This window comes from Saccopteryx bilineata, chromosome 1 (assembly GCF_036850765.1).
Source record: "Saccopteryx bilineata isolate mSacBil1 chromosome 1, mSacBil1_pri_phased_curated, whole genome shotgun sequence".
NCBI classification, from domain to species: Eukaryota; Metazoa; Chordata; class Mammalia; order Chiroptera; family Emballonuridae; genus Saccopteryx; species Saccopteryx bilineata.
In genome coordinates, this window is record NC_089490.1 from 82,276,211 (window position 1) to 82,345,640 (window position 69,430).

A 69,430-nucleotide genomic window follows, 5' to 3' on the forward strand; every position below is an offset into this window, starting at 1 on the left:
CGTGGGGTCATTTAGAATTCTGCCCACCACACTGTCCTTCCTTTCCAGGCCCCCCTCAGGCACCTCCCTCCTCCTGGGGTTTGCCCAGCACCATCAGCACCTTCCTCCTGACTGCCTTCCTTGGCCTTTTACCACACTCAGTGTCACTCATTGAACAGGGGCTTCACTCCCTGAGGCACAGGCCCCGCCTCCCTCAACTCTGAAAGGGCAGTGAAAGAAGCCCAGCTCCAGTTCCGGTTCTGATAAGCCTGGGCTCAAATCCCAGCTCCTCCAACTGTGTGACCTTGGCCAACCGTTTCCTTCTCTGCCTCAATTTCCTCACCTGTGCAATGGGTTTAGTAGCATCATTTCACAAGGTTGGGTGAGATCCAATAGGCAAGCACGAGCTCTTTATCTAGAAGGGGCTCACTACACATTCAGTGTAGCCTGAGTAGGAATTTTGGGGGCACAGGAAATCAAGAAGGAGGCAGGAGAGCAGCAGCAAGAATAGGATGTGCTTGATGCTGGAGGTGGTGGTTGAGGTCAAACTCAAGGGTCAGAGGAGTCACTGTCAGGTCCCTAGTCTCCAAAGTTTGTACCATTGCAAGATATGGATGGAAAATCATTCATTCATTCATTCAACAATTGTTTATTGAGTACTTACTACATGCCCGGTTCAATCTTAGCCCTGGGTATAGAGCAGGAACCAAAGTGGACATAGAGGTGGTCCCCACAGAGCTTACAGACTGGTGGTAGACAGGAAACAAATAATGACATATTGCTCCCAGTGTCATAAAGGGAACAGCATAGTGTTATGCCAGAGAATATCAGTATTTGGGGGCGGAACACGAGGGCCCCTTTGATGTAGGACATTTAAGCTGGGGCAACACAGAACCAGGGATAGAGCACTCCACTTGAAGGGACAATATGTGCAAAGGCCCTGGGGTGGGAACTAGCTTGATGTGTTCAAGTGACAGAAGGAAAGACCAGGGCAATGGAGAGGAGAGGACAAGTGTATGTGATGAGGTTGAAGGACTGGCAGGGGTGAGAGGATGCCTGTACTGAGTGCCCACACTGTGTCAGTTGCTGTTCAAGTGCTTTCACATGGGTTAACTCATTCAATGGTCAGAACCCCAATGGGGTATAGGTGTTATTGTTAGCCCCACATGGAGATAAGGAAAGCTTTGCATGAGGTCACACAGGTAGGAAATGGCTGAGCCCTGCTGAGCCCCACTGAGCCCAAAGGTGGCCCAAGACCCATCTGGGATTTCTAGGGTGCCCTGATTCTGCACACTTCTGCCCTTTGGGCATTGGCTGGTTTCCATATTGAGTGGGAACCAGAGCCCCATCCTGGCATAAGGGTCCACTCTGCTTCCTTCTACCTGATCTTTCCCTCACCTTAAACAGATGTGACCCTTGGAGCCAGACACAGGCCCTCCTCCTATTAAAGGTGACTTGAGCTGCAGTTTCATCTGGGGGGAAGGGCAGGTGGGGTCACGTAGACCTCAGAGCCCTGGAATCAGCCCTGAAAACCGTGGCTGGGTTAGTACCTCAGGTACAGCTGCCCTTCTGATCCCAGGCAGCTGTTTCTGCACCAGGTTGTGCATACATGCATGTATGTATGTGTGCACGTGTCAGACGCCAACGGGAAACTGAACCTGGTGAGGGGAGCCGGAGATCACGTGAGCGGCCCTTGAACCTGGCCAGGAAATCTCAGACTTTTCTCCCTCGCGCCGCTACTCTCCAACAGCCGGCAGGGGGCAGCAAGATGCTGTGTGGCTGTCCTTAGCGTTCCCAGAGGTGTGGCACTGACAGGCAGGCCGAGTCAGTGAACCAACCCTGGCCTCCCGCCCACAGAGGACCCACCTCCTGACCCCAACTCTCCCACAACCCGGCTGGGAGGGGACAGGAGTGGGCAGTGGGGGTCCTTAAGTCCGAGGCCTGGGGCCTGCGCCGAGACACACAGGTGGAAGGAGGCCACCACTGCGTTCATGGTTATTTAAGCCACACCACATACCCACCATTCTTGAAAATTCACCCCATTAATGAACAGGGAGATTGAAGACGATGGCGGTGGGGGACACGGAGACCCCTGGACGTTGTGCCAGGGTGCGGACACTGCTCGCCTGACAGCTCTGTGGCCCCGCGGCACTGTCTCTTGGCTCACCCGTGGCCCTGCGGCCGAGCCCCCGCAGTGTGCCGCCAGGTGGCAGCCTCGGTCCGCGCCCGAGCTCCTCCCGAGGCTCCCCACCCCCAGTCGACCTGGCTTCAGCCCACTAGCTGCGAGGGCTCGGCCCTGACCCTCAAGTTTCCACAGTTCAGCTTTCCATTCCGCGAAATCCGGGGTTATAGGGCGCAGGGGAGACTCGGAGGTGAAGCTGCTATTGTCATTCCACCTCTTTTTGTACCTCAATTTCCCTGCCTGCGATTATCTCTAATGTCCCTTTCATCTGGGGACGCTCCCCATCCGCCTTGCTCCGCACAGCTGCACCGCTCCCCACCCTCCGATAGAGGGGCCAAGGAATGACCCGCCCGGGTCATGGCAAAGGTTCAGGGGATTTGAAGGATTAAGAGGGGATCAGGGGCAGGGGATTGAGCGGGACTGCAGGGGGCGGGGAAAGTAGGCTCTGAGCTCGAGGTCTCCGACTGAGCTTGGCGAGGTGGGACAAGGGTGACTGGCAGCAACACCCCTCCCCCACCTCCATACTCCCACTCTAGCGAGTGTCGGGTCCAGCTGGTCCCTGGGGACTAAGCTCTGCCCAGGTCCATCCACTCGCCCAAGAGGGCACCCGCAGAGCAGGTGAGAAACCTAGTCAGGACAGCAATTAGGCGGCCGGTCGCCATCCCACTCCCTCGGAAGGGACAGGACTTTAGCGAAGCAGGGTCTGTGGAGGTCCTGACGCCTGCTCACTCCAGACTGAGCCAAACCAGACCGCTCCGGCTGTGTGAAGAATCGCGGCCTTTCTGACCTCATGCTCTGCGCGCTGAACATGAACCCTGAGCCCGGCCCTGCACAGGAGACAGCACAGACTGCAGGGGCCCGGGTAGCCAGGAAGGAGAGGCAGGGAACACCACGGGCCAGGAGCTTCCCCCAAAGTCTGGGAAGCGCCCTCCATATTCTCTAATTCGTCTCTATCATGGTACTTAGTCAAATGCCTTCTTGCGGGAGGTCATCTGAGCCATCCCCCTGCATCTGGCCGGGGCTGTCTGTCCCTTCCCTGTGCCCACTCTGAGTTAGTAATGCTGACAGGTGGAGGCGACCCTGGGTGCTCTGAAGGGAAGTCTCTGATAGAGGTCTGCGAGGAAGAAGACATTGCTGCCTAGGCTGAGGGTGTGGCCCAGGAGGACCCTGTGTGAATAATTGCTGGGGGTAGGGAGGGGAAGCGCGCCAGAACAGCGATATGGCTGGGTGGTCTCTCCCTCCCCCACTAGAAACTGGAGGCCAAGTGGCCACCACGATCTGTACCGTCCATTCCCCGGCACCCCCACCCCCACCCCTGCGGGCGCAGAGCAGCAGCCAGCCCTCCGCAGGTGTCTCTTTCGAGCCGCACCCTCCTCCACCGGCCCCCCCTACGCACCCAACCCCCCTCCCCCATCCCAGTACTAGTAGGACGATTCGAAGGGAGCCGGTCTGGGGAGGGGGTCCTGGGGGTGGATGTGTCTGTGTGTCACGGGGGAGGGAGGAGAAAAGGGAGGGGAGAGCCGGGGAGCGAGGGAGAGAGAGCGCGCGGCGAGCGAGGAGGGCGGGCGGGAGGCGGATCCTCCTACCTGGGGCGCGCTCGCTCCCTCGCAGCTCGCTTGCCCGGACCGCGAGTCACCTGGGGAGGCCGACAAGTGCGGACACATTGGCCGCCGCGGCGCTCGGCGAGGCGCGCACGGCCCCAGGCGGCTGCGCCCAGTACAGGCAGCGCCTGCCTAGCCGCCGCACTCGGGGCCGGGGCTGGGCCCGGGTCCCCGCTGGCGCTCCTGGGGTCCCGTGGTTGCTTAGCCGGGCTCCGAGGTTGTGGCCCCCAGCCTAGGTTACCCCCCCAGGCGCAAGCGGCAGCGGCACCGCGGGCTCACCATGGTGGCAGCGCGCGCCGAGTGCCCGGGCGTCGCCAGCCGCCCGAGCCGCAGCGCCGGCTGAAAGCGGTCCGCCAAGGCCCCCCACCCCTGCCCGTTCCCGCCCCGCCCGCGCGTCCCCTCCGGCCGCCGCTGTCTATGGCGCAGCCCCCCTCCCTGGATCATGCACAGAAACTTTCGCAAGTGGATTTTTTACGTGTTTCTCTGCTTTGGCGTCCTCTACGTGAAGCTCGGGTGAGTAACGCCGTGGGTAGGGACTGCCGTCAGGAGCCACCTCCTGGGTGTCCCCGCAGGAACGTGGGGACAGGAGGCGGCCATGGGCGGTTCTCGAGGATCCGTGGCTGGCCTGTGTGTTGGACCCTTGTCTAAGCCGGGCAAAGATGCAGCCGAGTCCCCTGAGCGGCAGATTCTCCCGAGGGGCGCCTAGTCCAGGGCTGGTGGAGGGAGAGCAGGGCGCGCAGGCGGCTGCGGGCTGCCTTGCGGGTAGCGGTGAGCGTGCGCGGCGCGTACTTTCACCTGTTTGGGCTCCAGGCCCCGGGGGTGGGACGCGCCTTCCCTCCCCCGGGCTGCGCTGGGCGCAGAGCCCGGGCCGAGCGCTCGCCGCCTGGAGGGCGCGCCGGGACGGGGGGCGGAAGGGGGGGGTGTGTCGGGCGTTCCGGGAGGCCCCAGCGGGCGGGGGGCGCGCCCCCCGGCCGCGAGCGCGCAGGTCGGTGCGCCTGCCACGGCCCTTCGTCTCTATCCATCACCCGGACGTGTTGAAATTACCTTGACAACTTGTCCGGCTGGCTCGGGAGGGGCCGCACGGCCGGCCCGGCCGCCTCGGGCTCGGTCCGGGCCCCGCATCCCCGCCCTCCCGGGGATCTCGGCCCGTCCCCCTCTCGCTGCGCTCCCCCTGGCGCGGCCGGGCGGGCGGGCGCCCGGCGGGCCGCGCTCACAGCAGTAGCTGCTCCGAGTCGTATTTCCACATTCCTGAACCCAGCCGAGTCCTTACCTGTTGAGCTGCGATCTCCTTTAGACAGAATCTGTCTCAGCCTCTCTCGAAGTGGGGGTGGAGGGGCGGCATGACCGTGAGGGGGTGCGGTGCACCTCGCCGGGGCGCTCACGGCCCCGCACCCCACTGCTCCCTGCGCGCCTACTGTGCGTTGCCAGTGGAGAGAGGCAGGCCGATTCCGGTCTCAGGCAAAGCCGGCGAACAGCCCCAAGGAAGGGCCCGGCCAGGTGCCGCTAGTGGAGACGCAGCTTCCCCGCAGAGAGGTAGAAGTTCTACCTGAGAATAATTTCCTCCGTTGCCCCCTCAGCCATTTTACAGATGGAGAAACTGAGGCTGGTGACTGCAGGGGCAAGATTGGAAGCCCTTTTTCCCAGCCTCAGTTCTGCAGACTTGGCTGGCATCTCTGCAGCTGTTGGTGGCTCTTTTTTGTGGGTCTGTGTAGGCTGTGTCCCTGTGTGTTTGTTTATGGGAGGTGAGGGTGCATGCATCAGTCTGCTGGGGGTGGGGAGGGAGGCACTGTTTTCTGGACTCTCCAGCAGACTTTGCAGTTACTTTTCCTGTGTCCCCCAAAGTAATGGGCACCCCCTAATGAGGCTTTCTCTGCAGTCTGGTTCTCAGCACTGAGAGGCCTGTGTGTCCGGGCAACGCTGGAGTTAAGTGTCCTTACTTTTCCCTTTTTTTTTTATTTTTTATTATTATTCATTTTTAGAGAGGAGAGGGAGAGACAGAGAGGAGAGACAGAGAGAGAGAAAGGGGGAGGAGCTGGAAGCATCAACTCCCATATGTGCCTTGACCAGGCAAGCCCAGGGTTTCGAACCGGCGACCTCAGCATTTCCAGGTCGACACTTTATCCACTGTGCCACCACAGGTCAGGCACTTTTCCCATTTTTAAGGATTAGGATACCCAGCAAGGAAGGTCAAGTCACTTATCCACAAGAGTAAGTGGCAAAGCGGGGACTGGACTTGGCTCTGGTCTCCACCAGGGACTACTTTTCCTAGCACCATTTCCTCAACAGGAGTCACCTGGAAGCAGCTTGCAAGAGCTCTTTGAAGCACCCCTACCTCCCCACTCCCAGGCAGCAAAGGGAGTGAAGTCAGTGCCCAGCCTAGGCTCCCCGGGCTGCTCCCCCAACACACAAATGCCCTGAACCTCCTGTTCCCTTCAGTAAATGGGACTGTAGGTCTGGCTGTCCTGAATTGGATGGTGGCCAGTGTTTGAATAGGGAGAGCCCAGTGAGAGAGGCCCAGCCTGTGCACCCAGGCACATGTGCCAGCCTCTCTGGGAGTGTATGAGAGCCAGGTAGTGGCTCAGGCTCTGCCCTCTGTTCCCATTAAGGAATCCTGGAGTGGGGACTCCTCCCCTGGTGTGCTCCCCTAAGCACTCCTGTGGACCCACATCTAGGAAACCCAGAAAGACACTGTGGTATCTACTAAGGTGAGGGGGTTCAGTCCCTGCCACCATCTCAGCCCCTGCCATCCTTGGACTTGTGAGAGTGAAGGGGGTTGCTTTCTTTCAAGCCATCTTGGCTGTACACGGCAGGGAGGAGAGGGAAGCTGGGCCCAGATGTCATCTGAGGGGTTAAATAACCTAGAAGCCCAGTGCATTGAGGACAAGGTTTGGGTGGTCAGTCCTCCCCCTCACTCCTCATCTGGTGACCTTGAGTGAGCTCTTAAACCTCCCAGCCCACCTTTTCTCATCCAAAAAGTGGAGTAGCCATAGTGCCTCCTTTACTGGGTGCTGTGATGTTTAGTCCTGGGGGCTTTTGCTGTGAGGTTGGGGGCAGGGGTCCCAATAAACACCTGTTCACACCAGTCCAGCCTTTCTCATTGTTAGTGACCACAGTATTACAGCTGCTGCAGGCACCCTGGGGACGCCTCCAGAGAGTGTATTCTGGGACCTCAGAATCGGAGGGGTTGGAACTTCAGGGTCATCAAAGTTCCAACCAAATGTCAGGGATCGTATATGCTGGGGAGATATTCTGTGATCACAGCCTGCCAGCCACACCTGTGTCCATGCAGCCCCCCCCCCCCCCGCACCACATGCCTCTCAGCCAGTGCAGATGTGCAGCCCCTGGGGGAGCTCCCAGACCAGCAGGAATGGAGAACTCGGTCCTCACAATCCCTATGGAGACTGGGGTCCCAAGACCAGCTGTGTCTTGGATTTTGCACAATTTTAAAACAAATGGCTTTGGGGAGTTACATTTCCTCATGTGGGGACTGAGCAGCCTCGAAGCTGCAGCCCTGGAAGAAGCCAAGCCATGGCTTGGAGCATCTTTCTGGAGTCTGGGCACCTGCTGTCTCCAGGAACAAGGGTCATGAAGTCCTAAGACCAGCCCTGCTCCATGCCTGCCTCCTGTCCTTGGAGCCAGGAGAGACAAAGGGGCCTGAGATCCCTGGACCCAACCAGAAAGGATGAAGTTGGAGAGGCAGCCTTTCCTCCAGTGTGCTAGGATTTCTTCATACCTTGTCTAGAATCCCGGAAATCCACTCACCCTGGGCCCGTTGGCCATATTGTAGAGACCTCTTTTTTCTTGTCATTTTTACCTGCTTTGTGCCTTTGCCCCAGCTTATGGCGTCTATACTGTATCTAGAGGACCACTGATGTGTAGCCAAGCTTGTCAAACTACAGAAGGTGGGACTCAAAACCTGTGTTTCTGGGTTTTAAAAAAATTACACTTTATTACAACCAAAAGAAGTGAGGGGGAAAGCCAGAGTTGCGGGCCTCTGTGCACCTGCTGGGGGTACTTTTCCACAGTCTGCCTCTCCGAAGAGACTCAGAGGCAGAACCCTGCAGAGACACCAATGCGCATGTGCACAGGTGAGCCCTGCCAGGCTGGGTCTGGTTGGCCATAGCAGTGAGTGCATGCAACCCATAGGGAGCCTCACCAAACCCAAGGGCGCACGCGGTCAGAGGCGCAGCACACATAGTGCATCTGTGCGCACACACCTGCGCCCTCACTGATGCGCCCACGCTCCCGCAGGCACACACAGGCACATGCAGGCACATGCATACACACAAGAGCACACATTGCGGAGCACAGCCTCTAAGAGAAGCACACGCCCCCGCGCGGTTTACCCACGGTGCTCCCCCCCACCCCAAGGTGCACCCTTCAGCGTCGGCCAGAGCTGTGTGGCTCTCTGAAGTTGCGGGAAGGGGTCCCAGCCAAGGCAGTTTGGGCAAGCCTTGGGGGCGGCTCCTGCCGCGCTCTCGGGTCAGCCTCCCCTTTAAAAAACCCGCCCGCGGAGGAGGCGGATGTAGGGGCGGCCCGGCCAATGGCAGCTGCGTGCCTCTGGAGACTTGAAGACGTGAGCCAGAGCGAGTGACAGAGCCGGTTCCGACCGATCGACGGACGGAGGTCCAGACGGCGGCTGAGGCACACCCGCTGCCCCCTGCCGGCCCCCACCCCCCGCCCCGCACTCCAGTCCAAGCGCGATGCGCGGCCCTGGCGGTGGGGCACCGGCGACCACTGCGCCGGGACCCCCACGCCAGGGTCCCTAGCGCCCACTGCCGCTGCCCTACCTCGGGGAGGGCCGCGGAAACCTCGGTATCAGCTGGCTCAGGCGCCCTGCCCGCGGGGCCTGCCCAGCCTCGCCAAGATCGCCGGCCCACCATGCTCCTGCTGTCGCCGCGCAGCGCGCTTCTCTCCATCTATTGCCCGCAGATTTTTCTCATCTTGTCCAGCGGCAGCTACCTGTGAGTGCCGCGGGCCGCATGCGGGGTGGGGGGGGGGGGCGGGGGCACTCCCACATCAGCCTTCCCCGCAGGAACTGGGAGGACAGGGAACGAGGCAGTGAGATCCCTGGGTGGGGCGCCCGGTGTCCGGTGTGCGCAAAAACAGGGAGATTTTGGGTCGCCTGGCTGGCCTAACCCGCGTAGGTGGAGGGCCCGGGGATGAGGAGAGCTCTGGTAATGAGAAGTTCCGGCTTTGGGGTTAGAGAAAAGGTGGCTCCCGAGAGGCCTGAATGACTCCCGAGACCAGGCTGAGGCACCAAGCGCAAAGGCCGGAGGGCGCGGGGGCGACACGGAGATTCCCTGCGCGTCCCAGCAGAGTCTTGGACCAACGGACTCATCCTACCAAATGTACATCCATGCCGGCACGGTCGTGCCACATTTGTGAAAACCGTATCCACATAACCCGCTCGGCCGCATACAGTGGCGCACACGTGCACCGGGCACCCCAACAGTGCCCAAGCTGTTCTATGAGGTTGCTGCGGCTTCTTGTGTGTTCCCTCCGAGCTGGGGGCTTGATCCCTGCTTGGGCCGACTTCTCACCCGGGGGGCGACGGTGTGCACAGTGTGCCCGCGGCTAGCCGAGGTGCGCCGTGCAGTTCCAGCCAGGGCAGCGCTGAGCGTGGGCGCGCGTGTGCGTTGGGCCGGCCAGCGCCCGCGGGGCTCCGGGCAGCTCCAGGCAGGGCTCGGCCTGGCCCAGCGAGCCGAGGGGGCCCGTTGGCGCAGTGGTGGCTTCGTTGGATTCCTAATGGGACGCATATGCTCTGGCCTCCGATTTAAAAAAAAAAAAAGTTTGATTTATGGAACCACCGTTTGGGGGAATTTAAGCTGGATGCTACTGATTAAACCTCAGAGCAGCTCTCCCTCCCCCTTCTTTCCTCCCCTCCTCCTCCTCCCCCTCCCTCTCTTTTACACGCGGGCCACGTCCGGGGTCGCCTAACGCGGCCAGAGGGGGCAGCCGTTGCCTTCCCGCTCCCTGAGCCACCCCCTCCCCCCACGAAGCCGCAGTCCTAATAAATCGCCGTGCCCCCACCCCCTTTTAATAGAGACACAGCCAATTTCTTCTCCAGCTCCTAGGAAATTACTATCCTACCAGTTTTCCTTCTATAAATAGTCGCGCATCTTGAAACAAAAGTTCGCAACCACAGCCAGATGCTGCGAGGCCCGCGGTTTCCCGGGCTGTGGGACATAATTACAAGGTCCGGGCGCAGAGAGCGCTCCAGGCCCGGCGGGCAGCCCCGGCTGTGGAGGCATCGCCTGGGGGGGGGGGGGGAATGAAGCAGGCTGCCCCAGGCAGGGCGGGTGGAGACCTCCTGATCATTGGGGACTCAAGCTAGTCCTGTTTCTGGGGTCCCCCAAGAAGTGGATCAGCCCAGGGGGCCTTGGACTCCCAGTCTCAGGTTCTCAGAGGTCCAGGTGTAGGTCCAGAGCTTCTCCTTTACCAGAATCCCCAGCATCACAATCTTAAATCTTGCTAGACAGTCCGCAGCTCCTCTGCTTAAGAACCCATTTTGGACCCAGCTGGCTGAGGTTTGGTGTTAACAGGGAGGTGTTCAGAGGCTGGGAAACCTGGACTCCCCAGACGGTTTGTAGTGAGATTCTGCAAGAAGGAGGCGGGTAAGGGACTCAGGAGCTGGTGAGAGGGGTGGGGGGACAAGGCAGCCGCTGAGTTGCTATGAGGCAGGTGATGGCCAGTATACCTCCCCAGACCCTAAGTTTTCCTTTGGGTTTGGCCCTCCAAATCAGGGTCTACAGTGACATCTGTGCCCACACAGGCTCTCTTCACGAGTGTGCCTGCCAGCTTTGTTGGCAGAATTCTCCCAAGGCAACGGCTTTCCCAAATGATCCTGAGCCAGTTCTGGGTCTGGTGTGGGTGGTGGGGGAGTAAGTCGGACTGCCCCCTGCCCTACCTTCATCAACTGGCCTTCCAGCCAGCCCAGCCTGACCTGCTGTCCCCAGGGAAGTGCTGATGCTAACCTTTCCTGAGGAGAGACAAAATCAGACATTCCCAGGAGCAAGGAACGAAGGCTTCAAGCATCTCTAGGGCTTCCCTGCCCTGCTCGGGTGGGCAGAGACCAGATATATAAGATGCTGTGGGTGGGAGCAAACTCCAGGTGGTGCAAAGGAGAGTGTGCATGGTGAGAAAACCCTCTTTACTGGTTTAGCTGATGCCTGAAGGCAGGTGAGGCGGCCAATGCAAAAGTGCTTTGAGACCTGTCATGGGCCAATGGTAAGCCCACCTCAGTGCCACAGGAATGCTTAAGAAGGTTGGCCCTTGGAGATCTGAGGACGCCCGGGGCAGGAGGAGCCCTGGGTGGAGGCTGCTTTCTGCTTCAGAGAACTTTCCAGAAGGCATCCCATTGCTGGCATCACAGACACTGGCGGACAGTTGATCCTTTCCCTTTCATCTGGGTTGCTCTCCCAGCTCCCTGGCCTGGGCTGTGGTCCGTGCACAGTGAATCCCAGATGCATGCCTGGGCCCCTGCCACTGATTGGGTCCGACGGGTGTGCTGGCCTGGAAGGGCCCTGAGCTTCCCCGTGCCTGATGCTGAGCTCGGCCAGCTAAGCTTGTGTGAGGCGGCTCTGGCCAGCCATACCCTCCTCTGTACCTCTGTTGTCAGAGCAGAAGCTCCCAGGGCTGGCGGGGGGTCAGTGAGGGCCCAAGGGAGGGCAGGTGAGGGGCCGCAGGCCAAGAGGATGGTTTGTGATGCCAGGTCAGCTGGTATGGGCGCCTGGTGGAGGCCTCATGCCAGGACCAAACTGGCCTCCTGTGCTGGGCAGGTCTGTTCCGGTCTTGGCCTCCCCCTCCCAGATGTGGGGGTTGGCTGCAATGATCCCCCAGGTCTTCCGGTAGGAGCCTTTCATGGTGACCTCCTGCTCTGGGGAGCTGAGTGAGTCATGAGTGACAGGGTGGTTACTCACCGACCACCTGGTTGTGGGGGGTTAGGGGGCATTCACCACTGCCCAGCCAAGGCTGGGCTTCTTCCCGGCTCTGCTGCTGTGGCTTTATTGGTGGTGTCCACCGCAGTCCCAGAAGCCATGTGGGCATGACCCTAGGTGGGAGGGGGGGCTGAATCAGGTCTGCTCCTGTGGCATCACAGCCCGCGTGGGGGCAGAATGGGGCCACCGGCTCAGGCATGGACAGGTCACCCTTGGGAGGAGCAGCTCTCGGCTTGGAAGGCTGTGTTTATCAGGATGTGAAAGGAGCTCTGCTGTGTGTCCTCGATCAGGTCCATGTGCCTCTCTTGGCCTCAGGATACTCATCTGTTACCAGGGCTGGAGAGCCTTCCTTTTCAGACTCAGGTCAGGCCCATGTGCCTTCAGGTCTGAAAGCACGTTCAGCTCTGGAGAAAGGTGGGTGTGTACACAGGGGGGTTAGAGCCAGGGAATCTGACAAAAATCTTAGCACCCAAGGGACCCCCAGCTCAAGAAAACCCCAAGAAGTCACTGGCATGTGAGTGAGACTTGTCAACCACTACTTAAAGGGGGGGCTGGTGCATTCTGGAAAGGATTCCCTTTGATCCTCTGTGTGGGGGTAGGGAGGGCGGGGGCAGGTAGGGGGTTCCTCATAGGCTTCTTCTGGGGCCACAGTGAGTTCTGCAGCTGAGTGTTGAGGCCTGCAAGAGAATGGTCCATTTTCTAACCAGGTTTCCTTTGAGTCCTTGTGAGGCCAAGATGACCCAGATCCCATTTCCATTTTTCCTCTTACTGCCTGGGTGCATCCTGGAACCTTGGCTGTGTCCTCCATACAGAAAGGGCTATGGGAACTCAGCTCTGCCAGAGTGGGTGTGAGAATTCAACAGGCAAATGCAGAGATGTGCTTAGCTGGGTCCCTGGTATGCAGTAAGTGCTCAGGAGATGGGGTCATTTTCAGCTATTAGGAGAAGAGAGGCCCAGTGGCTGTTTATTCAGAGGAGAGTGATGAACTCTTAAGAGTGTATTGGAGGGCTTCCTGGAGGAGGTGACACCTAGACAGTTTCAAAGAATGGATAGGAGTTGCCCAGACTAAACAGGAAGGTGCGAGAGAACTTTGGAAGGAATAGCTCTTCTCTTATCAAGCCCACTCACCCAGGGTTCCTCTTGAGGGAGCCTCACAGTGTCTTGCTGAGGTGGGCAGACTGAATGCCAGGGTCAAGCAGAGAGGCCTGCTCCTGAGGTCACCTGGAGCCTAGGGTAATCGCCCTCTGAGGAAGTGTTCCCTATGGTGGTCCAACAGAGAGAAGAGCCCCAGGGTCTCCGGCGCCTCAAGATCGGTGCAGGCAACTGGTGGAGGCTCTCTGAGGGGAGGAGGGCACCACGAGGGGGGGGGTGTTGTTTCTGCATTGGGCTCCCCTGGGGACATGGTGGACACAGGCCTAGCGAGTCACACTCCCTGCCCCCTTCACCCTACCATGTCCCTCAGAATCTTAGCAGCCTGTGGGGAGCCCAGAATCCCAGCGGGGGATCTGGACCAGTGCTCTGGGTAGAGGGTGGTAGCAGGGGAGGGGAAGGGATGAGATGGAGGTCTTGATTGAGGGAACCAGACCTGTCAGCTCAGGATTGGGGAGTACCTGGAACAGCCCCCCCCCACCCCAGTGCAGCCTGTGGCCAGTCCCCTAAATGCTGGGGCTTCCCTCCCCCTGGGCAGTTGGAGGGGTTTCAGCTGGCTCCCCTAGGGCCTCCATTTTTCATGGCCCTGGGTCCAGCTTAGATAGGGCTCAGCACCCCCCTGCCCCCCAGCAAGGGGACAGGAGGCTGGGCGCCCTCCCTTGTCAGATGAAACCCCGGCCCAGGGCTCCCTCAGCCTGATGAAAGGGTCATTGTGTGGTGCAGGCCGCCCGCTGGCCAAGGACAAAACCACCGTTTGTCCTCCTTCCCTGGCGCGGGGCTGGGGCCTCCCCTTGGGCTGGCCAACAGGGTGGGGGTGGGCACAGGTGCGTTCCCTCTTTCCTTTCTCCATCTTCCCTGTCTTCATCACAGAGCTGCTCCACTTGCTCAGGCCCCACCCCAGTCCTGCTTCCCACCCTGGGTGTCCTCACCCCTAAATGGAGAGCCTGAGCCTCAAGCCAGTCCAGTTGTTGGCAAATAGGTAGTGAGCTCTCTGGCCCTGGAGGCATTCAAGCAGATCCAGAAGTGAGGCCAGAGATGCTGAGAATGGCCTTGCCTGGAAGACAGCCAGCCTTCACTGGGTCATCTGTGCTGGCAGCCATGCAGTGTGCTTAGCCCACTCCATGAATGAGGATACTAAGGCCCCAAGGCAGTCACCCCACAGCCTCAGCGGCAAAGCACAGCAGGGGTCCTGGAAACCTGCCCATCAACACCTCTCCCAGCCTCAGGCTGGAGCAGGTGGCCTCTGAGGCCCCAGGGAGTCCATGAAGGGCTCTGTCTGAGGCTATGATTGGACGACACTGTAATTCGGCAGTCTCCAAGTAGTCATTGCTACAGCAGACCTTAAAGCCTGTCAGCTGCCCAGAGTGGATGCCACCCTGCCCAGTGAGCAGCTCCCTGCACATCAGCCATGATCTGGAAGAGCCTGAGTTAGCACCCCTGGCTCCCATCCTGACGAGACCTGTAGTCTCCCATCACTTTCTGGACACCACCCACTCTCCCTGTGGATGTCCCTGTTCCCCACTCCACTCCACTCGCCTCCCAGGTCAGAGGTGTTCCCTGTGCTGTGGTGCTGGGAAGCCCTGCCGCCGTGCCCAGCCCTCTGGAGGGAAGGAGCCAGGACAAGGGTGGGTGGTGTTTCAGCTCACCTCCCTTGGTGCCACAAGGGTGCCAAGGGCCCTCATGGTAAACCATATTTAAAAGCACCTTTGAATGGAATTCCTCTAGAATAGACTACCTGCTCCTGGGAGACTCAGGTGTTCTACTTCTGGAGGACGTGGGTACCCCTACAAGGGCCTCTTGTGGGACTGACATGTGCACACCAGTTGGGGTACGCTTTGGCCGTTTCCTCCCTTGCCACCAGGACAGGGGGCTAAGCAAGGGCTCTGTGTAAGGGTCAAGTGGGGTGCATGAGGGTCAGTAACTCTCTAAGTCATGCCTGAGGGGGCTGAGCCCAGATGCCAGCCTGGGTCCATGCTGCCTCTCAGGGCATCCTGCTGATGCAAATGCCACTGCCTCTGACCTCTGGTTAGAATTGTCTGTTGACCTGGAGTCATAAGAAGGCAGGCCCAGTTGACCAGCTTGTGATCTCTGTTGGGTCAGCATGTGTTTGGTGCCATGTGCTGTGGATTTGTGGCAATCTCGGAGGTCACCTGCCACTTTTCTGGACCTCAGTTTCTCCATCTGGGTAATGGGCCTAGGTGTCCTCTGCCCTGCTCTCCTTCTCCTCTTCCTGCCAGCCTCCCTCACCACCCTGGGCCCTCCCCCACCACTCCACGCCCCTCCCACCACAGCACCTATGGCAGCCTGTGGGCTAGGTGAACACGATGAGCCGTGTGTGCAGGTGGGACTGGGCAGCCCCTCCCTTCTTCTCCTGTGCTACCCACAACGGGAACCCCTACCCCATCTGCAGTGAGGGTGGATCAGGGAAGACCACTTGTGGAAGGTGAGCTCTGACCTGGTCCTAAAGAATGTGCTGGAAAGGATAGCATTTCTGGCAGAGGGACGACTGTGGGTGTGGGCTGGAGAATGAGGAGTGGGTAACAGCCAGAGTGCGGTGGGGGTGGGAGAGGAGGGCTGAGCGGTGGCAGGGGCAGCTGCCCCAGTCCTGGGAGCTGAGGGAGGGAAGGTTTTAAGCAGAACAGGATGGGTAGATTCATTCTGGGTATGGGGTGGACAACAGGAGGTGGAGGATGCGCTCCAGACTCTGGCCTCAGATGGGGGGAGCTTTGGGACGATTTCCCCAGACAGAATCTGCAGGGCTGACTGGGAAGGGGTCACCATTAGCACACAGGCTTCGTGAGGCCGGGCTTGTGGTTGTAAGGTTGACAGCTGCCTCCCCCCGCTTAGGACCTAACACAGCAGCTGGCACCTAGTTGGTGCCCAGTAAACACACGTCAGGTGGTAAGATGTCTACTCATGTGTGGTAGGCCCAGTGAGGCCCAGACCTGGTCAGGGCCCACTGCACAGTGGTGGCAGAGTCCTTCAGGCTAGTGCTGGCCCCTGGCAGGTGTAGGTGGGCACAGGGGTAGGCTGGGAACTGGAAGACTTCCCAGCTGCCCCAACTCAGTCTTCCCAGGGTGACTTCACTGCTGGCTGGGAGCTCTGGGAATTCCAGCTGCTGCCGCCATGCCCCCTCTGGAAGAAGCTAGAGCATCACCTTGCTGTCCTCATCTTCCCTGGGTCCATCCTGGCTGCCATCCACCCACATTGAGCCCTTTAGTGGGCTGAAGGGGTGGCTTGGCCACATCCATGGACAAAACCCCTGTCACTGTCCTGGGGGTAAAGCACAGTGTCTGACATGCCCAGATTCCCGGGGTGGCCTTCCTGAGCCTCAGGCCCATGAAATAGGGCCAGCCCAGGGAGGATGCTCAAGAATGTGCCTAGGGCGTTGGCTGGACCCCAGGGCTGGCCAGGCAGGCTGGTGTTACGAGAGCACTGGACAGGGAGTCAGCAGCCTCAGGCTCTGGTAGCTCACCCTGTCCCTAGTAGCTCAGAGCACACCAGGCCTCTGGGCTCATTACACAGGGCATGGCGGGGACTCCAGGGACACTGGTTCTGGAAATGACAGATGGGGGCTGCAGTCGGTTGTGTCTGGGGCTGGCTCTGGGCTGAGGGCTACACCCATCCTTTCTCTCAGACCCCACCTGGCTGGTCCTGTGACCTAGGGGGGCTTCACTACAAGCTGCAGCCCCAGGACATGTGCGGGGAGATGGACATACTGACCCTGTGCTCCCTTATTTCCTTTTCAGCAGCTCCGAAAGCAAGGCAGGATATGAGGTGTGCTGACTCCATCTTCTAGGGAAGTCCTCCTTGTTGTCTAGCTTCTGCTTCAAAGTGGACATTGCTGGGTGCTCTGCCCCCCACCCGCCCCGCATGCTGGTCACTGCATGCTTAGTTCCCAGCCCCTCCCAGAGAGGTGTTGAGAGCCAGGGTTTGCAGCCAAGTCTGAGTGTGAGCCCAGAGCGACCCCTGGCTCCCCCTCCCTGCCTTCCTTCCAGGGTGGAGATTCCTGTAGGGGGAGGAGAGAGAGGGAGAGGGGGAGGCGGGAGGGCAGCCAACAGTGGAAGAATGCTAAGGAAACAGGAAGTGGGGAGAAAGGCCGAGGGTGCCTGGTTTTGCCCTTGGGTCTGATGTCGAACCCTTGCCAGGTGGTTGTGTGGCCTTGGATGTGTCTCCAAAGGGGGCTGGCTGCAAGAAGGGGGAACATGTGGTCCTGAGCAGCTTCAGGCAGGACCCCGGGGCCTCTGAACCCAGGGAGGTCTTCTGTAGGTGCTGGCCTCATTAAACACTCGCCACATAGGTGAGGTCATCACAGCCAGGATTCCCGGGGGTGGAGCACGCTGTCCCTGAGGTAGTTGAGCACCCTGTCCTGCAAGGCATCCAGGCTAAGGGGTCGGCTGAGGAGGACCTGGTGGCCCAGAAATTCTTAGAAGTTGAAGCCCAGAGCAGTGGGCTGCTTAAGAAGTGGGACGGCTGGGGAAGGTTCTGTGCCCAGGAGGTTCTGGCCCAGAGGGGGTTCCCGGCTTTGGTGAGAACAGAGGGCAGGGCATAGAGCCTGGAGGAGCCCGGATGGGGCTGGGCCTTGGCCTGGGCTCACACTGGGCTCTGAGGTTCTGTGTGGCCCATGCAAGCCCCACCTTCATCTGTTTCTGGAACGGGCAACCTCTAGGATGCCAGCCTGAATTTTAGTCCTCGGGCCAGGAGCTCAGGCCTGCCCTGCAGTCTACACAGAGGTGACGGCTCACTGCCCACTGCCTTCAGGGACTCAGCCCCCAAACCTGCAACTCAGACCATGTCCAGAGTAGTCAGGAAGGGTGAGGCCTGGCTGACCCATGAGGTACCCCGACTCCCAGCTTGGCCAGCTTCCCATCTGTCTCACCTTCCAGTTCATTCACCATCTATCTTGAGGTTTCAGGTTGGCAATCCTGGTTACCCATGCCTGCTAGGTGCCCTTACTTCCAATATATCTGGGGACTTGGGGCTGAGACCAAGGCCAGGGCTAGAAGAGGAGTCTCACTCCTGCTGGGGCCTTTTGTGTGCTGCGTAGCCTCAGGTACCGTGGCACCGGTATTCCCTCCATGAGGAATGAGGAGAAAGGCCAGGGATAAGGCTAGGGAAGGTCCAGAGCACAGCAAAGGGTTCCGGAAGTGTGGCCATGGCCTGGCTAGACAGGTATTGCTGACTCAGCCCTCAACAGCCTCTTCAGGAGCCTGGCATAGATGCTGGGAGAGAGGACAGAAGAGAGAGGCAGGAAGACTTCTTGGAGAAGAGAGCAAGCTGGGCCTGGAATTTTTCCTGGCTGCTGGAGAAGGCAGGGAACCCTTGGAGGGGGATTTGCAGGTCCAGTATGTCTCTGAATGCCCAGTATAGGTCTGGAAGTGTCTGAGGTCAGGGATCAATGTCATGGGGTCACAACGATGGGGTGAGGTTCTGATTCCATAGATTTAGCAGCTGTGGGACCTACTCTTAGGTGTGGAGGACCCCCTGGCTTTCTTTGCCCACCTCCAGTGGCTTCAGCCTTGCCCAAGACCCCCTTCCTGTTCACTGCCTGCTTTTGCCCAGCCTGTCTGGTTTCTTTCCAGGGTAGGGTCCCTGGATGCCAGGCCTGGAACGCCAGCTCTGTGGGGAAGGAGGGCTGGCAGCTGCCCACCAGGGACATGAGGGAGCAGATGATGCTGTTCTCTTTTCCCCAGGGACACTGTGGGCAGTGGACTGAATGGAGCAGTGGCCTAGAAGGGCTATTGCTGGCAGGAACCACAGTGCCAGGAGTCAGCCTGCAGGAGACCCTGCCTGCGAGCGAGGGCTACTCTCCCCATTGGACAGATGGGCAAACTGAGACTCAAAGGGCCAGTGAGAGTCAGTGGCTGAGCAGAACTCAAACACAGGACCCCAAACCCAGAGGACTCTCTTTAGGATACAGCTATAGGTACCTAGGTTGTCATCTCAGCCTCTCTCTACAGTGATGGGAAACTGAGGCGCAGGCAGGGCAGGTGCCTAGCGGTGCCCCTTCCTATCTCCAGCCTCTCTGTGCTTCCTCTTGGGACACCCTGGTTCGTACCCACAACCCCTGATGCCTCCTTCTGGGTGTTCTCTGAAACCTCAGTTTCCTCATCTGTATCGGGCTGGAGAAGCCCATCCTGAAGAGCTGCCCTAGGAGGAGGTGGATATGCGGCCTTTTGAACTGTTCCTCTTCTGAAAGTGGAGGCCCTGAGTTTGGGCAGGTGAGGTGACAGGCCAGCTGGCCAGGGTGGCTGTGGTCAGGCCTGTCTTCTGTATACATGAACCTACTATCATCTTGCTGGTCTGGGTTCTTCCAGCCCAGACCAGGAGAGGGAAAGGCCATTTGCCAAAAGAGGGCTGATGGTTTCCTATTTTCAGATGAAAAAACTGAGGCTCAGAACAACGTTGCAGTGGCCTTTCTGACATCTGGGGATGTCAGAACTCTAGTGGGGCCTTGAACTCTAGTAGGGGAGGGAGACACATAGACTCCAGGAAGACCCGAGGAAGCACAGGTGGCCGAGCTCCACAAGCCCTTGCACCAACTGTGTCCAGCCCTGACCCATTCTGTTCCCTTCTATGCTGTCCCACTCCATAGAGAAAGGCTGTGGAGACCCTTCTGGTGCCAAGCTCTGACACTCTGATGGTGGCTTGGGGGCTCTGCAGAGTGACCCCACCCCTGAAAGACATTCTTATCCCCACTTGACAGGGGCACTGAGGCCATCATTAGCCCCCATGGTACCCTGCTGAGCTCCAGAGCCAGCCCATCTGTGGCTGGAAAGTTCTGGGCCAACCCCTGCTCACCTGAGGGACAGCTGGCGGGATGTGGCATTGGGTGGGCGTGAAAGCCAGGTGCCACCCTCGCAGGTATTTGCAGAGTACTTCCTGGACAAGTGGACCCAGGCTCACCTCCCTGGCTGATCACAGATAATTAGAACATTCCTCAAATATTTTGCTGGAGGATGCATGAGAAGGAAGAATTACAAAGTTCCCCAGGCCAGGAGAATGGGCTGGTGGGGCTCTGGGCCAGCCAGGCGGCCAGGGCTGGAGCCATGGATGGGGCCCCAGAAGGAGGCTGGGGATGTGGTCCAACTTGGCTAGCTTATCCCCACCTCCCAAGGAGCTGGAGCTGGGGTGGGGGCTCATGTCCAAAACCAGTTCAGAGCCCAGCCAGGTGCTGGACAATGTTGGGGATCCCTGACCTGGGGAGCCCACAGTAGGTGGGAGTGGACAGTCTTGCCCCAAATGGCATTAGGAAAAGCCAGAGGGGGTCCAGCTCAGGGTCCTGCTCCCTGGGCCTCTGTGGGGGAGGGCCATGGGTCCAAGAGGACATGTTAGCCGGGCCAAATGTGAATACACCCCCAGAGCAATGTGGGTAAGAAGGAGTGATAAGGAGTGTGCTTGCAGCCAACGTCCTGATGACACCCAAGGCCCTGTCAACTCAGGCCCTGCGGCCACTGTCCTGCTGATGTGGGGAGGAGCAGGTTGGGCAAGGGTGTGGTAGCCCTGGGGGGCAGAGGTGGCTGGGTGGGTTGCCCTCCCAACACAAACCACCTGAGGATGGGAAGGGAGGGGCAGGGCAGGTATCTCCCAGTGCCCCTCCTCTCTCTGGGGGGAGGGGTTGGCCTGAGTGTTGAGGGCCAGAAGATTTAGTCATGAGGTCATGCTCCAGGAAGACCTTGGGTCTTAATCTCCCTCTTCGAGTACTGTCCTGGTCCTACCTCCAGAGCACCCCCACGCTCCTGTGGAGCTGCCCCAGGCCGGGCTTTGGCAGGGGAGGTCTCAGCCAGAGTTCAGAACTGTCTGCTCCAAGTCTCCATCAAGGCCCGGCCCACTGTTGGGTCTAACTCCTCAGGGAGGGGGGTGCCAGCAGGCTGGCAGCTCAGCACACTGGCCCCAAGTGCTGGGCCGGGTACAGTGGAGAGGAGGAAGGTACCACCTGTCACAGCCCTGGCCATGAAGGGCCTCCTCCTCTCCAGGGTCTCCTGTCCCTCTCCTCCTCACTGCCCCAGGAGCCACTGAAAGCAGCCTGTCTTCTTTACTTGGGGTTCGCACAGGCCAAGGGATTTGTGGGGGCAGGCTGGCCACATGGGTGGCCAGAGTCCAGGCAGGGGGGAGGGTGGGTAGGCGGACACCCACCTTTGGAGGTGGGATTTGGAGGACCAGGTTGGGATGCCTCTTGATCCCAGGGTGTCTGAGAGCCTGGGTCTGGGCTATACTCCTGTTGGGGTGGTCCCCAAGGCCAGGCACACACATAGACAAGGCATGCAACAATGATACTGAACGAATGTTCACATTGTATTTATTAAGCATATGTTCTTTTTTTTTTTTCCCCACAGAGACAGAGTCAGAGAGAGTAGCAGGCAGGGACAAACAGGAAGGGAGAGAGATGAGAAGCATCAATTCTTTGTTGTGGCACCTTAGTTGTTCATTGATTAAACACATGTTCTTTATTTTAATTTTTGTAAGACAACTTGGCCTTAGTCTGTCAACCCTGTAAATTTGTGTTTCACAGCCTTTTCATTGAGGCATAACTTATGTAAGGTAAGGGCAGAAAAATCTCAGGAGGACAGTTTGCTGCATCTTTACATAGGTGGGTACCTGTGTAATCACTGCCCAGCACAGGACAGAGGACATTCTGGAACCCAGCAGGCTCCCCTGGAACCCCTCCCAGCAGGTGCCTCCCACCCACAGTGACTCTAGTCTGACTTGTGTCTCGTGGAGGGTTGTGCTTGGTCTAGAGTGTATGTCCTGTCTGGCTTCTTTCTCTCCACCATTGTCTGGGAGCATCACCCACATGGACATGTGCCACCCACTGGGCAGACATGCTGCAGTGCATTTGTCATTCTTCTGGAGGACACCCAGACAATGTCCCAGACTCATGTGCACATTTTCGGTGACCATGGAGCTCATTTCCCGTGGGTGTCTAGGCTCCATCCAGAGTGGGGTGCTGGGTCGAGAACTGATCCAGGAGTGAACCCACAGGGGTGTGCGTGGCGGTGACGTGGCTGCCCACTGACTTTAGAGCTGCTGGGGTAAATGCCAGTCACCCCCTCTCCTGATCGATGCAGCTGGACCCTGGGGGCTCAGCAAGTGAAGGTCAGTAATGGGCCTCCAGTCTCAGGCCACGAGGGCTAATGACGGCCAACACCAGTGGCGTCTGACCACAGGAGGCTACAAAGTGCTGCGTACTTCACATCTTGTCCTGCCAGCAGCAACATGATGCGTCAGGCCTGTCATTACTCCCATTTCACAGATGTGGAAACTGAGGCACAGAAAGGTTAATCAATTTGCCTGAGGTGTCAAAGCTACAAAAAGGCAGAGCCAGGTGTCCAGTCAACCTGGCCGACCCCTGTGCTCGTGTTCCTCACCCCTGCCCCGCAGAGCTGCCAGGTGAGTAGACTGGTACCTTGCTAATGCCATAGCAGACACCCTGTTGGCCATTTCTGTACCTGTCTGCCACCTGGCAGAGGTCACATCGCCCCTCACCCCACTGGCACTGCCTCATCCTCGGGACCACTCTGGCAGCTCTTTCTTCCTTCCTACAGTCCAGCGCAGCCCCTCCCACGATGCCCAGCTCAAATGCAGTGCCAAGCCCTCTGCTGGCCTCACTGCCCTCTGGTCTGGGACTGGAGGCCCTGTCCATAGTCCCCACGGGACAAGAGCTCTTGTCTGCAGGGCTCAGAACCCCTTTTCTGAGCTCCCTCCTCTGACTGGCCTGGCCAGGGGTGAGGAAAGTTTCCAGACTTTCAGCTTTGCCCCCTTCTCCTGGCATCTTGCCCATGTCCCAAGGCCCCTGAACAATGCAGGGGATGAGCCCAGACCAGAATTTTCCATGGGAAAAGCCAGCGACTGAAACAGGAGCACCTCGCCTGGCTTCTCTGTGCACACAGGCCACTCAGAAGGCCCTTGCTGGCCTCTCCTGGAGCACCTGAGCGGGTAGCTGCGGGCCGGGAAGGCTCCAGAGGGTTCTTCACACTCTGGGGCAAGAGCCGGGCCCTGCAAAACATGCATTCATCCAGACTGCCAATTATCCCACAATGCTGCCTGCGTCCACCCACCTCTCTCCTCCCGAGCACCAGTTGTCTAGTTATTATGTTTTTATCCCTTTTCCCCACTCTGATGGTTTCCTAATGACAGCCAAGTTGATTGCCCATCTCAGCAGCCCCCTCCTTTCCAGGCGGAAGGAAGAGTGTGGGCAAGTCTTGGGGTGTGGCAGGACCAGGTCTGCTTGAGAGGGCAGTGGTCAGACTGGCAGGGTGTGTGTGGGCCGTCAGGGAGGGGATGACAGGGTGGCTGATGGGACTCTGGACTTCGAAAGCCCACAACAGATGTGTTCGTGAACCTGAGTGAATGAATGAATGACTTGGAGGATTTTCAGCAAGGGAAGGATGTAAGCCTTTCTGAGAATGAGAAGTGGGCATGGTTTCCACTCTAGGCTCCAGGCTGTTCTCGATATGTGTAACGCACCTACTATGCACAGTGCTCAGAGCCACAATGCTGTGTCCACTGGACTCCTGGAAGCAGAGACTGGGCTGCAAACCTGGCAGTGTGGCCTCAGACAGGTGTCCTAGCCTCTCTGAGCTCCAGTCTGCACACCTGTAATGTGAGGGTAGCAAGGCTCCCCTTGCCAGGAGGGAAGGGCAGGGGCTGTGTTGTCCAAGGCCGGTGCTCAGAACAGGAGTGTTTAATATCACTGGGGGATACAATCCCCACATTTGAGGAAGACAATTTTGAAGTTATTTCTGAGTTATCCACCATATTTGATGATTCATGTTCCTGGCACAAAATACAGTGTGACTCTCTTCTGTGTTGCCTGAATGTCACCTGTAATCCAGCCACTGGCTGGCGGATGGCTGGGGGCTCCCATCCTCCTACTCATTGCTCCCTCCACACCCCAGGGAGGCATCCAGTGAGTACAAGTATGGTGTCACCTGGACAGGGTCCCTCTCATCTCCTTTCCCCAATCCCACCTGTGCCCAGGGTGGAGAAGTCCTGTGTACAGATACAATTTTTTTTACTGTTGTTAAAAGACACGTAACATAAAATTTGCCTCTAACCATTTTAAAGTGTACACGTCAGTGGCATTTGGTTGATTCGCAATGTTGTGTAACTATCACCTCTACCTGATTCTAGAATGTTTTTCATCACACCAGGTGGGAATTGCACACCTATTAAGCAGGCATTCCTCCTTCCCCCCTGCCCCCAGCCCCTGGCAACCCACCTTCTGTCTCTGTGTATGTCCCTTTGCCGGGCATTTCATACACACGGACCCGCACAGCGTGTGGTCTTTTGTGCCTGATTCCTTTCCCTGAGCATGATGTTTTCAAGGTCCCTCCATATTGCACATGTTTGCACCTCATGCTTTTTGGTGGCTGAATAGTACTCCACTGCATGGATAGACCACATTCTGTCTATTCATTCACCCATCAACAGACATGTAGGTGGTTTCCTCCTGGCTATTGTGAATCATGCCGCTATGAACACGTGTGTTCACGTTTTTGTTTGAACACCTGTCTTCAGTTCTTTTGGAAATATACCAAGGATTGCAATGGCTTTGTCCTGTGGTCTGCACCATTGTACACTCCCTCCAGCAATGCGTGGAGGCTTGGGTGCCCCACATCCACACCAGCACCCTACCTTTTGTTGTTTTGAGCACAGCCGTGCCAGCAGGGGTGAGGTGGCCCTCACTGTGGTTCTGATGTGCATTTTTCTCATGTGAGTGTTGTTTAGAATTTTTCCACCTGCTCACTGGCCGTTTGTATGTCTTCTTCAGAGAAGTGTCTATTGAAGTCCTCGGCCCATTTTCAAATGGGAACATCTTTTTGCTGTTGAGTTGTAGAAGAAGCTTTTAGACATAATCTTTGAGTATTTATTCCTTCGGTCATTAACTCATTCATCTCACAAAAAGCGACATAGGGCAGCCCGCGAGGCCCCAGATTCAGCACAGACTGGACACTGCCCTTGAGGTGGGGAAGCTGGGCATGGGAACAATGACCGTGAGGCCGGGGGTGAGGTCAGCTCTCGAGAGATGAGTACCTCCTGTGTGAGTCCACCGTGTGTGGGGCTGAAGAGTTTGAACCCAGTAGAGCTTGCACTTGGGCCTGGAGGGGAAGCAGAATGTGCCAGACAGAAAAAGGAACAGAGAGTGACACCTCAAGCAGAGGGACCAGCACAAACCTAGGTGGCAGGGTCCTCAGAGGCTAGATCCTAGGAGACCTCTAATTCCGGGCAAAGGAGCCTGGGATGGGCTTTGACCGGGGAGTGGCATGGTCAGTGCAGGTGCTGGCCGCAGTGGGCTGGGTGGCCTGCCTGGATAGGGAAGACCCGGGCTGCAGTTACCTGTTTCATCTTCTGGCATCCACCCCAAGTCCCAGTGGAGATGCCCCAGTCAGACTGCATTTGTCCAAGCTCCTATCCTCAGAGCAGGGACTCTTACCCCAGGCAGTGCGGCTTTGCAGCCTAACTTGCTGGAAGAATTTGGGGATGGGGAGCATGCTTTTAGCATCCAGGACCCAAAGTGGGGGCTCTGACCTGTGGCCTGGAGGCTGGTGCCCCGCAGGGTTCCCATCCATCTCATTTCCCCGGGTCAGTTTTCTGAGGATCTACAATTACTCTGGGCTGAATTCCCCAGATTCCAGCCCGCTCCTAGCCCCACCCGTCCAGACACTCTTCCTCCACGCCAGCCTCCCAGTTTCTGCCCATTGTGCCCGTGGGAGACCCAGGGGAGTGGGGGTGGGGGCCTTGGTCAGATTAAGTGGGTGGGCCAGGCGGGTTGTGGGGATTGAGTGTCGGTTGGGCGTCCTGGTCATAGCACGTGCTGTGGGCTCACGCCACACAGGGACTTTTCCAGCTGGCTGTGGGTGCTCGGTTGCCCTGGAAAAACACTGACCACTTTCTCTCAAGAAAGGGGCCAGCAGGCAGTGGGCCGAAGGAGGGAACTCCCTGTGCAGGAGGCCAGGCCCAGGGTCTCTCTCACTCTTACCTTTCGGCCCTCCGCTAGGCAGCCAGGTGCCGTGTTGAAGCCCAGCTGTTGCCTGCAGTTCTGCCAACACCACTCCCCTCCTCTGAGTATTTAAAGTTTAAATTTTAAACCCAGCTGTTGCCATTTCCACGCAAAACAGTGCGGTGGGTCCTCAAAAAAGCTCAGCAAGCTACCACGTGGCCCAGCAATTCCACTCCTAGGTCTATGCCCGAAAGAACGGGAAACAGGGACTCAAACGAGAACATGGTTACTCATGTTCACAGCAGCTAAAAGCTGGAAACAGCCCGAATGTCTGTCAGTGATACACAGATAAACAGAATGTAGTCTCTCTAGACAGTGGAATATTATTTATCCTTAAAAAAAGGAACAAAGGACTAACCCATATTACAACGTGGACGATCCTTGAAGAAGCCCCGAATTACACATCCTGCATGATTCCCTTTATATGGAATGTCCAGTGTAGGCAAATATCCACAGGGACAGGAAGCAGATTAGTGGTCCTGGTGGGGGGGGGAGGCAATGGGGAGTGCCTGCTAAGGACCTAGTGGTGACAATATCTTGAAACTCAGCGGAGGTGGTGGTTGCACAACACTATGAATGTGCTAAATGCCACAGCACTGCACACTTTAAAATGTTTACCTTTATGTTATGTGAATTTCACCTCATCAAACAATCAGGCTGATAACAGCTCCAGAAAAGATAGCCTGACAGGTGCCCTCCTGTCTCGGCCTCAGTCCCTGGAGGATGCTGGGAGAGTAATTACAGGGCGCCCTGAGGGGACTGCGCTGAGGACAGGATGTGGGAAAGCTCCCTGCCTAGCCGGCACACAGTAAGTGCTCAATTCGTGTCAGCTCCTGTTCCCTCCTCTGAGGACATCCAGTCATCCAGAAACGAGTGAATAATAACAACAGCGGTCCCCCAGGTGTGCAGCCTTGCTCCCTGGTTCTCCTGTCTGAGCCTGTGTGGTGGTGGTAGTACTGGGAAGGGGGAGGATGGGACAGACAAGTGTCCCCATTTCATAGATGTGAAAACAGAGGCGCAGAAGACACAGTGTCTTCCCAAGGTCACGCACGGGCTGCAGCTGGAGCCAGGACTCGGTGGGCTTGTCCCCAGACTGGCTGCCCTCTCAGCCAGCAGCCTGCCAGCCCAGGCACCTCCACCCCTTTCAGGGAGCCGGGTCTACAAAAATAGGGAAGACCCAGTTTGGGAGCTGGGGTTTGCTGCTGGGGGCAGCTGCATATAGACCCGAGTGGATGGTTGTCATGTTGCCAGAGGGTCTGTGTCCCTGACTCAGATGCATGGAGAGCTGTGGGTCTAAAACTCCATGAGACTTGTGATTCCATGCCTTGCAATCACATGGTTCTTGGCAATTTGGAGGTTGAGAGGGCATGGGTGTGTGTCAGGGGACAGGCCCTGCCAGCCAGCTCACTTCGTCCTGTCCTCTCCCTGTCTTCAGAGCGCTGTCGTCTGTCGTGGCCCTAGGAGCCAACATCATCTGCAACAAGATCCCTGGTTTGGCCCCACGGCAGCGTGCCATCTGCCAGAGCCGGCCCGATGCCATCATCGTGATCGGGGAGGGGGCGCAGATGGGCATCAACGAGTGCCAGTACCAGTTCCGCTTCGGGCGCTGGAACTGCTCCGCCCTCGGGGAGAAGACCGTCTTTGGGCAAGAGCTCCGAGTCGGTAAGGGCGCCTCCGGGCTTGTGGGGATTCCGCCATCTGGGTTTCAGGTGCCTGGGGGCAAGGCTGCGTGCCTGCTCGCTGAAGGCCAGGCCAGGTCAGGTCAGGCCCCATGCTGACCAATTCTTTGCCATAGCATTTACCTATGTCTTTCTCCATGCCTGGCCTGGGTGGGGGCTGGGATCCCAGGAAACCCAGACCTGGTCTGACCCTCTGGGGTATGGCAATGTCTGGGACAAGGGAGGTGTTGATAGGAGCCAGCCTGTGTGAGTGGGTGAGACTCCTCACTCTGGGCTGTAGGGAGGGAGATGTCATCCTGGTCTGGATATGAGCTGTGTAGGCTGGTGGCGGGCGGTATGGTGCAGTGGTTGGAGGCATGCCCTGCTGCTGCTTAGTACTGTGTATACCCAGGACCTTCATCCCCACCCCCTATCCTGTGCCTGCACTGCTGTATCTGGAAATGGGATGGAAGTAGATTCTTCATGGGCTGCACTATTGCTCCCATGCAAATGTTGTATAGGTGTTACCATGACCCCCAGAGTAAGGGATTCCAGGCAGAGGGAACAGTGTGAGCAGATGTGCCCAGGATGCTGTGGCATGACTTGAGCAGGAGCACTGCTGGCCGGAGGGTGGGGTGGGTCAGGTGTGCAGGTGGAGTCAAGACAGGGTAGGGGAGAGAGGGGCACCTCCAGTTCCACGGGCAGTAGCAGTCACCAGCATGGTAGGCAGGAGTAGCAACATCTCTGTTGGCTGTACACTGCTGTGCTGTTCACAGTACCCTGAGCCACACACTGTGTCTCCATGTCTTCACAGCCCTGGGTACGCTTTATCGTGCCCATTTTATAGGCAAGAAGACAGAGGTCCAGAGAGGGGTTTCGAGGGGAAAGTACGACATCCAGAGACTGACCTGGATTTGAATCCAGCTGTGTGACCTCATGCTACTCAGGGCTGCTCAGGGCCTTGGTTTCCTCATTTGTAAATGAGGACCCTATTGTCTTCGCACAGTAGGTGCTCAGAAAATGGCTGCTGAGAGAGTCACTCAGCCTGCCCCTGCAGGCCACTGTGAGGGTCAGATGGGGGGAGTGGTAACTCGAGGGTGCAGCCCTCGGCATGCAGCGGGTGCCTTGTTATCTCAGACCCCAGCCTGTGGGCACAGGTGGGCCTCCGAATGTGCAGGCGCAACATGTCTTTCTGGTCCCAGAGATCCAAGGAGCCACAGCTGCTGGGACCCAGGCCAGAGCCAGAGCTCTGCAGGGCTTGGAACGCCTGGCATGGGGCTGGGGTGGTGCAGGGGAAAGCCTCCAGGGGCCCCTTTGCGGTGAGCAGCCTGTGGGTGGCACCTGGCACAGCTGGGAAGGAGGCCCCACCCCTCCCTGGGGCCCCACCACCCAAGTGCAGCTCCTCCCTCCTGGTGCCAGCTGGGGAGGAGGGGCTGCCCGCACATCCAGCTCACTACAAGGTGTCCACTTGCCTGCCTGGTCTCTCACCCCTAAGACTCCGGGCTCTGAGGCAGCTGTGAGCATCCCCACTGTGCAGCTGAGGAAGCTGAGGCCGCAGGGCTTGCATGGAGTGGAGTTGGGTTCAGATCCAGATCTTCTCTGAGAATCCTCAATGCCTCACTGTGCAGAGAGAGACAGGCAGTGGAGACCATCCCGTGGCCTGACAGAGGGGTAGGATCTGCTGGGATCAGCAGACAGGCAGTGAGGGAGACGTGGCCACCCTGAGCCTGTCCTTGGGGTCAGGCCCCAGGCAGGGGGGTTCACAATCAGAACCCCAGTAAGTGCCAGACTCCTATGGACTATCCAGAGTCCAGAGAGATGTTGGTCCCCACAGTGGACACTGCCAGTGCCCACCCAGGTCACCTTTGCTGAGTGTCATGCAGCCCGTGGGGTGTGAGGATCGTGGCTATCAGCCCACCTTGTTCCTTCTAAGAGACCAGTCCTTGGCCCAGCAGGAGTCTGGGAGGGCTCACAGCTTTGTCTGCAGGGCGGGGGTGGTGGTGGTGGTGGTGGTGAGCGTAGCCAAGGGCGGACCCTGCCTCAAGGCATCTCTGCTTCTGGGGAGCCCACCTAAAACTCCCCTCACTCTGATGAGCAACTCAGAGACAGACCCTTTGGCAGAGCTGTCCACACCCACTGTCCCCATTCCTTACCTTCTATTGCTTCCATCATTAGTGGCCAGTCCATTAGTGACCTTTGTGTGGCTGGGTAGCCCCCCCCTTCCTTGGCTGGGCCCTCTCACCTGGGCTGCTCCGTCTCGGCCCTGCTCCAATCTGCTCGCCCATAGGGCCAGGACCAGCATGGCTATGCCCTGTAGACAGTTCAGCAAGCTGACCCATGGGAACCTCTGGCCCCACACGCTCAGTATCTTGCTGCTTAAATCTCCCATGCTCAGGCTCCCTCTCCCCACCCCACCTGCCTGCCTGCCCACCCAGTCCTCTCAGCAGTAACCTGGTGTCACTCCCCTGTCCATCTCTGCACTCTGCCCATGCCTCTGCAGGGCCTGTCTCCCTGGCCCTCCCCTGTCAGCTGTCAGTGCCTCCTCCTACCTACCACCCAGTTCTAGCCATGTCCCATTACTCCCTTCCTCCAGAACCTGAAGTAGCTTTCTATTGTTCAGGATAAAGTTATAAAGTTAAGCCCCAGCATGAGTAGCCCCTGCCGTGTATCACTCCTGCCTCCTTCCCTTCTGGAACCAGGGCTTCACCCTCCTCCTTCCTGAGCACACCAGGCCCCTTTCCTTTTCGGGTACTTAGCTCCTGGGAGGCCCTTCCCTCTGCTCTGCTGATTCACATTCGACTTCCTGAGATGGGAATGTCTGTTCACCCCTTCCTGGTTCTTCCTTGTCCACCGCCAGGTTCTGGTCCCATCCTCATGCCCCAGGCTCCTGCATCTCAGCCCCAGGTCAGCTCAGCACCTGGCTCAAGCCGTCCCTGCACTCTGTCCTTGCTGAGTGGGCTCTCCATGCCCAGGCCAAGGTCTCCTGCTCGCTATCCTCACTAGGAGGTCTCTAGCTGCTGCTGGACCTGCAGGCAGCAGGCTGGGTGCTGTGATGGTGATCTGAGCAGGCATCTCCCTTCTCCTAGGGCTCAGCAGCTAGGGAGTTTGGAGTCACAAGCAGGAAGTGGGGCCGAACAGTAAGGCCAGTCCTTGTCAGGCATGCAGGTGTCCTGGGCACGGGATGGGAGCCGGGCCATGAGCTGGCAGGCAGCCGGGGGCACTTGTGGGAGCAGTCACTCAAGCGGTGACAATTAATGATTGGCCTCAAGAGGGGGAATGGTTGGGTGGGTGGGACGGCCCCCTTCAGGCCTTGCCTGTGACCTTGGGCCATGCCTAAATCTTGAGAGCTGAAGGGAAACAGGGGCACATCAAACCCTGTGCAAAGTTACAATCTCTTTTTCATCACCTGATGCTGTTGCTTCTATGCCTCTAGGGATGGGGAGCTCACTACTCCATATTTGCTAGATCTTTCTTGTGATGACCCTGTGCTGGCTTCACCCTGAGGCTCTCCAGGTGCCAGCTGCTCTGTCCCCTCAGGGAATTGAGTCCCACACTAGCCTTCCTCCACATATATGGTTTCCCCTCATGCCTGGTGGCTTCCACCCTCTGGCTACCTGAACCTGCCCCAGGCCCATTTCCTCATCTGTTGACAAGGCTTGTGACCTAGGCCCCTCCTGACCTGTATTTTCTGTTAACTGGAAATGAGCTTGTGTGTGGGGGGTGAATGTGTCCTCAACTCAAGTCTTCTGTAACAAAGTGAAGGAGGGTCAGGAAGGAAGACAAGAGTTGGAGGTGAAGCTTGTAATCCAGGGACGCCAGTTAGAAGCTCCAGGCCCCCAGGGACCCTGAGCAAGACAGGGCATTTCTAATAGGCCTCACAGTCAATTCCAGACTGTTGGCTAGGGCTTCCTTGACAACAGGTGATGGATAATCAGACCTGAGAAAGGGTCAGAGTGACGCAGAATGGCCTGGAGGTGAGCACAGGGAAGGGGGCTCCAGGCAGAGGGACCAGCATGCGCTTAGACTCCAGAAGCCAGAAAGCAGATGGTATTTCCCAGGAAATGTGGGAGCATCTAAGGTAAACTGGAAGGTGGAGAGACCTGAGGCTGGAGGAGGGGGCAGGGCTGGGGCACTGTGAACCCAGGCGTGAGTGCCGTGACAGGCTGGAAGGCGTGGGAGGTTCTGAGCCTGTGAGGGACTTCCCTCTGTACATTGGTGCCCTCCAGCCACTGCCCTACCCCCACCTGAGCCCTTGGGACCCACCTGCACAGGGCTCTGCTCCCCAACCCTGAGCGGCCATGGAACACTGAGTCCTGCCCATCATGTGCCGCTCAGACATGACCAGGCATAGGGGCCACCCCTAATCCTGACTCACGTGGCTGCCCCTGGCCGTTGTCTCCATCTGGTTTGCTTTGTGGGTGAGATTTGCATTGGGAGCCAGCCCTGAACCCACCGGCCATACGCAGTAGAGGCTCAGCAAAGGCCATCAGTTCTAGAACAATCTGAGGCAGCAGAGTGACTTATCTCTCATGTCTGAGAGGCAAGAGTCTAGAGGCGGGGGCCTTGGCAAAGAGGATGACTGCAGGCCCCGTGCACCCTGCTGCGTGCAGGGCTCTGCCCGAGGCCTTGCAGACCAAGCCCAGGGATGCATGACATTAGTCCTCAGGAGGGACATGGGTTCAAGGGCTGCACTGTCCACTCTGGGGGCCACTGGCCGCGGAGCATGTGAAGTATGGCATGTGGAACAGGAGATGTGCGGGGGGGGGGGGGGGGGTTAAGAGACAACAGATTTCCCAGACTTTGAAAGAAAAGAGCAAGTAAAGCATCTCTGTAATAATCTTTTCCCAGCTTACATACTGAAATGGTAATATTGAATGGATTGGCTAAAGATATGTCACCAAATGAAGCTCACCTGGTGAATTTCACTTTACACGGCTGCTGGAAAACCTGAAATGACCTGTCCGGCTTGTGGTGGCCTTCCGCTGGGAATTGCCTGGAGTCGGCCTGGTCAGGGGAGGGCAGAGGGTCACTGACCAGCTGCTTCCCCGGGAGTGCAGGTCTGTAAGGGTGGCTCCCTTTGGTAGCTCCTGCACGCATTGAGTGCCTGCTGTATTCCAGGCCTGGGGCAGGGTGCTGGGAAGTCACGAAAGGCCATGCAGCCTGCCCTTGGAGCCTGGTGCCTAGGATGCCCTGGGGGAGTGAATGCGGTTGGGCTGGGCATTTAGGTCCTGCATCTGAGGGGAGCACATCTTTGCCCCGTCTGCCCTGGTCACTTCCTACCTCTACCCGCATCCTGGGGTCCCAGCCTGAGGCAGCACAGAAGCCATCTCTGAGGCTCCAGGCTCAGGGTCCAGGCAGCCACGACACTAGGGACAACTGGGGCTTCAAATGTGAGAGTCAGAATGACTTTCCTGGAGGTGAAGCTGCCCAAGCCCACTCCTGGTTCAGGAGGTGACGAGGTCTGAGGTCACTCTGGTAGACCCAGGCTCTGTCCCCTCCACCGGAAGGCCTGCTTGCACCTGAGAGGTGCAGTTTGCAAGGTGACCATGGAAGTGGGCAGGCTTTGGACCTGCAGGTGGCATGGAAGCCTGAAGGTCAACAGGTCTTTGGCCAGTTGGGTGCTGGGCTGGATGGTGGTTGAACCTTTCATACAACCCCTCAAAGGCCACCTGGACCTTGTCCAGGGTGGGAATTTTCCACCCTCACTGCAGGGCCCCACCAGATAGGACAGGCCATGCTCCGGGGATGGGGCCCAGGAGGGGAGAGGCTACGGCCAAGGATGCAGACCCCACCCAGGCCAGCTGCTCTGTCTCACTGTGTGACGTTGGGCCCAGCCTTGTTTCCTCTGGGCCTCAGCCTACCCATTCATAGCAGGGGCTGAGGCTGGGGTGCAGATTCTACCAGGACATGGGGTCTCTCCTCAGAATGGGAGGGCAGGGAGGCTCTTGCCGCTTCAGTGCCCACACTGAACGAGAAGTTCCATGGACAGGGTGTCCAGGATCTAGGCTCTGGTCTACCAAGGCAGGACACAGAGTACAGGGTGGGGTGGGCCTGCACCCTCAGGGCAAGGCCCAGCCCTGACCGCAGCCAGTCTCCAAGCCGACTCCTCCTGCCACCACTTTCAGGATTATTTCCTTTGTGACTGCAGCCATCTCCCAGGGCCCACTTTCATGGACGTCACTCAGCCCAGGTTCTAGTGTCCACACCTCACAGGTGGAGAGACTGAGGCTCACAAGAGGTTAATGCCTCATCCCTGGGCGCACTCCAGTGGGAGCTGGAGATTTGAACCCAGCAGACCAGTGCTGCACCTGGAGGGGGCCCAGGTGCCCGGAGCCATAGGCCAGGGGAGGAAGGGGCCATGGGGCCATACTGTCCCCACACACAGGCAGCCGTTAATTTTGCTGGAAGACCAGATAGGGAGTGTTCACGAGGGCAGGCTGAGCTTCCTAACAAGAGAGACTGCTGGAAGCCAGGGTTGCAGGAGAAGACTTCCCAGCCGTTGCCAGAGCCGTGGGGTAGGGGTGGAAGTCCCTGGAACGCCAGCCCAGCTCAGGACACTGACCTGGGGCTCCAGCTCATGTTGCCCCAAACCGTGTAGCCTCGGGCCAGTCTCTGCCCACTTCGGGACTGGTGCTCCCCACGCCCAGTTGGAGCACGACCCACCTGCAGGGCTGCGAACGGCATGTGAGGGCCCCATTGGGTCAGAACAAAGGCCTGGGGTGCGGACACACCGGTGTGTTCGGACCTGGCATGAGTCTTTCCAATACTCTGTTTATGACAACGGCAGACACTGACTCAGCTGGAGCTGAGCTGGGTGGGGCTGGGGCGGGGCTGGAGGGACCTAGAGGGAGAGTCGGAAACCGAGAGGGAAGGATAGACAGAGACATACGGAGGAAGGCACACAGAGGCAGCACACAGAGACACAAGTACACGTATGTGCACACACAGTATAAGCGCGGTCTTTGCTCACCCACGCGCCTGCCCCAGGCCCAGAGTCGAGGTCAGCTCAGATCTGGGGGATAAAGGCAGCCCACCTGCATCCTGCACATCCAGCATCCTGGCGTCCTGAGCCCTCATTGCTCAACTCGCTCACACTGCGGGGGCCCTGCGGCCTGGTGCTGTTCTACCCTCCCCCTTTAGCAGGTGTAGCAACAGCCATTAATGGGCAAAGACTGACTGGTTCCAGTGGCCAGGGCTCCGGGCTTGCGATTCTTCAAATGCACAAAGAGGGATTTGGGGCCTCTCGGGGTCTGGAGCATCTCTGGGCTCGCTTGAGCCCCGCTGCCCTTGCCTCCACCTCCCTGCTTTACCTCAGAACCCCCACTGGAGCCTCGTGTGTGCTGGGAGGTGGCTCAAGAGGGTAGTTGCTTTCCCAGGCCCTGTGACTGAGACCAGGCTGAGGCCAAGGGGCCAGGATGGGGTGTGTGCAGCCAGAATGGGCTCGCTGGCCTTACCCTGGGTCTCTGGGCTTCTCTTCCCCACTCCTGTGCCCCCCAACCTGCACTTGGGCACTGCACCTGCCTGGTCAGGTAACCCCAGGAGCTGCCAGTGTGGCCTAGTGATGTCTCCTGGCCTCCCTGGCTTCACTCTCTCCACCTATAAGCTGTGTGGAGGAAGGGAGGATACTGCCCCCACTTCTAGGCTGGTAGGAGGTCACTAACCAGCGGTGTTCCACTGGCCGCGCTTGGAGGACTCAGGAACCCCAGCCTGCCCTGTCCTTCTTCCAGGTCAGCCCCATTCTGACCTGTTTCTCAGGAAGATCCATCTGACCAATGCTTCCTGCTAAAGAGGCTTGGATCCTACTACACTGGGCCTCACCCCCCGTGTCACCTGGGGAAACTAAGGCCTAGGGAGTGAAAGACTGGGCCAGGGTCCCAAGGGTCCCAGTCCCATCAGAGTTGGCCCCTGGTGATGGTTACCAGGCAGGGCTGGGGTTGAGTGTCCAGCTGCTCCTGCCTCCGTTCTCCTGTCCCCCAAGTACCCCAAACTGCCTGTAGCCAAGGTAACTCTTTGATTTCTCCAAAGCTGCCCCTGTCCATTCCTCTCTCAGTAGCAGCCAGACTCCACGCCAGGAGCCCATCTGGGCCTGTCTTCCCTTAAACCCTGCCCCACTCAGGCCCCTTAAACCCTGACCCACTCTTGCTAGTCTTGTTGGCTCCACTCTCAGACTGTCTCAAGCCTGGTCACTCCTTACCTCCTCTTTCTGCCAGGCTACCAGCATTTCTTACCTTGACCCTTGTAACAGCCTTCCAGTGGGTCCTTCTGCTTCTACTATGCCCTTAGCATCAGCCTGAGGGTCCATGTCAGTCGCAGCAGCACGCTCCAGAATGCTCTAAAACCCTCCCTGTGGGCTCTCAAAGTCCACACCATGGGGACTGTGTCATCTGCTGGTCTCTGCACAGATGGTGGCTCAACATGTGACACACACAACACACGGGCTCTCTGTGCTGTACATGTTTGAGCATCTGTGTATGTGTATGCAATGCTTGCCCTCCTTGGGGCCTTAGCATTGCTGTTTCCTCTGCCTGAACACTGTTCCCTGTGCCTGTGCATGGCTCACTTCTCTCATCATTCAGAACCCACATTCAGTGTCCCTTCCTGAAGGGGCCCTCCCTGGTCACCCTCTGCCCCAGTCCCTCCAACCTCTCATGGTTGTGACTGTGGCCATGTGCCTGAATTCCCTATGAACCCCCTCTCAGTGCATAGACCCCTGGACAGCAGTAGGTCAGTCTTGCCCTGCTATGTGCTTGATCTTGAGCTTGGGATGGGTGGGGCTAAAGGGCTCACCACTGGGACTCTGGGGTTTGGTCGGGGGTGGAGTGAGCTATGCTTGGTGCTAGGGAGACATTTGGATGGTAGCAGAGTGAGTAGGGAAAGGAAGAGGTGAGAGAGAGCATACAGGCAGGCCGGGGCCCAGGCCTGGTTGTGAGGTGGGAGACAGGACTGTGTGCGTTCCATGTCCTGGTAGGTGGTAAGTGGTTTGAACACAGACTTTGGGGTCCTGGGTCATATATCAGCTCTGTGGCTGGCATGCCATGTGACCTTGTGTCAGTCCCTGCCTCCTCTATGCTGAGCATCCTGGGAAGTGAGGCCTCTCTGAGGGTTTAAATCAAGTAGGACAAATTGTATGCAGTGCACTAAAGACCATCATGTGCCATGTCTTTATAAGGGCTTTGCTGAGATACGCTGTATTTCCCCATGTATAAGATGCACCATTTCCTCCCCCCCCCGAAATATTTGTTGTCTAAAAACTGCATGTGTCTTTTACAGTGGTTGTAGATTTTTTTTTTTTACTTGCATTTTCCGCTTTTCTGTGCTTGGTTTTGCGCTCATTGTTGAAGACAGTGATTCATCATCAGACACAGATGAGGACAAGCTAATGGATGGGAGTTTTGACAGTGATGAGGAGTTGTATGAATTTTATGATGAATAAAACTTGAGTTCAATAACTTTATGTAATACATTTTTTTTCAAATTTTGGGCCCCAAAATTAAGGTGCATCTTATATATGGGAGTGTCTTATACATGGGGAATATGGTAATTTGCACACTGTACAGCTCATCTGTTTAAAGTGTACGATTCCGCGGTTTTTAGTGTATCACAGAGTGTGCTACCATTACCACAGTCCGTTTTAGAATATTTTCATCACCTTTGAAAGAACCCCTGCACCCCCTGGCTATCACCCTCAGTCCCCTGAGTCCTTGGCAATGCCCATCTGCTTTCTGCCTAAGGGTTTACCTATTCCCAACATTTCGTATCAATGAGATCTATAACATGTGGTCTTCTGTGTGTCGTCTGGCATCTTTCAGTGACCATGTTTTCAAGGTAATTCCTGTTGCAGCCTGTATCAGAATTTCATTCCTTTTGATGGCTGAATACTATGCCCTTGTATGAATGGACCACATTTTCTTTATCCATTCTTCTGTCTACGTACCTTTGGGATGTTTCCACCTCTTGGCTCTTGTGACTAGTGCTGCTGTGAGTGTTCATGTACAGGTTGTTTGTGGACACGTGTTCATTTCCCTGAGTATATGCCCAGGAGGGGTTGCTGGGTCACATGGTGACTAACTACGCTTCACATTTTGAGGACCCGCTGAGCTGCTCAGCAGTGGGTCCCATGCAACCTCCCCAGGCAGGGTGTGAAGGTTCTGACTTTGCCACCTCCCCACCGATGCTTCTTACTGTCTGTCCTTTCCTTTTGGCCTTCCCTGTGGGGGTGAAATGCTGTCTCATGGTGGTTTTGATTTGCAATTCCCTGATGGCTAGTAGGGTTGAGCATCTTGTCATGTGCTTTTTGTCCATTTGTATTTCTTCTTTGGAGAAGTGTCGATTCAGGTCCTGCTCCTAATTTTAATTGAGTTATTTGCTTTTTTATTATTGAATTATAAAAATTGCCTTTAAACACCCCGCCACACACACACACACTGATTTGAGAAAGAAGAAGGAGAGAAGGGGAGAGAGAAAGGTTGTGTGGGGCGAGAGAGAGAGAGAAGCGTCAACTCATTTTTTCACTGAGTTCCATTTACTGGTATACTCATTGGTTGTTTCTTTTTTTTTTTTTTTTTTTTTTAATAAATTAATGTTTTTTTATTTTTTTATTTTTTTTATTTTTTTTACAGAGGTAGAGATAGACAGGGACAGACAGACAGGAACAGAGAGAGATGAGAAGCATCAATCATCAGCTTCTCGTTGCGCGTTGCGACTTCTTAGTTGTTCATTGATTGCTTTCTCACATGTGCCTTGACCGTGGGCCTTCAGCAGACCGAGTAACCCCCTGCTGGGGGCCAGCGACCTTGGGTCTAAGCTGGCGAGCTCTTTGCTCAAGCCAGATGAGCCTGCGCTCAAGCTGGCGACCTCGGGGTCTCGAACCTGGGTCCTTCCGCATCCCAGTCCGACGCTCTATCCACTGCGCCACCACCTGGTCAGGCTCATTGGTTGTTTCTTTATGTGTCCTGACTGTGGATCTAACCTGCGACCTCAGGGGCACCAGGTTGACGCTTTATCCACTGGGCTACCCAGCCAGGCTGAAAATGCCACTTAAAAAAAACAAACAAACAAATGAACAACAAAAAAAGAGGCAAGTACAGCTGGGCAGAGAGGTAGGGTGAATTGAACGGTGTTGGCCACAAGCACAGGTGCATGGGGACACATGTAGAGGTCCACACACATGAAGAGCCCATGTGCAGTGTGTGTCACATGTGTGGGTGTGAAGCTCAGTTCAGCCACCCTCTTTGTTGGGCCAGGCCTGCCCCTGGGGACCACACCTGGGTCCATCTGGCATGGTACTTGGCCATAGCAAAGCCATTTTCCTCATTTTGCAGGTGGGGAAACTGAGACACAAAAAGGCCCCTTTATTGGTCTGAGGTCACCCAATTGGCCAATTTTAGGGTCTGGACTTGAACTTGAGGTGTCAGACTCTGAGTCCTCTCTCTGGGAACATGAGTGGCCCCAACCCTCAGTCATTTCAGAATATCAGACCTGGGCTCCCCCACTCTCTGAGCCACTGTGTGACCTCGGGCAGCATGTGCCCCTCTCTGGGCCTGAGACTCCTTGGGGGGTCATACTGGGTGGCTCCTGAGGCCCTCCTCAGTACTGAGGTCCCCAGCTCCCCTTCTGTGAGGGAACCAGGGGTCTTCCCACCTCCCTCCTAGGCCTGCAGTTATTCAGGTCATTAGGAGCTCAATTAGGCCTTTTATGGGTTTGTAAAAATAGTCTGCCAGCCCCCTGTGGATGCCAGGAAGTGGCAAGTAGCTTTGAGTGGACAGTGAGGGGAGCCCCTGGCAGGGGGTGGGGTGGGCAGAGCTCTTCCCTGAGAGGGCAAGGGGTCTCTGTTCTGCCCAGGCCCCTACTTTGATCAGCAGGCACATCTGTCCCCACCAGGACCTGCTCACAGAGGTCTGCCTGGTTCCCAGCATCTTCCTTGGGATCAGGGTGAGGGGAAGACAGGGAGACAAGACCCCCTCTCCTGAAGTATCGGGTCTGGTTGGCATTGCCGAGGGCATGGAGCAGAGTGGGGTCCTCTGAGCCTTGAGCACAGTGGGATCAGCGAGGGCTCGACTTTGAAAAGCCTACGGAAAAGAGAGAGCAGAGCTGGATAGTCCCCAAGTGGCTTGGTAGTCTCAGTTTACCCACAAGGCAGTGGTCTCTGAGAGCTGCTGTTTCTATGTTCTGGACTTACCCAGAATATGTACAGAGGGTGTGGCTGGGGACAGCTGTGGGGCCTACCTCAGAGAGGAGGCACCGGAGGAGCACAAGGAGGTGTCCCTGTCCTGGAGGCCCAGTGCTGGCTCGGTTGACCCTGGCAGCCCTGCCCTGCTCCCCACTTGGTGAGGGTGAGGCCCATTGCCCTGTTTGCTCTCAGAGCTGCTCCCCGGACTGGGGGGTGGGGTGGAGATTTCCAGCCCTACTTGGCTGGTGGGGACACAGGCTCAAAGAGGGTGTGTGACCTGCGTGGGGACACACACAGGTGTGACAGTCTAGGTCCCTTGCCTCCCTGAGCATCCAGCACCCTGTTGTCTATTTCCCTGAACCCTTAGGCCAGGTCCTTCAGAGGTAACACTTCTCACCTGACCTGCTGGGCACCAGAGACAGACCACCCTGGCATGCCCAGGGACCCACCCAGGGCTCACAGGGCTGAGGGGTGGGGGCAGCCACCATGCAGCCTGCTTACCTGTTTCAGCATGGCTTCAGTGCCTGAGGGTGCAGGTCTGTGCTGGGTGGGCTCTGGATCCCAAGAGGGGCCCTTAGGCCACCTGAGTCCAGTGTGCGTCCAGGACAGCTGCTGACACAGCACAGACCACCATGTTGCCTTCAGTCAACCCCTCATCCCCATCATCACAGATATTGATGGCACCTGCCGCCACCACGGCCACCTGGAGAAAATCCCCTCCTGTCCTCAGTCTTGGTGTTCCCATTTGTGACATGGATCTCATCAAGAGGGTGTATGTAGCTCATGGGTTGTTATGGGGATAAAAGAAGGTGATGAGCATAAAGCTTCCAGCCCCAGCCCTAGCCCAGCTTGTGTTCAGGGCTCGGGAAACAACGTGGGGTGCAGGATCAGATGTGGACCCTGCCCATCACCCTGGTAGCCCCTGGGGCACCTGGCAAGAGCCCAGAGGGGCTTCTGGGAACGGGGGTGTCCCAGCTGTGTCCAGAGCTTGGATGAGCTGAGGACATGTGGGAACATGGGTAGGTGTCTCAGGCAGAGAAGGGTCTGGCATCCATTATGGCAGGGGGCAGGGACCCAGGCTGTCAGTCTGTTTAAGAAGAATGGTGTGCTCTGGAGGCTGCTGCCCCTGCCCACAGGTGGGTCAGCTGTTCATCCTGGCCAGGTTAGGCTGCAGGTAGTGGTAGGTGGGTGGGGTCAAGCCTCTGGGGCTCAAGGTCTTCTCAGAGTCTGAGGAGCCAGACTGTTACTGAGCAAGGCCCATGGGTTTGAGAAGCTTCCTTCTAAACCTAATTGCTCACTCATGCTCACCCTGGAGGAAGACGTGCAGGCATCCAGCTCTCTGGGGACTGGCCAGATGCCCCAGAGTGATTTTGGGAGGGAACCCTCTTCCCAATTCACACCCGGGCACACTGTGACCTGGGCAATTTCTGAAGCCCCCCACAAGCCAGTGTCTAGGTCTGTACAATGACAAATGGTCCCCTCCCCCACCCTGGGTGGCTGTCGTGCAAATAAAACAAGATGCGTGTGCAGACTGTGGGCACGTGGGAACCCTTCAATCCAGGACCTAAGGCATATTCCTGGATTCTCCCCAAACAACGACTCTCTCAATAGCTGCTCCCCCCCGCACTCCGTATCTCCATGGTGAGACAAGAGGGTTTGGCTCATTAAAACCAAATAAAAAAGGAATTAGCGGGAGTGGCAGTCCGGTGAGTAACTGATGAGTAACTGAGTCTGAGCTGAGTCTGGGAATAACCAGGTAGGAGCAGGAACTCTCAATGAAGGATGGAGGGAGGTTTCCATGAAATGCCCTCAAATACACAGTCCCAGCCTTGGGACTTCAGGAGGGGGATTCAGGACGGAGTTTCCCATCTGGGTCTTGTGAGGAGGATGGGCATTTATGGAAGAGGAGGGTTAGCAGCAGGTTCTAGGCCTCTGAGGCAGGGCTTGGTCATGGGGACTCTTAACTCCTCTGCCCTGGCCTCTTAGAAGGGCTGCACAATCACCTGAGATTTCTCTGCCCACTCCCCCACCATTTTCACTGGGTGCCTAGCTTGTGACATGCTTCCTCTGAGGCCAGCCGAGTCTCCCCCAAGCTCCCACCAGTGTTCTTGTGGCCAAGAATGTGCACACACACCAGACACACTATGCATACAGACTATACACATACACACACACTCCAACACCACACACACTCACAGGGAGTTAAAAATACTCTTGTTAAGTCTTACTTTAAGACATCACCTCCTCCAGGAAGCCTTCCCAGACTCTACCCACCCACAGAGGCAGGTCAGGGCCACCTTTGAGGTACCATGCCCCCTGTGACCCCTTCTTGCAGAGTTCTGTGGTCACATTCTTTCCTGGAACCCCACACCTACTTTATTACTCCTGCCTGTGTGTGTCCATGTGTGAGCCTGTCAGCAGGCTCTGCTAGGCTTGGGCAACACAAGCAAGGAGTTCAATAACCTACTTCACACCGAATGGGCTTCCCTTCAGATCATATTGACCTAAATTAGAGCCCATATTTCCCCTGTTCCTGTGTCTGCCAGGAGTCCTTGGTCAGCCAGCCTCGATGGCACAGGGACTGGTACACCTCTGTGCTCCTCAGAGAGCCACTCCCTGTGCTGAAAGAGGGCTCTTTATGGCGTAGTGCCAGGGGAGCAGAACCCCTGGGGTCAGCTAGTCTCCAGATGGCTGTGCACTGACCCGGCTGGGAAGGGAAGGTCCCCAGGGGAGTGGAACCTCTGTGCTGGACCCCTGAGACCAGTGGGTCCCACCCTGGTCTTCACCCTGGATAGAAGGAACTCGAGGATAAAGGACCCACATAAGTCAGCCCCTTGGGTAACAGGGACCCCACTGAGGATGAGACCACCCCAAGGAACAAGGACTTCACCAAGAAAAGCTTCCCAGGAGCACAAGAACCCCATCTAAGTGAGCTCCCAAGTCGGTTGGTAGGTGAGGAGGTGGACCCCAGAGCACACACACTGAGTGACAAGCACAGGCTGGGCATACAGTCCGTGCTCAGTGGATGTTGGTGGAATGAACCTGATTTGACCCTTGACCCTCTCTCAGTCTGGAGGATCACCCCAGCCCCCAACAGCAGGGAAAGCAGGCAGGTAAGAGGAGGGGCTCGTTGGCAGTCACGGGCACAGGAATGGGGCTCGTTGGCAGTCACGGACACAGGAATGGGGCTCGTTGGCAGTCACGGACACAGGAATGGGGCTCGTTGGCAGTCACGGACACAGGAATGGGGCTTGTTTAAGGATAGGGTTGTGGATCCGCAGTGGTCCCTCCTGGTACTGAAGCTGGGCCCTGCCCCATAATTCTTAGGCAGTGAGAGTCTGGCTCCTCAGAGCTCACTGAGCTCTCTGCCTACAATGCCAGGTGCTGGGGACCACACAGATCTGGCTATGGCCCACATGGAGCCTCCATGCTCATGGGCAAGGTGAGAAGGGTCCAAAAGACTAGGACCAGGATGGCGGGATGCATAGGGCCTAGCCAGGGGCTATGGAAAATAAAGAAGAATTAGAACTGGACCCTTCCATCTAAGGGGTCTTTGGACCCTCATGTAGCCAGGAAGTCCCAGGCGTGGGGCTAACCAGGTGAACAGTGTCAAGAGCAATGAGGGGGTCAGATCTGCCACTAAGGGAGGTCGGGAAGCAAGGGATCACTCTGGTTGGTGGTCTGGGAAGGCTGCTTGGAGGAAGAGGCATGGATACTGGCTTTGGAATGCGGTTAGGATATGGGCAGGAAGAGGAAAGGAAATCCACCAAAAAGACCAGGTACATCTCCAGCGACATGTGAGCAGCACTGGGAGGAGAGTTGTTGTTTGAGGTAGAGGATGGACAGAGGGTTGGGGGAAAGGCAGCTGGGCTTAGACTATTGGCACAGACTCTGGTTTTGGGCTGTTCGGGAAGGGTTTTGGTCTTCCCTTCCCAGCTTAGGCAGAGGAGAGCCATCGAAGGTGCTGGGGAGGGGTGCTCAGAACTGTACTCTGGGCCCACTTGGATAGTGGCTGGCGGGGGAGGGAAGCAAGTTGGACCGGCACCCAGGTCTGTGCAGTTCAGGAGCCCTCGAGGCAGGCTGTGGAGTGTTGGAGAAGGGAGGGTCAGGAGGCTAGGACCTGGTGACAGGGTGATAGTGGGTGGTCAGAGAGAGGGAGGCGGCAACAAAGAGGCCGGGGTGAGCTCTGAGCTACGTGGATTTTGCCCGTTTCCTGGCTGGTGGGTGCCCCCACAAGGACTGTAGTAGTGGCTGGTACATGAGGAGCAACGCCAGGAGTCTGGTGGAGGGGAGAAGCCAGAGGTGCAGACCCCACCCACCCTGTCACGAGGCCACTCCCTGGCGTCTCCCATGGTTGTGGAAACTGGGCCCCTCCAGCCTAGGCTCTTGGGACAGGGAGAGAAGTGTGCACATGCTGGTGGCAGGGGCGAGGCATGCACTGAGTGCTCACTATATACCAGGCACAGCCCTGCAAGGTAGGTTCTCTCAGGCTCAGAGGTGATTAAGGTCAGTTGAGGTCCAGGGAGCAGAGAAAATATTGGCCCCCTTAAAAAAAAGAGAGAGACAGGGAAAATAAAAATACATGCTAACCATATTTTTAAATAAATAAAAAAATATTATGCACTATTAATGTTAGAATTGCACATATGAAACCAAACTTGATGTGATTAGAAAAAAGTGTCAAGTTGGGGTTTTGCAGGGCCCTTCAGAAGTCCGGGCCCAGGGCGTGCGCCCGGTGCGCCTGCCATTAAATCTGCCTCTGCTCAGGCTCCGCTTTGCTGAGTCAGAAGCTCAGACAGGGTAAGTGCTGAGCCCAGGGTCCCCTGAGCCCAATGCGCGGAGAATTGCAGGGGCTCACCGTCTGCACCTTCCCCTCCCCACAGGGAGCCGTGAGGCCGCCTTCACGTACGCCATCACTGCGGCTGGGGTGGCCCACGCGGTCACCGCCGCCTGCAGCCAAGGCAACCTGAGCAACTGCGGGTGCGACCGCGAGAAGCAGGGCTATTACAATCAGGCTGAGGGCTGGAAGTGGGGCGGCTGCTCCGCGGACGTGCGCTACGGCATCGACTTCTCCCGGCGCTTCGTGGACGCACGTGAGATCAAGAAGAACGCCAGGCGCCTCATGAACCTGCACAACAATGAGGCAGGCAGAAAGGTAGGGCCTGCGTTGGGCGGTTGCTAGGTGGGGTGGGGCTGGCTGCTGGGTCACCGGGGCCTCGACCTCCCTGAGCTTTGGGGGCCTCTCCTAGGGAAGAAGTTGGGAACCTGGATCCTGAAGGTGTGGTGTGGGTGGTGCTGGGCAGGATAGTCACCTGTGACCCTCCCAGCAGCTCTGAAAGGCGTGTCCTACTGTTCCCATCACAGAGGTATAAAACTGAGGCTAGGAAAGATAAAAGGAGGTGCGGGAGGCTTCCCGCTGCAGGGAGCCATGGGGGTCAGGCATGAGACCAAGCCCCTGCTTCCAGGCAGGATGGGAGCCAGGCCTGGCTGGGGACCCAGAGGCTGAGGGAGGCTTCCAGGCCACAGACCTATGTTTCTACAATGGTCCTAGAGGATGTCATGCCAACATACCGGGAAAGGCTTCTCAGAGGAGGTGGCCTCTGGCTCAGTTTGCCATGAGAGACCTCAGGAAGGGATCTTCCCAGGAGGGAGGAGCAGCCTGGGGAAGGGTGGAAACCGAGGAAACTGAGCTGGGGGCTCTGGAGGAGCTGCCAGCTTCATGCATGACGTGGGTGCTGTGTGGAGGGTGATAGTGCAGGACTTTCGGGCAGGGACACACTGGGGAAGAAGTCAGGGCGGGCCCAGCCCTGCCTCAGGGAGATGAGGGCCCCAGATACTGGGCTGGGAGGAGCGGCCACCATGGCGGCAAGATGGCCAGAGATAGGACAGGCAGCAGAGCAGAACACTCTCCGGGTCTGATTCCCCAGCCCCGGGGGGCTGCACCTTGCCAGCATGGGAGAGACGTGCCTTTCCAGGCAGAGAGGAGTTGAAATTGGCCCCTGCCCCAGGGACCACAGCTGAGGCCACCAACCGCTCACTCATTTACTCAACGAACGCTTCTTGCCCCTTCTGTGTGCCAGTGCTAGGCTGGGCACTAGGGAGGAGTAAGACATGACCCTGTCCATGGGAGCTCCCCAGCACTAAAGGGGTCCACAAGAAGGGAGCACAGGCCATACCCAGGGAAAGCAAGTGTCCCGGGGACCAGCGGGAGGGGGAGCAGAAGCTTCCTGGAGGAGGCAATGTCCAAGTGGAGCCTTGAAGGACACACTGGAGCTGAGACAAGTAGAGGCAGAAGGAGCTGGCACTTGGGTGGGGGTGCAGCTGAAAGAGGTTCAGGTTGGTGGGAGTAGGAAGGGTGGCAAGACAGGGCTAGAGAAGTAAGTAGGGGCTGGCCCAGCACAGGCCTCGAATGCCAGGCCAAGGGTTTGACGTTTATCTTGTAGATGTGGAGGCTGCCCTGCAGTAGGTGGGTATTAAATTTGAACAAAGGAAAGAAGGAATGAGTGACACAGTCTTTGCCACCAAGGAGCTCACAGATGTGTGTAGCACCATGCTCTAGGCACAGACAGGTGGAGATCTGTGCCTGGGAGGGCAGAGGAAGGTGACGCATCCAGAAGGCTCCCTGCAGGAGGAGGCACAGCTGAGCTCTCAATGGAACCACTGCCCCTTGAGCCTCTGCAGTGGTGTGGATCCTAAGCAAGGGCTTTCCCATACCCCTGGGAGGAAGGCTTCACCGTCCCCAGAGCTGCTGGTGGCCCTGAGTCCTGAGCTCTGATCACTGCTCCATAAGGAAGTGTCTGAGTGAGCAGCAGAGATGTGGGGAAGGAAACTCAAACTCAAACTCCCAGCAGAGGGACCAACACTGGCAAAGGCATGGTGTGGGCGCAGGTCACATGCACAGTGCACCGAGGCCACCAGGCCAGCTCGGGCTGTTTGGGCAGATGAAGAGACTGGCAGATTGAACGGGCCTTATGCTGAAGGACTGTGGCAGCCAGTTTGGATTTTGGCCTTTTGGGCACAGGTGCCATTGCAGGTCCCTGAGGGAGAGTGAGGCTGAGCAGCTCAAGGGCCAGGGTTGTGTCTGCTTCGGCTCTGAGGTCCTGTGTGACTCTCAGGGCTGGCCTGGTGTGGGACTTCGGGGTGCTTGGAGACTGACAGATTGTGCAAAGGCATTGGACAGGAAGCAGGCAGGATTGGGTCCTGGGGAGATAGGGGGCAGGAGAACTAGGAGGCTAGGTTTGGGGTGCAGGTCTGGCCAGGGGGATGAGGATGGAGGAAAGTCAGCATGTGGGGGTTGGGGGTACACTGAGGTGAATCCCTGAAGCAGGAAGCTGTGGGCTGAGGAGAAGGAGGCTGTTAGGGAGGAGGAGTCAGCCGTGGCGGGGGCACTGGGGATAGGGCAGCAGCAGGAACAGGCTATAATTGGTCAACAGCAGGGTTCTAGGGCTGGCACTCTCCTTGAGCATCTGTGAGGCCCTGGCTTACCCCGTCCCTCATCTGAGCCTCCGTCTCTTCATCTGCATGGTGGGCATAAGGCATCTTGTTCCCTTCCCCCTGCTGCTCCTCCATCTGGAGCTGGTCTGAGGCCTTGGACAAGGCCAAGGTGGTGGCTTGGACAAGGCCAAGCACAGTGACTTTGGGAAGTGGGAGTTCTTCCCCCAGCCACACAGTGCGCATCAGGGTGATTGTTAGGTGGAGTAGCACGTGGCTTTGGATATTTCCATAAGAACTAAGCCCAGATCTTCAGGAGTCACCCAGTGCTGGCCCCCATTGCAGAGCAAGCAAGCCTGTCCCCACCTCCTCCCATGTTCTTAGGGCCATGGAGTTCAGCAAGCTGACTGACATGAAGTCCCATAAACTAGGGGGTGTAAAGCAACAGAAATCCATTCTCACAGTCTGGAGTCAGAAGCCCAGAATCCAGGTGTGGGCAAGGCTGTGCTCCTTCTGATGGCTCTAGGGGAGGGTCCTTCCTGCCTCTTCTGGGCCCTAGGGGCCCCAGGGGTCCTTGGCTTGTGGTCACATCATCTAGTCTCTGCCTCCATCTTCACAAGGCCTCTCCAGTATGTGTTTCCTCTTTTTCTGCCTCTTATAAGGACAAGTGTCCTCAGATTTAGGGCCCACCCTGGTCCAAGATGAGCTCATCTCAAGTCTTATCTTAATTACATCTACAAAGTTCCAATTTCCAAGTTAGATCACATTATGAGGTTCCGGGTGGACATGTGTTGGAAGAGGGTACTATACAGCCTGTCCTGGACTGGCACATGGCCCACTGCAACCCTGGTGGGCCAGGGTCAGGCAGGCTAAGGTTGGAAACCTGCTCACTGACTCTCCCACTGGACTCCAGGCCCTTTTGGGACTTCAGGGCACCAACCTGTGATGCCCCTCACCTGACCATAACTGAACAGTTCTCCCAGCATGGGGGACACCTCTTATTCCAGAAAGAGGCCCAGGTCCATTCTTTCCTGGAGCCCTCATCCACCTCCACACCACCTGGTGGGGGAGAGTGGGGCTGGGGGAGGGGCCCCACTCAGTCCCAGGCTCCTCTGGGTGGGGCGGGTCACTCTGCACCCTCCCAGGTGGTCTCCGGGGGCAGCGGGCTGGCGCCACCTTCGCTGTCGCTCTTATCTCGAGGGCACTGGAGACAGAAACGGCACATTCTTCAATCCTGTGATCACTTCCCAGCAGAGGCTCAGGCTCAGGGGACCCAGCCAAGCGAGGATGCGGCCCCTCGCTCTGCAAATAGCTGCCCAATCGGCTCCATCTGCTGACTGTCACTGGCCTGGCCACACAGGGTCCCCAGGTGGTGGGTGGGGGCTGGGCTGCTCGCCTTGATACGGACAGGGAGATGGGGACAGAGAGAAGGGGTGCAGGCTGGTAGCACAGTGAGCTGTTCAGCAGGCCGAAGTGGACATGCAGGTGGCGACTAAGCCAGGACTGCCTGGCCTGCACAGTCTCTAGTCTAGACTCCCCTGCTAGGTCTCTGGCCCTCACAGCCCATCTGAGGAGGGGTTTCCTGGGCTGGAAGCCTAGGGTGAACAGTTCCCTGGGCTAGGGATTCTGAGAGGGGCATCTGTCTGTTCAGCTCCTGGTCTGAGGGGCATAACAGTGGGCAGTGTAGCCAGAGTTGTGGAAGCTTCCAGGCTTTGAAGAGCCAGTTAGTCGTGAAGGAGAGGTGAGGGTCCAAGCAAAGATGAACATGGGGAAAGATGAGGGAGGGGAAGATGTCTGACCGTGATGGACAGGAGTGTGGAGGGTGATAGGAGGCAGAGAGGAGGCCTAGAGATGCTTCCCTGCCCCCGACCCTGGGGTGGGGGTGAGTAGTCCCACCCTTCACCCAGACCCTCAGACCAGACTTCTGGCCTGTGCCCTAGACACAGACAGCTCATGGTCCTATAATTCCAGTTCTGAAAATTCCCCAGGATGTCATTACACAGGAACACAGAACCCCACCTCCCAAACTCCAGGCTGCCAGCCTCATGGCCCCCCACACACATGTAATGCTCATTTGGGCCAAATCTTACTTTTGTGGTGATGGTGGTGGCTCTGCAGCCCTTGTTCGTGCTGCACCCCTGGTACACCCCTCCTCCATACATACAGTGAACCCCTGCTCCTCCATACACACAGTGCGTGCACCTCCTCCTCCAGGGAGCCTCCATCCCAGGCCCCTCAGCCTAGGCTGGGCGAGGCTTCCACAGCCCCTACACGTGGCTGTTTTGTCTGTCAGGTTCCTTCTGTTTCCCACACTGGACTCTGAGCCCTGGACACCCTCACCAAGGTCCAGGGCCCCATGTCATCGAGGCAGGAAGCGAGGCGGGGCAGCCACTGCTCTGCAGGATGGTCCTCTTGCCCTTCTCCATCCCTGCCTTCACTGCAGGTCTCCTCATCTGGGCCAGGGCTGGGGTTCTGGCCCACGGAGCAGAGGGTAGCCGGGTGCCTTCAGGGCTGGGCCACGGAAGTGAGTCCAGGGGAGCAGGGACAGCTGACAAATGGCCCCTCCGCAGCCGTGGGCCGCAGCTAATGATTCCCATCTTTAATCAGCCCAGTTGGCAGGGCCCTTTCGATCCGGGTAAATGAGTACCTGGGGTCAGGGCTGGCTCTGGGAATCAGCCTTCCGGGGCCAGGGAGGGAGGCCCAAGGAAAACACAAGGCTGCACCCATCACGGCCCGCCTGGAGCCGGGGAGAAAGAACAACACAGTCCGGGGACGGCTTCCCAGCAGACGGCACGCCTGGGCCTCCTGACCCATGCGCTCCCCTCCCGCTGGTCTGCCCCCCTCTGTCCTTCAGCAAACGTGGTGCATAGAGCTCCATGTGCATGCCAGGCTTTCACTGGACAGACATTTATTAAGTGCCGACTGCATGCCTGGCCCTGCACCAGGCACGGAGGCAGGGAGTGGGACAGACGGGGGGTGGGGGGTGGTCCCATAGTTATTTAACCTATGGTTGCTGGGCCTGGTACCACTGTGAGGCACCTGCCCCCAGCCTGGCTTCACTACCTGCTACCTGTGACCTGCAGCAAGTCGCACGGCATGGCACACAAACCTGTTTCTTTGCAGTGCATTGACTTTCCCCACCCCAGCTCCCTGAGAGTTGTAAGAACTTACGAAGCACTTTTGATAAGTGTGTGCCCAGCTCCGCCGAGTTCTGAATGTTCTCATGGGACCTTCACAAGGCCCTGCGCAGCGGGGACCTGCGGCTAGCAGCCCGTTAGCAGTGAGGAGACTGAGGCTCAGGGAGGAGGCACTGACTGATGGTGACACAGCAAGAAGTGTAGGGGAGCTGGCTCCCATCAGGGGAGGTGGTGGGGGCAGAGGTAGAGGGGAGGCTCCCAGGCCTGGCATACCACTCTCAGCCCTGCTTGTGACCTGCCTGCAGGTCCTGGAGGAGCGTATGAAGCTGGAGTGCAAGTGTCACGGTGTGTCGGGCTCCTGCACCACCAAGACGTGCTGGACCACACTGCCCAAGTTCCGTGAGGTGGGCCACCTGCTCAAGGAGAAGTACAATGCAGCCGTGCAGGTGGAGGTGGTACGGGCCAGCCGCCTGCGGCAGCCCACCTTCCTGCGCATTAAGCAGCTGCGCAGCTACCAAAAGCCTATGGAGACGGACCTGGTGTACATCGAGAAGTCCCCCAACTACTGCGAGGAGGATGCGGCCACGGGCAGCGTGGGCACACAGGGCCGCCTGTGCAACCGCACCTCACCCGGCGCGGATGGCTGCGACACCATGTGCTGTGGCCGCGGCTACAACACGCACCAGTACACCAAGGTCTGGCAGTGCAACTGCAAATTCCATTGGTGCTGCTTCGTCAAGTGCAACACCTGCAGCGAGCGCACCGAGGTCTTCACCTGCAAGTGAGCGGCCACGGCCACGGCCATGCAGGCAGCCGCCCCACCACCGCATTTGCACACCGGCTCCCTGCCTTCCCTGCTCCGCATGGCCGGCTGGGGCGGAGGTGGCTGCAGAAGGCGGGGCTTCGGCCACGGGAGGGCTCCCACTGGGCCCGTCACCCTTTTCCTGTCCTCGGTGGCTCCTTCCTGCCATTCCCGTCACTTCCTGTGACAGAACAGAGCCCATGGCCCAGCTGAGGTGTCCTTGACAGGGCCCTGTGAATTCCTTTTCATTTCTCCGGGAAAGTGAACCTCAAGGACACACGAATCCCCGGAAAGCAAAGCGACAAGACTCTGAGTGTCTCCCTCCCCCGCCTGGTGGCACAGACATGGAAATGCCACGCCGGCCAGCCCCACGTGAGACTGTTTCCCAGGCCACATCAGCCGCCAGGCACTCGGGCGGTCTGGGCAGATGTTGACAAAGATTATTTATGTTTTCATAGTATCAGAAGAGGACTCTTAGCACTAAGGCATAGCCGGTCTTAACTCTGTACTTCGTGTTAGCGCGCCCCTTCTGCCCCCTGCCCCCTTTCCTGGACCTATGGGAGCATTCCTGCACACTGTATCCTCCTGACCCTGCCTGGGGGCAGGTGGCTGTGTGTGTGCGGTCCCCAGGTGATCTGAGCATGGGCTTAACTGACACGTCCCCAACAGGGCCTCTGAGGACAGCCCTGGACAGGGACCTCCGGTGCCCACTTTTCTTCTTTTAGAAAATCATATCAAACCAATCAAAATGTCATCCATATCAGTTTCCAGGGGTACTGCCTCCCTTCCCTAGTTCTGTGGCCCCTCCCAGCCCCTTGCCAGCCTGGTACCTCACAGTTTACAGAGACCCCTCCCACCCTGGAGCCACCCAGACCCCAGGACAGGGCTGTGCTAGGGGCGGAATCGGGCAGGGAGTACTTCAGGGTGTTTGCCTCATTTGACAGATGGGGACACTGAGGCCCAGAATGGAGCACTAGCCAGAGACCTCAAGAACATGAATGGAGGTCCCTGCCTTGGCTTGGGTGTCCTGACCCCCAACCCATGGCTCTTGGCCCTGGAGGTTGAGCTCTGGGGACTCTCAGGTTGGTATGAGGTGGCTCAATGCCTTGAGAAATCCAGCTGCTCCCCTTCCCTGCTGCCAGCCTCACTGGGGTCTGTACCCCGCTCCCAACCAGAGGTGCCTTTGAAAGTTTGTCGGCGGCCTCCTTGTCCACCCTGGCCCTACACCCTGATTCCAATGTGGAGAAAACTCAGATCTGGGGTGTCACTGTGCCAGGGTGTCCCACCAGACGCCTCACCCAGGGTCCCTACACTATGCAGATCCTCCCTTGAAGCCCAACTCACCCCAAAACCTCGAAGACAGAAGTGGAAAGTGGTCCAGCTCAGTTCTAAATCATGTGTGGGGTGGGGAGAGATGAGGAACCTGGGACTCAGGGCTGGATGTGTCCTCTGTGAACACTCCCACCCCTCCCTGGGTGGCCGAGGCACGGAGAAAGGGACTTGCCAGGAAGCATGGCGTGCAACCACTTCTGGTGCACTCCCTACTGCTCCATACCCTCGCCCTGCATTTAGGGTATTTTCTCGCAGAAACCCATGGAAATGTGTCCTCAGGTGGCTGACCAGCCAAGTGGGCTGGACATTAGCCTGGGGTGAGTGACACTGTCTGGGCCCTGGTGTCCACCCCATGTGCCCCCAATGATGACAGGACACTCCGTTAGCTGCTGTCCTGGGAACTTCCAGGCCAACGTGAATGCCTCCCCACCCCTCCCCCTGGGTCCCAGGACATCCCTAAAGTCCATAGGCCCAATACCCTCTGCCAAGGAACCTGGTTAACTTATATTGTTATATAGTGTCAAAAATGTCTATAGTGTCTTTTAAATTATTGTGACCTACACTGGGTACTGGGGAGGGGGGATGGCCACGTGCTGTCCCCTGAGACAAGCTCCTCCTTCTGCTTGAAACAGACTCTCGGGGGGCCCCTGATGCCACCGAGTCATGCGCACTGTCCCTCAGCTGTCAAGTGTCCCTGCTGAGACCTGCCCTCCCCGACAGTCTGTCAGCGGTGGCCCTCCCCTGGGTGAGAGGGGGGTCAGTGTGGCCCGAGCAGGGGTGGTGGTGGCCAAGGTGCTGCGTGGCCCTGCAGTGCCCACTTCAGGAGAGCAGGTGGGTTTCTGATGGGTTGTGTCCAACCTCCCTGTAGGGGAGTGATGGCCCCAATAAAGCTGGAATCAAAGATGTGACTGTGTGCGGAGCTGCGCGACACCCCCGGGGGCAGAGACACGCTGTCCGCTGAGGACAAGGCCCTGCCCTCCTGACTTCCTGGCCCCTCTCTGCCATTGCTGTGTTGATGTCCCCCACCCCCTTGCCCTCCTCACACCTGGCCCAGGTCCCAGGTGGGGCCCTGAGTCATACCTTCTTCCAGGTACCTTTGGGCCTGCCCCACCCAGGAAGGACCACTGATAGGGGCTGGACATAGACCCCGAGGGCCTGCCTCCCTGTGCAGCCTGGGCTCAGGCTGCAGGAAAAAGGGCCATGGCCTGGTGCTGGAGCTGCCTCATGGGGCTGGTGGGGACTGTTCTCAGGAGAATGGGGAGCCTGAGGGTTGGGGAATTGGGAGTCCCTGGCTCCATCTGTCTTTCTCTATCTCCCTTCCCTTCTGACTCCAGCTGGCTTCAGGGTCCCTGTAGGTCTATCCAGCTAGGTGTGATGGGTTTTGGCTCAAGTGGCCCTCCCTGGGGTGTTCTTGCTCTCTCTGGCCGTGGGAAGGCAGCTGAGGCCCCTGGGCAGCCACCAGGCCTTGCTCTCCCCAGAGGCCTGGCCTCTGAGCCTGTGGTAACCATGTACCAGGAGGATGAATGGCATTCCTGCTGAGGGCCGGAAGGCATGTGGTGGGGCCGGTTTGGCCACTGCCCACTGTCCCAGCAGCCTGGCATTGGGCGGAACCACTGATCAAACAGGCCCCGTCTGCACTGTGCCTGCTTGGGCACCCACAGAGCCTGGCCTCAGACCCAGATCCCAGTGGAAATGCCACCAGGTAGGCTTTCCAGGGGTACTATGCTCCTCCAGAGTGTGCAGAGTGGGAGAGAGATGGGAGAAAACGCTTCCTGACCCCTAAGCTCAGGCAGCCTCTGATACATAGGCATAGGGGGCGAGCTCTGGGTTGGCCCTCCCTGATATATGACCTCAGTTTCCCCATCTGAGAGCAGAAGGTGCCCAGGCGGGGCATAGGTGGTCAGTAAGGCCTGCGGGCTCAGGCCTGGGCTGGGTAGTTTGGCAGCAGGCCCTAGTTCCCCATGAGACTGTAAGCAGATCCGAGGTGGCGGCTGCAGCAGAATGCTGGGGTCCGACTACTCCCACGGGGCCAGGAATGAGGAAAGAGCTCCAAGAATGCCATGGCCCCAGTGCCCAGACTGTACTTACTTCTTGGCCACAGTTCAAGCCAGTGCTACCCTCCCAGGGCCGCCAGCACATCCTCCAGGGGGTTCTGCCCGAGGCATCAAACCCACACTGCTGGCCAGGCCTGGGGTCCCACATGACCCCCAGCCCCAGGCTCCACCTTGGAGTTTAATATTTCAGAAGCGTTTCCCTGGGCAGCCCCATGCTCTGCACACAATGGCTCATTACCCCCAGGGTGAGCTCCCGGGCTCTTGCCCCTCTGCTCTTAGCTGGCTCCTTGGCTTGCAGGGCCTTCCTGACTCCTCCAGGCCGGCTTTGGCCCTGCCTTGAGAGAGCTTGGGACCACCAAGGTAGGAGCGAGCCTCGTGGGCTCTGCTGGGTAAGAAGTGAGGACACCAGCGAGAGAGCCTGAACTTATGGGACACCTCACCACCACCCGTTCAACCATTCAGTTACTTGCTCACTTGCTCGTGCAACCCTGCTGGAGGCCAGACTCTGGGCGGGTCCCTGGGGACGGTGATTCATGCCTGGCCCTGACCTCAGGGGCATGAGCTCTTCACCCTACTATCCTGCTATTCTGGGGGTGCGACAGCTGTCTGAGGCAGCCTCGGAGATAGGAAAGGGCTTGGGCTAGGTCCTCCATGCTCTGAGTCTCCACTTCCCCTTTGCAGAAGAGGCATAGGGAGCAAGCTTTGCCTGGCCAGGCTTGACTCCATTTCCTCTGTCTGGAGATACAGAGGCCTCCTGTGCTACTCCCCACAGGGCCGTCCACACTTAGCTACTGTCTGGTGGCTAAAGCTCACAGCATCCCCGTGGCCCCGGTGGGCAGAGGCTTGCTCCTTGGTATATGACCTGTGGAGTTCTTCCTGACCCTCTGTCTCATCTCCTACAGCCCACTTCCACCCTACCCCACACAATGCCCCCTGCCCCACACAAAGCCCCTGCCCTACCAGTAAGCCACCCCTACCCCGAACTTTTCTCCTCATGCTCCACATACACCCCCACCCCCTCAGCTCCAGCTGTGCCCTCTGCCCGCTTGGGAGGGTAGGTCCTTTCTTCTACTATTCCTGCCCACAGCTCCCCTCCTTTAATTCACCTTCCCCAGCAAGCTCACCAGGGCTCCTGCCCTCTCCTTGTACCCTCTGTCCCAGCCCTCACCCTCACCCTCACCCTCACCCTCACCCCCATCCTGATGGGCAGGGGTCTCATTGCTGTGACTGTCTCTGTCCCCCAAGTGGAAGGATGACCCATGGAACATTAAACATTGCTGCCATGCCAGTAACTGGGCCTGGTCCACAGGTACCCACAACCTTTACAACACCCCTTCCTCAAATAGGTCAGTGTTAGTACCATTTTATAGATGGGAAAACCAAGGCACAGGGAATCAAGGGTTCTGTCCAAGGTCACACAGCCAGTGAGAGGCAGAATCAAGATTGGAACTTGGGTTCTCTGGGGTCTTCCTTCCACTCAATTCATAGGCCTCCTCTCAGGAGGAGGACAGAGGCCCCAGGGCTTGTCCAAGGCTGCACAGAGGTGAGTGGCAAGGCAATGGAGAAGGCATGTCTCAGGGAGGAGATGACAGCGACAATCTATCCTCACCAAGGAGAAAACAGGAAAGACCGGGTGAAAAAGGCTCTGGGTTAGACATCTGGGTGAACTTCTGCATGAACCGGAGCAGGGGAAGGGGTCAGGAGGGCAGGGGCGGGGTGCAGGGAGGAGAGGGAGGTGACCTGTCCTGAGGTGGGCCTGGGGCGGGTGGGTGGGGCTGCGGTCCGTGGGCCAAGGGGAGGAGAAGTGACGGAGGCTGGATCTGTGCTCAGGCAGGTGGGGAAAGTGTGAGCACCCCGCGCAGAGCCACCAGGGCCGCTCTTGGAGGTGCTGAGCTGGGGGCAGGGCAGCCGGGAGCCAGAAAGTCAGCCTGGGTCTTGCGTGCTGCAGTCCTGGCCTGTTTCCTTCCTCTGTGTCGAGCCTGCACTCACCTTCCTCCTCTGGGATGCCACCTGCCTGCTCAGCAGGTCTTGCAGAACTTAGGGACTCAGAATCATCTGGCCTGGGTGTCCCAGGACCCCTTAGGAATCCGAAGTGAGAATCTTGGTGGATCTGGGGTGTGGCAGGCCTGGCACCCCCAGTGGTGCCCAGGAGAGGCTTGAGGTGTGGACAGGTGGTCAGCCTATTGCATAGGTAAGGGGATTCCTGAGGGCCCAGAGCCCGCCTGCAGCCTGCCTTGGGTGGGCCCTGCTCCTACAGCCCCAGGGTGAGCCCTGCTCCTACGGCCCCAGGGTGAGCAGACCTGCCTGGCCAGCTCCCCTGGCTGGCTGGGCTCCCTGCCTCTCCGAGCACAGTGGGGATCCTGCAGCCTCTGGAACACTGTGGAGGGCAAAGCTCTCCCAGCATTGCAAGGCGGCAGCCCTGATGCAGGCAACGCAAGCCCAGGATAAGGAGGCCTCTTACTCCACCTGCAGGCTGAGGCCAGTGGCCAGCAGGACAGGGCTGGGACACCCTCCAGGTGCTGGACACAGGTGTACTTTCAGGGGCCTTGTTGGTCTCCCCTGGGTGGCCAGCCCACTCCCCTTGAGGCCTGAGGGTGGCCTTTAGGACTGACCCAGTGGGGAGCCTTGGCTGACCACTCTGGGCAGGACCCTTGAGAAGGCTTTCTGTCTGGAAGCCTCCTGCCCGAACTGTTGGCTCTGCCTTGCACCCCATCTCACCACCCCAAGCAGGCTAGGGGGCTGTACTCAAGGCCCTCCCCTGGTGTCTGGCTCGGTTTCGGCTCCCGACGTCCTGCTTTTCCACAAGCAGGACAGGATCTCTCACCTGACTGTTCACACATGCCTTTGCTCACCCATCCGTCATTGCCGACGTCCTCCATGCCTGGAGCTTGGCTGGGCATTGCTGGGTCCCAGAGGAGAATATGAAGAAAATTTTTCCCTTAATTAGTCCTGGGCCAGGGTGGGGACAGATGAAGGACAAACTGGCTCTTGCCACCCCCCCCCCCCCCCAACACACACACACACCTGAGGCTGCAGTGGAGAAAAGGGGCTGGGAATAGAGGTGGGATGGAATCCAGCTTGGGGGGATGTGGGTGGTCAGTTAGAGCTTCCTGGAGGAGCTGGCATCTGGACTGAGCTCTAGAAGAAAAAGATAGGAAAGGGAGGCGTTGGGGCGGAGGCAGGAGGAAGAGCTACTTCAGGCTGAAGAGTGGAGGTGAGTGAGGATCTGGAGTGGGACCTGCGGTTAACTGAAGGGATCAGGAGCATGGAGTTTAGGGGCTGGGCAGGGGGACAAGTTTCCAGAAGGACAAAAGGGAAGCTCGGTCTTGAGACTCAGGGTTTCCAGCTTTTGGCAGGAACCTCACACATCGCCCCCACCCCTCACCCCATGCCAGCTGCCTCTGCTGACACCAGGCCACTGTCTAGAGCCCTCATTTTCCAGTAGAAAAGTCTCTCAAATAAGAGTCACGGGCTACGAGGGGAGTGGGGAGCAAGGGCTGGGCACCAGGGTTACCCCTGAGCTGCTCCTGCCCCCCCCCTCCAGGCCCCAGAACAGGGTTTGCTAAGCCTTGGGCTGTTTCATGAGGTTCCACCGACTCAACACCAACATTGGAGGAGGGGCCTCCCTGGTCCTCCTCTGGGCCTCCATTGCCCTATTTGGACTGGCTGTTCTCAGGGTCCTCATCAAACCCAGAGTGGGCCCAACCTGGGTGGGCACTGAACAGGCTGCCTGGGCTCCCTATGCTTGCCCCTTTTGAGCTAACCAGTCCGACACTGGTACTTTGAGCTTTCCTTTGTCCCCCAGTCACTGGGGTAGGTCCTTGCCTGCTGAGACAGTGGGATGGCCTTTTCGGTGGGTCAGGACACAGGCAGGGTGACTAACACCTGATTCCGGTCCTGGGTTCCCAGGAAAGGAAGATCGATTAACTTTCAATGACAAACACTCCGGGGGAGGGAGGGCAGCCAGCGGCAGCAGATCTGAGTCACCAGGACTGTCTCAGAGGCCCAGGGAGTGTCTGCTGCAGGGAGCGGCACTCCTCAGCTCAGGAGCCTGCTCTAGTGGAAAGGGCCGCAGGCCATCCATCGGTCTGCCAGCGCCTCCCACTGCAGTGAGGAGACTCCCCCTCCCCCATTCCCAGGAGGCCCAGCACGGGTCACTTTAAGGCCTCAAGCACTTTACAAAGACTTTCTCATGGCCAGAGCTATTGGAAGGAGCCAGTTTCTAGCCACTAGAGAAATACAAGCATGGTTTGATCTCCATGTGATGGCGAGAGAGGCGTGAAGCCCCATGGGTTTCTGATTCTATGACTCTCAGACACTGAGAGTCAGTGCTTTTAGGTCTAGGGCTCAGGAGTCTTGGGTCTATGGTCGGAGGTGTCAGAATTCTGAGCCAGGGTGGGGGAGGTAGTGTTGGGTTCTGCACTATCCTCCTCCTCTCCTCCTGTGCTTGACATCAAGTTTCCTCTGGGCATGAGAAGCTTTGCCTCACCCTTATTCATTTGATTCCCAAATATTGTGCACACCTCATGTGTCAGCTGATGGGGATGCAGCTCAAGTCCTGCTCATGGGGAACTGACAGTCTGGAGGGGGCACGAGACAGCAAGCGTCTATTAGGAATTAAACAAGGGTTGGGCACTGAAGAAGGTAGTCAGCTCTAAGGAAACCCAAGGCAGGTGATGGAGGGTGGGCGGGGCCACAGCAAGATGGATGAGCTGAGGCTTGAAAGAGACAAGGAAGAAGACTTGGAGGGTGTTCCCGACAGAGGGACTTGCCAGGCCAGAGCCCTGGAGGGGTGAGATGGCTGGTGGGTTGGAGCAGCTTCAGGAGGCTGGCGTGGCTGGAACAGGGTGAGGGAAGGGAGAGCGGGAAGTGGTTGGACAGGCAGCAGACTTCAGCTTGTAGTGAGGACCGAACAGGCTCCGCAAGGTTTTTTGTAGACAGGGCCATGGTCAGCCTTTATATCTAACAGAGTCTCTTAGCTGCTGTGCAGGGAAAAGTAAGGGGCAGGGGTGATAGCACAGGGTGGGTGAGGGGACTACTACACCAGTCCCGGTGAGATGTGGCCATGGAAGTGGTGGGTTCTGGACATGTTTGGTCAGAATATATTTAGTCAGAGCAGTGGCGTTCTCTATGGGGAGATGAGGCCCTGGACAGGAATCCCCAGGAGGTGAAGGCTAGAGGAGGCCATGGGGTACCTGGCCCAGGCTGAGCACCCAGCTGTCCCTCAGGTACAGTGGGGAGAGACTTGTCCCAGGACACTTGGGGGTAGGGGGCGGGTCCAGGAGTTGAAGGAGCAGTGCCCCCCCCCCCCCCCGGCCCTGCATGGCCTGTGGATGGAGGGAGTGGCCTGCTGGGCCCAGGATCAGACTGAGGGCAGGAGCTCTGGGTCTAATACTTCCTGCCTGTGTGGCCTTGGCCTGCTGGGCCTTGGTCTTTCCCTTCTGTAGGATAGGCTGAGGGAGCCTAGGGCTGTGAGGAGGGTCCAGTGAGAAGGCCTGTGATGTACACCCAGTAGAACCAGCCGCCCAGCTCCATCCCTCCTCCACTCCTCCATCCAGGCTGCCCTACAACAGATAGCAGACTGTCCCTGCAGCTGGCAACCAATCAATGACCCTGGGGAGTCCCTCTCCATGGGAGATTCTGCCTGTGGACAGATCCCTTGCCCGGCACTGACATCCAATCCCAAGTGGGCACCAGGGGCTGGGGCAGCTGGGAAAGCTGGTGCTCTGGGGGGGTACCAACAGCCTCGCCCTTGTGTTTCTACAGCACTTTACAGTTACAATTTCCCTACAACCATCATCTGGCTCAGCCTCAGGGCCAGGAGCCCCATGTCCTGGCCTCGTCTTCATCCTCGGGGATCCCCCTTGCTGGCATCCCTTCTCTTCTCAGATTCCTTTACTGGCCCGAGACGAAGGCTGGGTCTTAGGACCCCCCAAGTTCCCTCCTGTCCCCTCATGGCTCTCATGGTCATGAGGCTCTCCGTGATCCACAATCTGTCTACCTAACCGGCATGACCTGCGACCTCTTTGACTTCCAGCTCCTGCTCATGTCACCCAGCACATCCCCTAACTGCCCCTGCCTCTCTGGGGACTCCTCTGAAGTCACTTGCATACCCCCTCCCCTAAAAAACCCAGGTTCATGCACCAACTTCCCCCAGGAACGCTGACCTGTGCAGTCGAGGCACCTGAGCCTTCATGGTGACCAGGCCTTCTCAGACCCTATGGGCTGACTCATCACATTTCCCAACTCCCTCCTCCACCCCAGGCCCACATTGCTTTTCCTCCCGCCCCTCCCACCTCTTCTTCACTGCCAGTCCTACTCCCGTTGGCTGACACCACCCCCACCTTGACCCAATCACTCCTGGTCACCCCTCAGCTGGGATATGGCTTCTTCTTCTAGGATACCTGGTCAGTGCCACCCCCATTGTCTCTGTTATCATTGTCTGTTTACTCTTAAGTGGGGGGAGGTTATTATTACTATCGGGCAAAAGGGGCTGGGCCGGTGTCCAAGCCCCTCCCAGGAGCCCCTGGCACTGAGGCCTGCTTGTCGGGGTGTGGCTGGCCCACGCTAGGCCTCCTGCACAGCAGTAATGGGCACCTTAATCCCATAATCATTTTCTGATACCTTCATGCTCCTGTCACCGGCAGTTAAGTCAAAACTTGGCAGGAGACCCAGAGCTCTAGACCGGGCCTTGCACAACACTGGGTGAGGCAGGGGTGGTGGTGGGGGGACCCTGCAGGGACGCTGAAATGCACCTATTTTTAGCCTGGAGAAAAAGCTAAACGCCAACACACACAACATGCAACACAAATATTTGTTTTTATTCGTAAAAGGGTTCGGGTGGCGAGTTTGGGGCCTGGAGCACACGCTTGGGTGAGCCATGTTGGCTCAGACGGAGCCTCACCTGTCCCCACACGCCCCACCCAGCACTCCCTACTGGAGGCCCCCACCCTGCCACTCCTAGCACCTCCCAGTGTCCCCACCCACCGAGCCAGCGCTGTCCTTTATGGAACTAGCTAGGCAATTTCCCACTTCCCACCTTGCTCAGGCTACTGACCCCGGGACCCAGACACCATGCCCTTCTCTGCATGGGCAGCGAGGGAAACCAGCTCCTTCTCTGCTGGAAGTCTTCCCGTTAGGACGCCCCACACCCGCGGATTGGCCACCACCAGCGACATCAGGGGCAGATGTCCCTACTTGAGGGTGGCATTCTGACTGCTCTATGTTGATGCCTGAGTTTTGTCTCGTAGACGCAGACACAAGAAAGGCGTCCCCAAAGTGCTCCCAGCTTCCAGAGGTGCTGTGGGAGGGGCCCAGACACACTTTCCTGTAGTTGCTGGAACGAATGACCAAGACCGCTAGCTGGGGAGGTTTAAGGAGCAGACATTTATTCTCTCACAGTTATGAGGCCAGAAGTCCTAGGCCAAGGTGTCAGCAAGGCTGCCTCCCTTGGTGGTTCGAGGGGTGAACGTTTCCAGCCCCTGGTGGCTGCCGGCATCCTTGGCTTGTGGCCATGTCACTTCAACCTTTCAGACCAGCACCTCCTAATTTTTCTGTCCCATCTTCAAGTGGCCCACTCCTCTGTGCATCAAGAATTTCTCCCCTACTTTTTTTTTTTGTTTGTTTGGTTTTTTTTTTGTTTTTTTTTTTTTGTTTTTTTTCTTTTTTCATTTTTCTGAAGCTGGAAACAGGGAGAGACAGTCAGACAGACTCCCGCATGCGCCCGACCGGGATCCACCCGGCACGCCCACCAGGGGCGACGCTCTGCCCACCAGGGGGCGATGCTCTGCCCATCCTGGGCGTCGCCATGTTGCGACCAGAGCCACTGTAGCGCCTGGGGCAGAGGCCACAGAGCCATCCCCAGCGCCCGGGCCATCTTTGCTCCAATGGAGCCTTGGCTGCGGGAGGGGAAGAGAGAGACAGAGAGGAAAGCGCGGCGGAGGGGTGGAGAAGCAAATGGGCGCTTCTCCTGTGTGCCCTGGCCGGGAATCGAACCCGGGTCCTCCGCACGCTAGGCCGACGCTCTACCGCTGAGCCAACCCGGCCAGGGCTCTCCCTTACTTTTGAAGGACACCTGTGGCTGCACTGGATAACACAGGACAATCTCCCATCTCAAGGCCCTTGATGAAGGGACGTTTACAGGCTGCAAGATAAGAACCTGGGTCTCTCTGAGGCCGTCACTCAGCCCACTAGAGGTAGCCTGGGCTGGTGGACTCCGTGAAGCGCCCCAGGGCAGCTCCTTTGGAGAAGAAGTCAGAGGAACAGGTGTCTACCACGGCGAAGGGCGCACTGGTGCTGCAGCATCCAGAATTGGGGTTTGGGGGAGAAATGCAGAGCTCACGGATGCCTCAAGGCCCACCAGGCCCGAGGGGTCACATCGTGTGCCAGCAAAGAAGCATTTGCTCGGGGCTGGTTGGGGCCACCATGGTCCTCGCCTTCCGGGGCCCTCCCTCTGAGTATCAGTAGAAGATACTGGTGAATATCAGTAGAAGATATCGGTGAGAATGAACATCAAATAAATGGTGGCTCTTAACATTCTTGTGACTCTGCTCTGTCCCTGGCAGCCCCTCCTGCCCTGTCTGATTCACCTTGGGATCTGCCCAGCACCCTGGCATTCTTCCCGTCCCTGATCTGTCTGTGGGGCAGGTGAGGGCTCAGCCCAGGATGCTCTCCTTACAGACCTCCTGTGGCCACTCTCCTGCTCCTCAGGTCTCAGCACGATGGTCACCAACTCCGAGAGACCCTCCTGTGCTCCCAACTGTAGAAGTCACCCTTCACCAGTACACCCTCCCCATCACCGGCCGCTTGCTCCCCAGAACTGGCACTCACTCTGCACCACCCCAGGCTTCTGGTTGGTTCCACCAGCATGTCAGCCCCATGGAGGGCCATAAATGCCATAAAACTAAGTCAAAACAGCCAGTCGAGTGAGAGTAGGAGCTACCCAGACAGCTCTCACAGCCCGAGGACACAGCCCAGCTATACCCTGTCCCTACCCTGTGCAGGGTCGGGGCCAGTGGCCCTGGTTGGGTTTAGGTAACTAGAAGCTTGGGAGCACAGGTGATGTCTTTATCCAGTGAGCACATTTATGGGGCACCTGCTGTGGGCCAAGACCACCCTGTGAATAATGTACTAACTGCCAGATCCAGGGACAGTCCCAGGCTGGGTGACCCTGATGAGGCCCTAAGTCATCCTCAGGGCCTAAGAGATCTGTAGGGAGAAGAAGGGGAGGCTGGACATGTCCCTGGCGCAGTGTCCTGGAGCTGGGCACGCTGCAGGGCTCAGCGAATACTTCTGAGCCAAGTTCAACAAGGAACAAGACGGGCGATTGCACACAGCCAGGCAGAATCCTGGGCAGTGTTCTTGGTGGGGTCAGTCCAAAACCTTCCTCGACCTCACAGTAAGTGTGTCTGGAGAGAGAGAAGGGTTTGGACCCAATATCGCTGGCTGGGGCCACCCAGAAGCGGCCACAGAATCCGGTGCTCATTGCCTGAGGGTGCAGGGCAGACGCAGTGGAGCGCCCTCACGCGGTGTACCAGGGGCTCTGGGCCCAGGGCAGGTGTGCAGGGGCTCTGGGCCCAGGGCAGGTGTACCAGGGGCTCTGGGCCCAGGGCAGGTGTACCAGGGGCTCTGGGCCCAGGGCAGGTGTACCAGGGGCTCTGGGCCCAGGGCAGGTGTGCAGGGGCTCTGGGCCCAGGGCAGGTGTGCAGGGGCTCTGGGCCCAGGGCAGGTGTACCAGGGGCTCTGGGCCCAGGGCAGGTGTGCAGGGGCTCTGGGCCCAGGGCAGGTGTACCAGGGGCTCTGGGCCCAGGGCAGGTGTACCAGGGGCTCTGGCCCAGGGCAGGTGTACCAGGGGCTCTGGCCCAGGGCAGGTGTGCAGGGGCTCTGGCCCTGAGACCCTCGGCTGCAGAGCAGCTCTGCTGTGACTGGTGTTACAAGTTGAGGTCCCATAAAAAGGCTAGTTTGACAAATGGGCTTTGCTGCTAAAAATGTTTAAAAGCCCCAAAGGGACTTCATCCCACATCTTTAAGCATCTCAGAGAGGGCCAGTCTGCCCTAGGCCACACAGGCTGTACAGGTCCCCTGCCCTACCCAGGGGCTCCAGAGGATCCCTGAAACAGGGCTCTCGGCTCCTGCAAGCCCAGGGGGTGGCCTGGGGACAGAGCAGGCCAGCACCCGTCCCCTGACCACATCCAACCGGGATCCTGAAGCAAAGTCCAGGGAGAAAGCTGAAGCCAGGGGATGCTCCAGTGTTCCCAAGTTCAACGGTCACATGAAAGGCAAGTCTGAGAAGTTGTCTGAGCCTTTGGGCACACTAATTATTCACTGAGGCCTGACCAGGCGGTGGCGCAGTGGAGAAAGCATCAGACTGGGATGTGGAGGACCCAGGTTCAAGACCCCAAGGTTGCCAGCTCGGGCGTGGGCTCATCTGGTTTGAGCAAAGCTCACCAGCTTAGACCCAAGGTGGCTGGCTTGAGCAAGGGGTTACTCGGTCTGCTGTAGCCCTATGGTCAAGGCACACACGAGAAAGCAATCAATGGACAACTAAGCCTTAGTTGTTACTAAGGTGTCTCAACGAAAAACTAATGATTGATGCTTCTCATCTCTCTTCGTTCCTGTCTGTCTGTCCCTATCTATCCCTCTCTCTGTCTCTGGAAAAAAAAAAGAATTATTCACTGAGGTCGTGGGTCAGGGTGGGTGGTGCGGAAGCCTTGTTACCTGGTGCAGGCTGGCTTACCTGGGTTTCAGGGCATGGCCCACCTGCTACTTCCCAGGAGGTCCAGCTGTAGCTGTCCATGGCTGGGTGTCACCCCATGGAGAGGGGAGGTCTGGAGAGCAAGACAAGTTGGCAATTGAGTGGGTGGGGGCTCCCTGCATCCCACCACTCTGGTGACCCCAGGCCTCCTGGTGGGACCCTGTGGAGCGAGAAAGGTGTGGCCCTGCCGAAAGGAGCTGCCCAGCAAGGAGGCCCAGAGGAGCTCCTTGGGAGGGAGGGCTGCAGGGCTTAGAGGAGAGAGGACCACCGCCTGGCTTTCTGAGGCAGAATTTATCCGTTTGATTTGACTGGCAGTGACAGAAGAGGGAGTTCTGGAACCAAGGCGAAGGCAGAGGAACCCAGGGAGCTCAGGAGCCAGCCCGGGGGATCCCTGGTGCCCAGAGGGAGCATGCAGGGCTCTGGGCGGCCAGGAGGGCCAGGAACAGAAGAAGCCCGTGGGCATATGTAGCTGCTCAAAAATGGCCCACTGTGAACAGAAAGTTAAACCCCAGGACACACTGAACTGGAGAGTGTGGATGTGCAGGGTTCTGCTCCTGCCTTGGAACCCCTCAACACTACAGGCTCCCAGCTCAGCAGCCCAGCCCCAGCCACAGGGCCCGAGCCCCTGGGGGCAGGGCAGGGTCCCAGGCAACCTGGGGCACATGCCCAAGGAGAGATTTCTGGTGACACAGAGCAGCAGGCCTGACTTTGGATGCTTTAGGCAGGACTTTGGGCAGGGGCGGACTTAACAGCTGGTGTACCGGGTGAGCGCCCTGGGCCCTGACTTCTGAAGGCCCCTGCAAAACCCCAACTTTATACTTTTTTTTTTTAATGACATCAAGTTTGGTTTCATATGTGCAATTTTAACATTAATGGTACATAATATTTTTTATTAATTTTAAAATATGATTAACATGTATTTTTATTTTCCCTGTCTCTCTTTTTTTAAGGGGCCCAATATTTTCTTCTGCGCCCAGGGCCTCAACTGACCTTAATCCACTTCTGACCAGGACCCTGTTTCTTCCTCTGTAAATGAGGCCTGCGCTTGCCCTGCAGGGTGACATCAGGTGACCTGAAGTCCTAAACATCCCACTCTGGCGGTTAATGTTGGAATGCTGTTAATAGAAGTGATTTGATCTACACGGCCTCAAGACCCCCTGGAAGCAGGGAACATTCTCTGACCCTCTGGGTGCCAGGAAGGGCTGGTGACGGGGTGTATGTGAGGCTCACAGGCTGAACCTGACCCCTGCCACATACCCCTCTGGTCTTGTGAGACCCAGGAAGTGGCCCTGTTGTCATGGGCCTTGGGAGAGTCCCTCCCTGAGTCTTCTCTGTGAGACCTCTCAGCTGTCATAGCTGCAGCTCTTTCCTGGTGCCTTAAGCTGGGAGAGGTGGGCAGGCCTTGGTCATCCAGCTGGCTGGCCAGAGGACCTGGCCTAGGGAAAGAGGCTCCCTCTGGGACCTTGGATTTCATCGATGTCTGTGGGCAGATAAACTCACCCACTCTGTGGGAGTCAGGAGTGGGCAAGCCGGACCTGGGAAGACACCCAGCCCCTCTGTTTAGGCCTGGAGGGTGACCCTAAGGGGTTTTACTCGTTGCCCCACACTTGGGGTTACTGAGAAAGCGGCTTCCTTTTAATTAAAGATCTGCAAAGGGCCTGTGCTCCCCAGGAGAGGAAAAGTGTAGATGCAGAATAATTAGCTAGACAAAAGGCAAATCCTCTTAGCATCTCCCTGGGCGATTGCAGGTTAATTGGTTGGTGCTCCTGCCCAAAGCTGTTTCTGCCAGACACCCTGGCTTTCCCCAGCCTCCCACCGTTCTCTGACCCCAAGGCCACACCTGCCCCTGCTGTCCAGCGTGGGAACCCAGCAGGGGCTCCTGTTGCCCTCTGATCTGCCCCTGCCCTTCCAGACCCTCTGCTCAGCCTCTTCTCCCCTCCCTTGTCGCCAGATTGAGCAGCCCTGACCCAGCCGCCTGCCTGGAGCTCCTGCAGTCCCAGGCACACTTTCCTGTGGCCTCACAGTCCTGCCACAGCAAGTGGCTGAGCCCTCTGTCCAGGCTGAACCCTCTGCCCCGGCTGAGCCTTCTGCCTGGAGGCCCCCTGACCCAGCCAAACACCCCCGACAATAACTGCTCCAGGGGCAGGACTGGCCAAACTTCCCCTGAGTCCTGAGACAAGGCTCTCCTGTGGGGTGCCTGCCCGCAGGAGTCTCACAGGAAGAAGAACTGGCGGCACACCCCAGCTGTCAACTGGTCCCGTTCTTATCTGTTCCCAGGCAGAGCTGGAGTCCTGCCCGGCCCAACACATAGTAGGCAGCTAGCAAAGCTTTACTGCGGGTAGTAAGCAGGGGGCTGGGAGGGCCCGAGCTCTCTCAGCAGCCCTGCCCCCTGCCATGGAGAAAGGCAGCCTTCCTGCCACAGCCTTCCTGCCATAGCCTCCCTGAACCTGGGAGGTCACTGTCAATGGAAAGGAAGGGGGGGAGTCTGGTGACCTGATGGCACCTTCAGACACTAACTGGCAAAGCTCACTGAGAGGCTTGTTTCATTTTCACCTTTGTTAAAAAATCACATGGGAACATTGCTCTCCTCCTTGCTCTGTCAGACTTTCCATGTGTGGCCCCTGGGCGGACCCTGGAGAAGTGGCCGCTGTCATCACTGTCCTCCATCGAGGTCAGAGCAAGAGGTGCTGGGCCTGCGTTTGCTTTGGGCGATGAGGCCACCGAGGCTGGTAGAGGTCAGGGCCTATGGTCACACGCTAAGCTGTGGGACAGCAGGGATGCAGTAGGATGGGTGAGTCCCCTGTCCTCCTGGCCCAGACAGGGTGGGCTTGGCCTAGGGTCACCACGGGGCTCCTTGGGGCAGCCCTGGGCCCCTTCCTGCTGCCCTTGCCCGAGGCCGGTGAGTCAGCCCCACAGCTCGGCCTGAGGCCAGAGTGGTGGTGTTTCCAGTCGTAGAGAGGAGGACAGCTGTTTATTTTCCTTGCAGTTAAGGGTGGCAGGGAGGGGAGCAGGGGTGGGGACAGAGGGAGCTGACCCTGCTGGTTCTCACACTGGCACAGACTCCCTGGGAGCCACCGAGGGGAAGGGGGGGCCTCAGGGACAGGCCACTGAACCGGGGGTGCGGGTGGGGACATGGGACCTCCCCACCGCACTCCTGGGGCAGCTGGCCAAAGCCAATTCCACAGGCCAGTTCCTGGAGCGGGATGTTGGGGTTTCCGAGGTCGGGAAGAAACTGGCAACACTCAAATCATGATGTCACTGGCCCAGCCCCAGCCCTGGCCCAGGCCCTGGCCTTGCCACTGCCTCTCAAGGAGAGGGGCCCCCTGGGGGCTGCTCAGAGTCACTGGGAGGGGTTGCCCAGGGACTCAGGTGCCTGTCCCAGAGTGGCTTTGCTCATCCCAACCCCTCCATGCCCAGATTCTGACCATGAAGGCCACCAACCTGGGAGCCCCTCGGAGGCAGGACGAGTCTCCTAGCTTCTGAGCTTGGCCATGGTGGCATCGAGGGGGTGTTTCCCTGAACTAAGAGAACATCCTTCCAACATGCAGTGATTCACCAGCCCGGGAGGCCTCCTGAGGACTGCTGACCCTTCTCCCACAGGCCCAGGGCCCAAGGTGTGGGGTTGAGGGGCCTGTCATTCGTGGCCTGGCCGCCCCCTTCCCTGGCCTCTCGAGTTGGGGACCCCTTCCAGCAGGCAGCATATGGACAACAGAAACCATCTCCTTTCCCCTTTTCTGGGATTTCCAGTTTTCTGCCGCAAACACTATTTTTTCTGGAACTTTTTAATGACGTAGAACCCACAGGAAAGTGGACACAGAAGTGTACAGCTCGACAAATTCTCACAAACCAAACCCTACACGGAACAGGCACCAGGTCAGAAAGAGAATGCAGCCAGCTCTCAGGAGACCCCGCCTCCGACCGCTGCTCCCCCCGCCCCCCCACCCTCGGGGGCTGGGCTCCTGGTGACTGCCACCAGGATGCATTCATTGGGCCTGTTTTGTACCTCGAATGCATGGGTCACACTGCTGGTCCTCTTGGTTGCCTGGCTTCTTTTCGTTCAATGTTGTGTTTACAAAGAAGTAAAATGACCACGTGAGGCGAGGAATAGTTAATTGGCTTGATTGCTGCAATCCTTTGCTACGTGTATGTGATCAGACCTTAACGGTGTTCACCTTAAATGCATGCCCTTGGCAAGTGTTCATGATACCCCAACAAAGCTGGGGAAAAAGAACACGTAAGCA

General features: G+C 57.8%; 1 protein-coding gene across 2 annotated transcripts; it reads left to right on the forward strand.

Annotated features, from left to right (window-relative positions):
• Window positions 1-3,788: 3,788 nt before the first annotated feature.
• WNT7B (Wnt family member 7B) lies at window positions 3,789-53,288 on the forward strand. Of its 2 annotated transcripts, none has more exons than XM_066255494.1 (4): window positions 3,789-4,275; window positions 27,290-27,516; window positions 44,565-44,836; window positions 50,555-53,288. In XM_066255494.1, the coding sequence occupies exons 1-4, from the start codon at window positions 4,205-4,207 to the stop codon at window positions 51,032-51,034; spliced, it is 1,050 nt and encodes a 349-aa protein (XP_066111591.1). In that variant the 5' UTR covers window positions 3,789-4,204; the 3' UTR covers window positions 51,035-53,288. The 2 variants fall into 2 exon arrangements, with proteins under 2 accessions (XP_066111591.1, XP_066111582.1); XM_066255485.1 differs by lacking the exon at window positions 3,789-4,275 and adding an exon at window positions 8,442-8,726.
• The last annotated feature ends 16,142 nt before the right edge of the window (window positions 53,289-69,430 follow it).

Bases quoted from the DNA above. Each gene is read 5' to 3' on its own strand.
- WNT7B (XM_066255485.1), top strand. From the start codon at position 8,644: ATGCTCCTGCTGTCGCCGCGCAGCGCGCTTCTCTCCATCTATTGCCCG. The intron at 27,517-44,564 runs GTAAGGGCGCCT...CCCTCCCCACAG, and splicing joins TGGGCAAGAGCTCCGAGTCG to GGAGCCGTGAGGCCGCCTTC. The intron at 44,837-50,554 runs GTAGGGCCTGCG...ACCTGCCTGCAG, and splicing joins ACAATGAGGCAGGCAGAAAG to GTCCTGGAGGAGCGTATGAA.